This window comes from Coffea eugenioides, chromosome 6 (assembly GCF_003713205.1).
Source record: "Coffea eugenioides isolate CCC68of chromosome 6, Ceug_1.0, whole genome shotgun sequence".
NCBI lineage: Eukaryota > Viridiplantae > Streptophyta > Magnoliopsida > Gentianales > Rubiaceae > Coffea > Coffea eugenioides.
In genome coordinates, this window is record NC_040040.1 from 9510885 (window position 1) to 9582427 (window position 71543).

Sequence of the window (71543 nt, forward strand, 5' to 3'; positions counted from 1 at the left end):
AAGTTTCCTTGGTTCAAATTGATTGGCACATTGAGTCCAGGCCACTAAAATTTGTGTCAATGTCAATTCTTCCCTCATCATCACTACATTCGAATATCTACGGGACGTGCCTTCATTTAAGCTGCCTATGGTTCCGCTATAGTAGTACTACTACTATTTATTGAGATACCACCTAATTTCGTGCTAGTACTTTGTGCCTAATTGCCATCAACCCGTCAGGGCATCTTCTTTCTCCTTTCTGATCAGATTGCATTGCGTATGAACGGGGGGACGATTTGCTTTGGTGCTCTGGTTGGTTAAAATGCGCTTTGCCCATAGAGGCATGCTATGCTACTCTTCCAAATTTCTCTCTTCTCTCTAAATAAACAGCCATACTAACTAATCCATGTGGCTTCTTTTCCCACCTTTTCTCTTGTGTGGAACTCATTAGGAACATGTTTAGCAACCAATCTCACTTGATTATCGTGATGAGAAGCAATCAAGAACAGGAACACTAAAGAATGTGTTTGGATAGGAAATTATTTGAATTAATTATTGCATCACGACAGTACTCTTTGCAATGTGTTGTATGTAAGATAAAAAGATAGTTGAAATGAATAAAAAAAAAATTGATTGAAAAATTTACCTGTGATGCAAGCAAAATGTTTTGTTTTTAATTTTCTTGAAGCACGCTTCCCAATAAGCAAAACTGCCTCCTTGGTCTCTAAATTGATTGGGAATTAGTAACACTCTAAAAATTTTTGAAGCATGTTGTAACTTGTCAACGCCCATGTATTTAAATGACTAGAAGCACTAACCAAGAGGGAAAAAGAAAAAAAAAAACTCATCTCTTTCTCTTTGATAGATGGTTGACAGCCCGAAGCAACCATTACATTTTATTTTTTCCTTTTTGGCAAACCATTAGGTAGGTCATTTAAAAAAAAAAAATGAAAATGGAGTACTATCAATGCTACGAAGCTCTCATGGGAGCCCAGCTCATTTTGGTAAGTTATCTTTGGTTCCTGCCCTCCCTCTTTAATGTGCTTATGGGCCTCATTAATATCTCATCGCGTGAAGACTGTCAGTAATTTTTTTTTATTACTGTTAATTCCGTAGTGACTCTCCTCCGTAAGATTGAAAACGAATTCAATATGGTTAGAATCTCAATAGAGCGACCGTCGCCATGCACCGTCAGAGAAACAGGTAAAAGCATATGGAAGTCATATTTAGTTCACCATATTGGTTCAATACATATAATATATTATCTTATTGTTGGACCATTGATGAAGGTCAAAATTTAAGTGTTCTTATTGGGACCAAGTGGGTTCAGGCTTCATAGTATCTAGTCTATTTTTGAAAACAGTAATCCAATTCATGGTGCCACGGTCTTTGAGATTCGGCTTTCTTTGTTTGATTTTCTATTTTTCCTTGCACCATTAAGCATTGGAACAACACGAAATTTTAAAAAGAAAAAATAAAATCCTAATCAAATGTAAAATGTGAAACAGCAATGGATTTAAAGTTGTCTAGAGATCACAAGTTTTTCTAGAAATGTTTGACAAGTTTTGAAACTAAATTTCTTCTAGCATAAAAATTAGTGAATGACTCTGATTTGTTGAGGCAAAAATGAGGTAAATGGCTATAATTGCTTTTGAATCGAAAGTTAATTGGAGAAAATTTCTTTTTTACTGTTTATTATTGTACTTCTTATACTGTACTATATATATATATATATGTGTGTGTGTAGTGATTAAACTACGCGTTTAAGAAATAGTAAAAGGGTGATTGCCCTTTAGTTTGCAACCTTACCTCTTGTCCTAGACAAATCCAACCGTCAATTTTACCAGACACTGATTGTGGACTAGAAAAAGTGATGTTAACCTTCTTTTAACTTTTATTGAAAATTGGCTTGTTACTCCATATTTATGGACAAAAAATAAAGTAAAATTAGGGGGAAAAATCCAGAAGAAAAGAAAATAGTTATGAAAATTTTATTTTATCTTTGGTATATGTTCATGTATTTTTGGAATAAAAGAAAAGAAAATAACTTGCATTTAAATTCCAAAAAAAAAACTATTATATGCTACACTAGTCTACTCATAATTTATTATAGCTATTCAATCCAAACATTAACCAATAAGTGTTAGGTGGGCCATTAGGTAAATTACAAGATGCAATCAGGGTTGCATCTAGAGATGAATTTCTATCTCCCTAACCCCTTGGCTCATTTGAGCCTGCCCTTAGTATGGATTTGAGTAAGAGTAGCGCAAGAGGTGGTCGAAAAAAAAAATCAATCCAAACACACTTTTTTTTTTAGGATTAGTTTCATTTTGCATCTTTCAGCTGTTTTTAGATTTCCACATTTAAAACTGAGACACTTTAGTTTCTAAAATATAAAATCTGCCCAATTTAAGTGAAATTATTGGCGAGAGTTGGACAGATTTTATACCATAGAAACTAACGTGTCTTGCTTTGAAATTCAAAGACAAAAATGAGAATTTGGGTACAGTTGAAGGATGTAAAGTAAAATTAACCCTTCAACTTACGAACCGTAGACTGTAGACCGTAGACTGCAGAAGAGTCATATTTGTATCACTCCTACTAGTAGGCCAAGTACTATAAAAGGACGCTGGGGACGAAACCAAGAAGTAAGTGGCTGAATTTGGTCAATACAGCTGTGGGAAGTAGAACTCGTGCAATGGTATTTGACTATTGCAAAGTTATTTTCAACCATTCAAGTCTCTCTAATCAGCAGTGAGTCCAGTGCGTAAACTCATCGCTTGCTTGCATTTTAAGCCTCCCCTTCTTCCCCACTTTTCTCAACTCAGACTTCCCTTCTCAGTTCTCTCTCTCTCTCTCATCTATTTCTTTTTTTTGGTTTTAATCCTCCAACTTCTTAGCACTTTCCCCGCCCAATTTGATGCAGCTTATATTAAACATTTTTACGCCAAATACATTACTCTGCTCTCCTCTGTCTGTGTGCTCCGTCATTAAGAAAATGATGGAGTAAAATGCTGGGTCGGTCACTTGAGGGCCATGCCCTGAACAGTGAAGGCCCCCCCCCCCCCCCCACACTCTCTTCTCTCTTCCTCTCCCTTCCAAAAAGAAAAACGAAAAACATAAAATATAAACACTGCTCCTCCCTACGGACCCTACCCTCCTTTATTAATATAGTTTAGACAGACACATATAAATATCACATTCCCTTTGATCAATTCCCCCCGCCCATCAAACTAAAAGATATACTAATTCCTATTCATCTTCATTTTGATGATCTTCTCTTCTCACCTAAACACCCTGCATCACCAGTCACAATTCTGACCATCCCCTCCCCTTCCCCCCCCCCCCCTCCCCCTCCTCTCCCCAAAACACAAGAAAAAGAAAGGAAAAAAAAAAAAAGAGAAGAGCCCATCTCTCTTTTTATAGCCTAGTTTCATTAAATAGGCTTCACTGTTTGCTGCTGCAGCACTGGTAGAGCAGATCCCTCTTCAGATCCTCCCTCTCAAATAATGGCTGACCCTCCCCACTCTGAAACTGAATCAAGCAGCCATTCAGGCACACTTGATTCCGCTCACATGCATCACCACCGCAAACGCGGCAGAGATGACAATAATACCACCACCACCACCACTTCCGCTGCCAGCAGAAGCAATAATGATAATGATACCCATCGTTCCAGTAAGAACAGCAATAGCAGAAGTCAGACTAGGAACAACAGCAACAACAATAATAATAATAATAGCAGCAGCAAGCATCCCGTGTATAGAGGTGTCAGGATGCGGGCTTGGGGAAAATGGGTTTCGGAAATCCGCGAGCCCAAGAAGAAGTCTCGGATCTGGCTGGGCACTTTCGCCTGCCCCGAAATGGCTGCCCGGGCCCACGACGTCGCGGCTCTCTCCATCAAGGGCAATTCTGCCATCCTCAACTTCCCGGAGCTCGCGGGTTCCTTGCCTCGACCCGCCACGTGCTCCCCGCCTGACGTCCAGGCTGCTGCCTTAAAAGCCGCTCAGATGGATTTCGAAATGGACGGACGCGCTAAACCCGGGGATGAGTCTTCCCATTCCCAGTCGTCCGAGTCCTCGTCCTCTCGGGTGATGACGCCATGCCTGTCCTCGATGACGTCATCATCCTCCTCGTCCTCATTGCTCTCCAGCGTCACGTCATCATCACCGTCCTCGTGCACAGAGGAGGTGTCTACGGCTGCGCAGGCGTCGGAGGCGGAGGAGCTGTGCGAGATAGTCGAGCTGCCGAGCCTCGGGGCGAGCTACGACTCGGTGGAGTCGGCCCGGGAGGAGTTGGTTTTCATGGACTCCGTAGATAACATGGGATGGGACTACGGTCACCCGTGGTTGCATGGCAGTGTGGAAACCTATGGATATTTTGGGGAAAGCCACGCGGGATTAATGGGAATGGCAGAAGTTGATAATCCTGTCGTTTCAGGAAGCTTTGAAGGCTTGTTATGGCAGCTGCACTAGTGAAGACAAGGGATGCTGCTGCTGTTCTTGAGTAATTAATTCAAGCAAATTGATGGTGTGTTCAGTTTATGGTTCTTATTTTTTGGGACCATTTTTTGTTTTGTTTTTTTTTTTTTTGGGGTTGAGTTTTGCTCTGTTAATTTATGATGAAAACTCCTCTTTATTTTCATGGAGTAAATCTTTTTCCATGGCTTGGGAAAAAAAATTATCATAGTAGGTCTAGTAGCAATGTATTAATTATTATACCTTTCTTGCAACTCAAGTTCTTGCTGGTTACTTCAAAGTCGAAAGCACGAAGCAGTAGTGGTAGTTTAGCAGCAGTAGCAGGATTTTGTCTTCTTTGACACTCAGCCTATGATTGTATGGGTGAGATACGTTGATGATCAGAGAGAAAAATAAAAGGAGAGAAAAGAAGGCATCGTGAACGTTTTGTTTCTTGCTCCAGCTCCTTCCTCGCATAAAAGGGTTGAATTCATTTGGTTTAGTTCTCTGTCTCTCTCTCTCTCTTCAATGATTATGACCGGAGCAGCATATGTATAGACTGCTTTACAAACCAGAAGAAAAGAAAGGGGCATCATTGGACTACTACTTTATTATTGGTCCATCGCTATTTAAAAAGAGATTGCTCCGTATCTTTGCATTAGTCTGCTCAATGAGGTAAGTTTTACGTACTTTTCGTTGCATAATTTACGAATTGACGATCCAACCGAGTATATAATTTTTTTTTCTTTTTACCTTTGCTCTTTTTTCTTTTTTTTTTCAATTTTCAACGAGGGTTTTTTTTGCCCCTTCGTACTGGTCTTTTGACGGTTCAATCAAATTCCGTGTCCCTCTTTCTAGCTTTTCTTGAGTCGTTTTATTCTTTAGCTTTTCTTGTCCATGAAACTAATGAAGAAAAGCCATGGACTTCCAAAAATTGGACAAAGAAGGATGCCGAAGACTGCCCCTAAAATATGAGCTCACATGCTTAATGATCATTATTATTTCTAAAATTAAAGTCGCTTCGCAGGGGCTGTCGCCGTGCACAAACAAAATTGCACTCGTCTTTTTTCGTTGATTTATTTGCTAATTAAAGAATGACCCAATTTCTTATAGTAGTATTCCGTCATCATGATTGTCATTCTTGTCTTTATTGGTACTATAAACTATTAGTACAATACAACATTTATCGGTGCCATTTCGCAAATGGGGTGCCACCGAAGCAGTAACTGCCGAGCGTAGATAGTAGTGGTAGCTTAATTTAGCTTTGTCTAGACTAGACTCTGTAGAGTGAGCAGCTGCTGCAAATAGATAATTAGACGGTGATGAAGAAAATTTTGGAGGAGGCTAAGTTGATGAAATAGGTTAAACTGGGGGCTGAATTTGGAGTTTTGGGGGCCTGAGAGGGACGGGCAGGGTAACCCCGCAAAGAGACGGATGCTTGAACTGATTTATGCTGGTTTTGGTAAAGGGATCCTGGCCAGCTTGACTCTGCAACTATGCTTAATACTACTACTTAACTTTTCAAGTAGAAACAGTTTGGCTTACACTCTGCCTAGAATGAAAGACGCGAGTTTGGCTAGGATTGAATTAAAAAAAAAAACTCAAAAAATCAACTAGCTACCATTTAGCAAAAAGCTCAAAAATTGGTGGGTCTTTTAGGGACTTGTTGGATCGATTTTTAAGTGGTGATGACTGATGAGTGAAAAGCAGAAGAGGATGACTAGGTGGGTTGATATTCTTTGTGTTCGTGAGGAGTTGGGCAAAATTGACGTTGATTTTGACACTTCAGCCAGCATAGGAAAAACAGCTTTCATCCAGCTATCCTTGCTTTTATATCCTATTTTTATTATTGTTGTTTCACAAACACGATTCATTTCATTCATTCATGCCGAGCCGTGCCATGCCCTGCCTGCATGGGTCTACATTACACATACCCCCCTTTTTTTTTTTAATAAAAAAGTTTGAATAGATTTAATTCGGATCATCATTGCTGGATTATGTGTCAGGACATGTTTTCAAAATCACGTATCACTTACAATAATTTTTACCAAAAAGCTAACAATCCTCACGGAATTTAAATACTCAAAATTTATTTTTTTTTTAAAAAAAAGCGATTCATTTTTTGTTCTTATCAATTAAATCAACTAGTGTCTTTTTTCTCGATTACTCTTACCCTCTCCCTCTCTCTCTCTCCCACTCTTTAAGCAATTTCCTCATTTCCTTGGATGAGTGAAAAGAAACTTGCAAGCAGCGTTCCACCATGTGTACAAATAGAAACTAGTAATATTTTCACGCCAAAAAGCAAAACGTAGAATAATCGTTGGGCTTTTTCACGTGTTTTGAATAAATTAACAAATAAATTTGAAATCAAATAAATTGATAACGTTGCAGCGTCGATCTTATGCGACTAGTAGGATTAGCAGTTAGGAGCTTATTCGAACTACTGAATTAATTTCTCAAAAGAGAAAGAAAACAAGAACTTATCAAACAACCAAATTAACGTCCTCTGAAAATGTCACTTTATCTTTTGAGGGACAACAACGGGGAAACAGATTAATACAATGAACTCTAGAATGTGTTTTTGCATTTCTCAATACTAAAAGCTGGAATCAGATTTACGCGAAACTCGGTCAAAGCCAAAGAAAATGATTAGAAAGAACTGCAAAAAAAAAAAAAAAAAAAGAACACGATTCATTCTAGCGATGCTGGTTAATACCAGACTAATTTATTATTATTATTAGAAGAGATTTGAACAGAATTTGATGGATTTCGGATGTTGTGGTTAGGATTTGTTCGGTATAATTTATATTTGTACTAATTTGATTATCTAAATTTTGATTATTATTATTTATTTATTTGAAAATTTTTTCCCCCAAGTTTCTGATTTTCCATTTCCTAGATTTGGTTTTGCAAGACGACCATACGCATACAGGTTGGTCTTCTCCAACTGTTGTTAGACAGCCTCATTCCTTCAACTACCCTCGACAAATCCTCAAGATCATTGCCCTATTATTATACTTTTACTATTGAAGAAAATATGAAAAAAAATATGCACGCATGCCATGGATTTCTCAATGGTTGCGGTCACACAATATTTTAATCAGTACAAGCCTATTGAAGAAAATGCTTAAGGAGATAATAATGTGGCTAAAATACTCGCGTTTAGATTGCATTTTTCTGGATTTTTTTGGTAGAAAAATTAATATATGTGAGGTAAAAAGGTGATTGAAAAATATATTCATGAAAAATATAATAATTTTTCTTTGAAAAAACATAGCAATCTAGCAATTGTTTGAAAAATTGCTTTCCATTTTTTTTTCTGACATTTTCTTACAGAAGTAAGAATTTACGCAAATAAACCTAATCCCCACAGTAACTTCAAAAGCCGGCAACTTTTGGAGTCCTTGAGGGACTTATCTACCCAAATCCCAACCCCTCCAATACCTATGTGGGATAGAAAACCCCACAGGGTGCCCAGCTGCTAAGAGATAAAGACCCCCAAGCCCCTGAGAATGAGTTTTCTTTCTGAGATTTTCTTACAGAAGTAAGAATTTACGCAAATAAATCTAATCCCCACAGTAACTCCAAAAGCCGGAGTCCTGTGAGTGACTTATCTACCCAAACCCCAATCCCCCAATACCGATGTGGGATAGAAAACCCCACAAGGAAAAAATTGCTTTCCAAACGAGGCTAATAAAATGAGGCTGTAGACTAAAAAGAAGAGCATGACAAAACAGTAAATTTATAATTATGATCAATAGTAGAAGTGTGTCTAGGAAGGTTGTTGGAGACTTTTGGAGCTTTTGGTTGTAAAGATAATAGTCTTTGTCCAAATCTAAACCAAACATATGTTCAAGTATTAACTAATCTCGGCTTAATTTATGGTTCTAATTAAAGACCTTCTAAATTTGACACGTAATAATCCAGTGTTGGATTTTTACGTACCCGGAAATCGTGATGGAGGAGGAGGAGATTAAAAAGAATGGACAACTTGTCGATGAATCGTGCTTGGTGGTTGAATTGATACGAAAGCGTACTGAACCAACCAAAGTAAAAGAAAAACCAAAAAAGGAAGATATTTTGAGAAGGTAAGGCATGCTTTTGCTTACCTACCACCATCTATTTAAAGCAAATTAAAGAATTTTCTTTTCTTCCCACACAAAAGGCAATCATTTTTTTTTTTGGTTATAGCCACCTTGGTTGACGTTTCATGATACTAAATTGATTTTGATGTACTTGAAGTAGCAGTAAATAATTTTAATTTAACTAAACTTCAGGCTGCATTTAGTTCTATATGAATTTGTTTGCACACTTCCTTTGCTTTTAGTAGACCTTTATTGCAAAATACTAAAGGGACTAACCAATTTTTAGTAACAAAGAGAAGCAGTAGGGTAATTCCTTCAAATTCAGCTAGTCTGCCCCACTAAGGGGCTTCAACAGCGACAAAACCGAGTGAATGGTCAGCTGGTTTGTTTAAGAAGAACCCCGGGCGGTGCAAATACAATTCATCCTGGACACGCAAAATTGGCACATGGATTCCACTTTGAACATGTTAAATATTAAGTACGAGTTGAAAAAGAAAAAAACTGATAGTACTACAGAAAAGCCAGTATAAATTTCAAATCAAGCCGTATAAATAAATTAACCTGTAGTTTGTACCACATTTCTCTCCGTATTTTTTATTTATTTATTGGGGCTTGTGGAGGCAGAGAGGGTTTCGGACTTCGGAAGAGTGTCTAGACTGTTTTATGGGCAAGAGCAATAAAACTCGATTCTTGGCCCGGCACATCAGGTCAAGGTAATAAACCTGTAATCAGAGGCACTCATGTATCAAAATGTGACAAGGAGATGCCTAGCTCTGTACACATCAATTTGAGTTTGTTTGGATAAGAGTTTATTTTGGATGATTTATTTGAGATAATTACTATAACACTTTTTATGATGTGATGTATGTGAGATAAAAAGGTGATCGAAATTTTTGAGACAAAACTTTTTTTTTCCAAATTATCTCTATCCAAACACACTCTTTGATTTTTTTGCTGACCTTTGAATACTCGCCCGACCAACAACAAGAATGCCACGCACATAAAAAAAGTCTATATAAAACAGCTTAAGCTTTGCTTTCACTTGGGTATTTCATGTTTCTCTGGCCTCCAAAGACGAAAATTCGTTGCGAAGATAAGAGCGACAACCATGATGAAGGATTATTTTACTACCATTACTTGCTTACAAGGAATAAAGAACAATCCATGAGGACCCAAATTCCGTCTTCTGGCTTTGCTCGGTTGCGCCACCAAGGCATGTAGGCATGATTTTTGATGATCACCTCCAATTTTCAGAGGCTGTGAAGTCAAACTTATACGACATTATCCCATCACCGCTACAGCTGTAAGCCTGTAAGCTGAGATGAGGTCGGAACAAGTCCAAAGGAAGACAACCAAATTATGGCTGCTACTTTCAATAGGCTTTCTCCGACAGATTCATTCGTTAGACTCTTCGTCCTCTTAAATTAGATTAAAATAAATTATATAAATATTATTGTTGCAATAAAAAAAAAGAAAAAAAGAGTACTGCACTTGACTATGGTGTGATATAAATATCAAAAATAGATAGATAAGGTTTGCAAGTACAACAAAGGTAAATTTAAATGATTTTTGTCGTCCTTAAATTTCTTTGATCTCCTAATGAAACCCTGCGATTTTTATTTTTTTTTGGTTCTTGGGTGAGAATTTTTAAAAAAAAAAAAGAAGAGGTACATATATGGTGAGTTAAAGTTTCTTCACTTCTTTGCTAGTGGCGTGTAGTACTTCTTTAAGGGGACATTACGTGAAATTCGTACTTTATACCCAAGATCATCGTACATAACAACGACAGGATAGCTTAACATGGTCTGGATTATTAAAGTTTTGTTTGGAAACAGTGAAATGTAGATCTAGCTACGGTTATTTTTTTGCCGCCGGGAACCGCCATAGTTTTTTTTTTTTGGTATATCGAAGAAAGAAAAAAAAAAGAAAGAAAAAATCAAAGCAAATAAATTGGTAAATAAACCAACTTTCGTCCCACTACCCTTTACTTCCCACAGAATAAAATACAGGTAATTAACAGATTTTTTTTCGACTTTTATTTTTATTTAACCATGATTACCTTGAAATTACCATTTCAATACTATTTAAGGACATGTCGTGAAGTATTAGCTAATGCTTTCCTAATTACGGCATATTCTTAAGGTCCAAGATAGTACTATAATTATTAAAACTCATAGTGGTATTACTTCAGCAATAACGAGGTATATGACTTATTATTGCCGCATGATTGAGTTATTCACTTCATATACAGATAATAGGGATAATTTCAGATACCTCCCCTGAGGTTTCTGACAGTCTCACTTTCCTCCCTTGTAGTTTCAAAAATATCACAAACCTCCCCTGTCAGAATTTAGGTCCCATTTCTTACATCATTATGGCAAAAAAGACTTAAATACCTTCACAAGTCAGCTAATATTTCGTGATTATCAGGACAAATACATTCCAACTCACGTAATTAATTTTTTCTACGCTATATCTAATCTCCCTTTTACATGCATACATAGTCAAATAACTGACACCTAACATGATGTACATTTTTTTTACACCTAACCATTCCAAATTTATGCGTACCATTACACTACCTTTTATAGGTATAAACAGTCAAGTAACTAACATCTAACATAATGTATATATTTGTAAACTGATTGTACCTCATAGATCATTCCCGTGTAAGATATTTATAGGCAAATTAGTATTAGTCATGTAGATAAAATTACATACCCACTGCAGCTTGTAAGAAGATGCACAAGTGGATCAAAGCATCAATAATCATTCCAAATGTATACATACCATTGCACTTTGCATATTGCTGTGATGACTAATTGCAATATGCATGTGAATAAATAACTTCATGTTCAACAATTTCTATGCATGTCGATAACATGGTGTATATTATTTCAACCAGATTGTACATTCACTAAGTATTTATATACATGCTACTTATTGAATTAAACTACCTCTCTACTAAATATTTAATGCACTCACATAGCACTAATGGTTGATTTAATATGCAATTGGAACAAATAACCATCTAGTAAAAGCTTTTAATATAATATTATTGATGAATAACATATTGTATCTGAAATTATCCCTTTTTTCTATTTTATTTTTTATTTTTATTAATTTTCATTATTTCACTAATATAACTTGTACACTTATCTCAGGGGCATTTATGGAAACAAAATTCCCTCTCTTTTCTGAAAACACTTTTTTATGTTCACTTTTGACATCATGAGTTGATTTTGTTACAAAATCCTAAACCTCAAGGGAGGTTTGTGATATTTTTGAAACCACAGGGGAGGAGAGTGAGACTGTCATAAACCTCAGGGGAGGTTTCTGAAATTATCCCTAGATAATACTATAGTATATTATTAGCTAAAAGTAGCAGTAATAATTTGTACTTACTACAGATTATAACACAGCGACGGCTCGGGCCCAATCAAAACACGTAGTAATATTAATCCCTAACCATACAATTAAGTCCATTATTGCTCTGGCCTTTTGATGCTTCGCCTTTAAGTGCCGGTATTAAGCATCTAATTTTTAATCTGTAAATGTAACTGCGAGTATTCATATCATATGTTGTGCCGTTGCACGTGCACCAGAGTTCAAGGCTTCAAGCTAGAGTTGACCTTGTTATTAATCAGACGGCTATTCATCAAGATTCAACATTGATCATCTCTCCGATCAAGTATTTCTTTCCTATACATCTGAGAAGATGAAAAGGCAATAATAATAATAATAATAATTCCTGAAAATTCATTGGCTTTTTTTTAATAATGTTTTATTCTTCGCACTCATGCGAAATGAAGACCATTTGACCTTTCTTTATCTACTCCTGTTTGATATTACACATAACTGCGGTAATTAGGAAGTTAGTGCAGATTACTCTTAATGAGGAAAGCACTTAAGCTTAATCACGTGAGTGCTAAATATTATTATTGTTGTGATTTGGATTCTGACTAAAGCGCAAACAGTTGAAACATGTCATTTTCAGTAACATGTTAGTATAAATGACAACGGTTTAGAGTCAAAATCAAGCCACGACAAATCATATAGCATTAGTTACTATCACTCTAATGTATTCTAGATTCTCTTACATCGATTTTAGAACTAATTCCGACCTTAACTATTAGTATATTATCTTCAAACTTTCACTTCCTACATACACGGGACGAACAGCATTTCGAAGCGCTGAAATGGAGCCTTTTATTATTTCCATTTATTAAAGGAGCAAAAGAGAACTGAGAATAAAGTACACTAAACAAAAAATAAATAAATAAAATCGGGTAGTAAATGAAAAAATTTGACGAGATTTATCACGGGTAAAATTTCTCAAGTATCCTTTAGCAAGGACCAATTTTGTACTTTACTGCTGGAATCTTAGCATGTAACATTGGTTGCTCGCTTGTATGGCGGATATTCGTGGTCTGTTAACAGCATTTCCGAGGTTAAGTTTTCGTATCAAGAACATCTAATGCCTGAACGGTTACTTCTCTTTAAACAAATTGAACATGGTTGTCGTCGAAAACATCAAATCCATACGCCAACTTCAGGTGTGGTTCCTTACAAGTCACTTTCACAAATAAACATTTCCTTGAACACAACAAATAATAGCCATTACTAAGGTTATTCAATTATGGTTATTGGTTTTCTAAAACATAATCTTACAAAGTTTTAAAATAGCCACATAACCCCTCTTTGTGATTTTATGTAAAGTGAAAAATAGACGGAATACACAATCAGTTGCGGCGTTTATGCTAAACGCCCTTTAAAAGAACGTGCAATAAAATTTTAATATTCATATAAACTCTTTATGATTTGTATAAATATCCACTTTACCTGCTTGTGACTTTTGCATTTATCCACATAATCTTCTTATACTTTTATACATGATGATTAAACCGTTGATTAGTTTAGCATTTAAATAAGGACACTATTAATATTTCAACTAATGACGTTCATAGTTATTTTTCATCAAGATCCTACTTTATATAAAATTATAAAGGAGTGCAGTGGACATTTTGAAACGTTAGAGGAATTATGTGGCAACATATAAAACTACAAGGGGATTACATGTAATTTGCCCATTAAATTTTCTTAAATTGTGTGATTAAAAAAAATAAAAAATTAAGTCTATCAAAGTGGGACACGAAGAAAGTACTGTTTTATAAAAGCCCTAATTCAGGCTGCCACCTACAATGAGTAAAGTCTCCTTCAGTGGCCTTCTTTAAATATCCACCCGTTTCACAACGGTCTTGTAGGTAACCAGTCATTAGCAAGCTCGTTCCCACTTAGAGTGGTACCGTCGTTGGAAATGACACCCCTTCGATATTTCTGTTTCAATGTGGGCAAATCGAAAATCGGGCGTAATTCCACTTGCTTTAGGAGCTTGAAGGTTCCTTAATTATTTATTAGTTGAGAAATGTATGTGGTTGAAGCTCTCTTGTCCTAACCTCATTAATACCGCAATAATTAATTTCATACGACTGGAACTTCAAACCCAAACTAAGATTGCGATGAATAAAAATATGAATTAAGTTTTTATGCACTATTATTGTAAAATATTTTGTACACTAGCAGATATCAATTCATACCACATATACAAAAAATGAAATTTAAATTTGAAATTAAATTATGTGACATGCATCTACATTGCCCAATAATTATTGCCCTCCAAAAGTCATTCAAGTTAACTAATAGCCCAGCTAGCCAATATTACTGATTTAAATTCCAATACGCATCTTGATGAAATCCAATCTGTAAGGGTTTACAAGAACTTAGGCAAAATACAGTAATTAGCATACTTTACGTACTGTTCATTGGCTAACTTGTACTTCCTCCAATTTCTTACCAAATTACAGAAAAAGTGAAGCATGTCTCTATCTATCTTGTACTAACTTTTATAACCCATGCTCTTCATTTTACCATATTGCGTGAAATTAGTCCAGACATGACAGATGGAATATGGCTGTTGCTGGACAGAGAGAACTTGGACAACATAACAAAATCAAGTTCGTCCAACTCAAAGATGAATATGATACAGCTTTGGGACGCGTTGCCAACTTCATGGTCAGACAAAATTGAGATTGAAGCAATACAGCACGTGTTCCTTCATAATACATTTACACAAGAGTAAATGAGTATCTCTCAACAAAAAGACTTTCCGAAATCCAATGGCTAATTGGGTACAAAACCTAAAGAAGTTCTGTACACGATAAAACATCAAAAAGCTAGTAGTATGTTTGATGCTGCTTTTCGTTTCTGTAGATGTTGAAGCAAAATTAACAATGAAAGGGTTAAACAGTAAAGGGCATCTTCTCGTTCAGTGAAGAACAAATAATATAACTGTGTTTGGATTGCACCTTATTTACACTTCATTTACACATGTTGACTTACTTGCATCGTCGACATAATTTTCAATTATCTTTTATCTCACATATATCATATCAAAAAAGTAGTACACTAATTTTTTTTTTTAAAAAAATTATCTCAAATAATCTCCAATCCAAACACACTGGATCAAGTTGAAGATGTGGGTCGAAAATAGTTTATTACCATTGATTGGGAAAACAACTTCCCAACTTGGCTAGTAGAAGCAGCCAACAATGACTGGAGGGCTGAGACTTTCTTTTGTAATTAAGCCCTCGTAGTATCAAGTGAATATATATAAAATGATATCTAACGTTTGTTGAAAAAATAAAAGAGTTGAAGATGTGAGTCGAAAATGGTTTATTACCTAGCCATATATTATTGTTAATAATATCAATACTCGCTTGCTAATAACTAATAAGCGTGCATGGTTGGGCATGGCTCTCGGCCTTCAGTATTCTTGATTAGACCAGTCACTGCACCCCTTGGTCTGCATGTGTGTATCAGTATACTGTTGACCTACCGTTAAACTCACCTTTTTACAGTTTTTACTTTGACCCTCCACTCATCAGTGTTCTATTTTCGACTAATAATAAATTAATGTCCATTCTGCTCAATTACTGTTAATCAAATGGATATATGACATCGAGTGGGGCTGGCTCATTATAGACGAGCCCAATCATTACCAAAGTCATTAAAATTTTTCTTCCAAGACGCAGCCCACGAAAACTGCAGTCGGAAATTGACATGTTAAGTTTGTTCTCTATATAGTTGTGGGAGAAGTTGATAAAAAAGAAATAGGAATAAAGGATGACGTGAAAAGATACTAGTGTAATCCCTGTGTCGGACCTGTAAGAATTGACCCGAACATCCCTGTGTCGATTACAAAAAAAAAAGAGATACTAGTGTAATCATGGATTACCACGAAGGGGAAGCTAAATTAAAGTGGGAAAAAGGCATCGTGAACCATATGTACGAAAGAACACGAGGTTATTTTCACATTATTCCTCTGGAGTCATAATCTCTACGTATGGGAATTGGCCCTACCCACTTGCAATTATTCGAATTGAAATTCAACGGGAGATCAAAATGCCAAAATATCTCACAAGGACTACTCTCGAATTTAGTGGTCTCCGTCACTCATTAATTGAGGTTTTCAATTGACATATCGGTTCGACACCCAAAGCTGGTTGAATTGTTATTTTTAGGAATTTTTATAGAAAGATGCACTATATAATAATTTGATACATATGAGAGAAAAAAGTAATGAAGAAATGGGTTTAAAAAAAACATAAAAATATTTGGATAGACATTATTATTTGTCAAAAAATTATTTACTTGCACAAATATTTTTGTTAACGTACCTTTTTATTTTACATATATTATATCACAAAAAAGTGCTACACTAATTATTTTAAATAATATTTAAAATAATTTCTTACATCTATTATCTAAAGAGAGATTAGCCGTCGCAAGAACAGTGAAATTCCACCAAGTTAGAATTTCGTTATCACTAGGATGCCCGACAAATCGGAGGCGATTTGCGCAATCTGGTTTCTACGACGCTTGATTGAATACTGCTACGAAGCTAGTGACAACTGAGAAATAGCTGTCATTCTCATGATCCAGAAGGCCCAATTGGCCAATTCTAGCAAGTTCATGGGATCATGGCCAAGAGGTTCCAAATGAAAGTGATTAAATTATTTATCACGCTCGGTAATTAAAAATATCAGCGGCGTCCATTTGTTGCAACGTTAATATTTAGGATTAATCTTTCTTACACTGATAATGTATACACTATCAGCATTGGATGAATACTAAATATGTAAAATTTGAAATTAAAATTCAACTTTTGCACATATGTCATGGATCCAACGATAATAGTATATATAAAATTTACTCTAATATTTGTATAACGAACAACTATTGTTTGGACAATTCAGAGTCATAATATAATCGTCTCATCACCCTGAAGTTAATTGAAAACGCTCATATCAGTCCATCTATATGCTAGTCTTGAAAATGCATACCAATTCTAGACAAATACCATATATGTAATTCTCCTCAACACCTGATTTCCACAATTATTTAGGCCTTCAAATGCAAAAACGAAAGGGTTCCGCGATTAAGGTTTGTTAGTTTCCCTTGAATTTCTTCTTCTTCTTCTTTTGGTAGGAAACTCGCCTTTGAGTTCAAGACTGCATTGCACAAGCACAAAAGCCCCTGGAATCAAATAAAGTGAAGTCATTAGCTACGTTCCGAATGTTTAGGGTGTCAACCCAGAAATATTAAGACAACCTTTTCATTTTTAATACACTGCAAACTTAGGAATCATAATGGATGACAAGACATCATTCTGATTGGTGAGGATATAAAAGAAAGGGCTGATGATGCTATGGTTTAGACTGAAAATTATGAATACATCAGCTGTAGAATAACAGGGAATTGTCCAATATTCGCGAACAAATGCAGTAAATTTTATGTCGACCATATCAATATTGAGTCAATGTTGTCGACATTCATGGTCAATCTTTCTGATCGCGTACGCCTAACATCCTTTTCCGGATAAAAATGTTCCACGTCCATTAATTAATGCAACAACTAACAGACATAGACCTTGATCATCTGCAATTGTGACCGTACCATGTAAGGAGATATTGAAACGGATAAACTTGTAGCCTTCATGTAGCCCAATATTACTGCAGTCGACCAGCTGCATTCAACTTTTTCTTCATTAATTTCAACCAGGGATTTTGACAGCAAAATATTTTCTTGTAAGAAACAACACATGCACCCCACTGAAACACTGGACGCGTACTGACCTCTACAGTGTTATGATTTTGTCTGTGAAACTTATCTTGGAAAGTTGCAGTTTAATTCGTCAGGGCAAAAACTGTAAAAGAACATGTTGAACTGCCACTATTACCGAGTGAAGTTTCTTGGTTTTTGTTGTGGCAGTGGAAATAGGCCGTGCCACCGGCGTAAGAACCGTACTAATGTCACCATCACCAATTCACAATACATTGGCCCCTTTCAAAATCCAGCAATGTTGGTGCTGGCCTTGGGCCAACAAGAAACTGGAGGCCAAGAAAAAGGTAGACTGCAATTTTTTTTTTTTTGGTGGGGGTGGGGTTGGGGGGGGGGGGGGGCGGTGGAGGGAAGTAAAGCTAGACTGTAATTATTTAAAAACGACAATGAAATTTTGGGTTCTCATGCAATGTATTGTCACCAATTGACAAGAAAAATATGCAACAAAATCTTGAGTTCTTAAAAAGTGCAGCAATAACCTATATGAATGTGGTTCACAAAATTAATTTCTCGTTTCAATGCAAGGACAAGAGTTGTTGTTAAGCTTTAGGCGCATATGCATGTAAATCAAGTTCAAGATTTAATTGGAAATTTTGGTCGAGTGCAAGAATTTCTCTGGAGAAATTAGAAGAAGAAGGAGAAAAAAAGAGATCTGTCGGCACGTTCGGGTGAGATAGTATGCACGTGCTAGACCTTTAACACTAGAAAGCCAGTCAACGCATCTGTCGTAGTGGTAGATAGCTGATCGTTCATGAAATGAGGTATAATACCATAAAAATTCATGAATCAAGTCATTTCCGGACAATTTTGGTCCCCCGGGGTGGCAGGCAGGAAGAGGGAGAAGTGGGAGGGTAAAAAGGAAATAAGGGACCATCTATACCTTTTGGGAGAATTTTGAATATTTCTACTCTTTCAAGATTTGCGGCTCTTGAGAATGAAATCCATTTGTTCCCATGAGTATGGCGGTGTTGAACTTAGAACATGAAAATTTTGGAATTTCTCCGCCAAACAAAGAAAACCAGAGGTGCAAGTGCAACCGACTGCGGCTGTCCATTTCTGCATGGAGCTTATTATCTATTTGCCCCATGATTAGACGTGTAAATGGACAAAAAAGATGCTTGCCTTTTGGTGCTTTACTGTCATCTCAATCTGTTGTTATATCCGCTCTTTTTACTCCTCTATTCTCTTTTTGAACTATTTCGATTATCCACTTTCATTCATTGCAAAGCAAAAGGATTTTGCAAAACCGACAGAACCTGAGTGTCAAATGCATGTTGAAGTTCTCAAGCTCTTAGTCGCAACGCCATCTGGACGTGGTCAGAACATTCGCTTCTCCTTCTTCAATGGTGAAAATTGGAAACGAGCTAGTGGCTTTTTTTTTTTGGTTGCCCTTTAATGGTAAATAAATGGATAAGGTTAAACGAAACATTGAAAGAAAGGTGGAGTCACCTAACATGACGAACGAGGAGCAAAGGGGTCGCTTTCCTGGTGTTCGTAATTTAGTGCATCATACAGACAAAGATAGCAGACAGGATTAATATTCAAACTATAGGCCAAAAAATAAACTTTGAAACAGTGACGTTGCATTATTGCGGTGTAAACCAACAAATATATAGTACGCAATAATACATTTGTACACGAAGCAATTGATATATTTCAAACAATAATGAGTAGCAAGTGTTCTTCGCAACCACGAATGTGGTTTGGTTCTGATCTTGATCAGGACCCATTTTGATTCTCGTACGATTTTCTAATTTGTGTAACAAGAGTATCAGTGTCTGTGATTAATGTAGTCATAATTCCATGCATATTTGACGTTTCAACCACTGTTGCAAAATTTCTTCAGCAATATTAATCGTGTACATGTTGGAAATGAGACTCGATCGCCCTAAAACGCATCCACTACAATACGCTGTAATCAGCATCTATATATCTGACTCAAGAAGAAATGTGTGTGTGTGTGTGTGTTTTTTTTTTTGGTCTGGCAAGTGAATAAATTGAAGTGTGGTGGCAAGAATATGAAGCAACTTAATTTCATTGACTGTATCAAGTGCTTTTGTCAATCTGATCACCATCATAATCAACTTTTTAGTTATGCTGATCAATGTCATCACAAAGCAACAAAAGAATTACTGCAAGTTAATCATAATGATTAGGGAGGGATTAAGTAAGAAGAGCTACTGAGTGGATTAAGGTGATCGATAGAGACAGCGCTCCGACCCCTATAGCCTTGCCGGCCCTGTCCCTATAGTATACTATATGAGTCTGTTCGACTGACCAGAATCCCCGAAGCAAAATAAAAAAGGTCAAAAATAGATCAAACTTTAAGCTGTTTGGCGAAAAAATGATTTAATGATAAAAGCGAGGTCCCAATGGGGGGGGGAGGAGGAGGACACTTAAAATTAAGAACCTTCCTCCCAAGTACACCTGCGCACTTAAAACACCGATCGAAGGGCTATTCAAAATTTGTTACGTGTCGAAATTTGAGGGATTAAAGCTGGAGAAGTTCATAAACTTAGTCTTGATAAGTAGGTACGTAACTTTAACGTGATCCAACCAGATTCAGTGTTTGGGATCCTAAATATTATCGAATGTTTTGTACTGCTAACATTCTCTTATCTGACCAGAGAAACATGTCCTAGTTTTCCAACCTTTTTTTCGCATGTTATTAATGCGTTTTTTCCTACTCTGAATTACTTCTCCTTTCTTCTTTTTGCCCCCTCCAAAAAACACTGAAGAAGCACCACCGCTCTTTCTTGACCTTTCGTGTCAGACGGCCGGCCCCTCCATTCTATTGTCGTTGAAACTTTGACACCAAACATCCAAATTGGCACTGCTACCTCTACAACTTCAAAGCCTATCGAAAAGCCATGCATATATATATATATATATATATATAAGACTTGGGATTTTGCCGACGTAAATAGATTTTCATATAGTGTATGTTCTTTGTTGGCATGCATGCCGACGCATACGCTACTGTATACATACACGTTACCTATACTAAAGGAAAAAGGTCATTATCGTATAAAGTGGAATGTTTATGTGAGTGAGATTTGTTGATGTTCGATATATATGGGATGGCGATGGGGTTTGATGTGAGGTCGCGAAATCAAGCCGGATGAGACCCCACCACCACAGCCAAAATCAAGGTTGGAAGCCTAAAAAGGCGATGCCATACAATTGTGATGCCATGTAATTTTGTGCGTAAGGTTATATTGTAGGCTAATTTGTATGTAAGAGAAAGGGGGGGAGGGGTGGACAGTGGGCAGGGAGCAAAGTCTAAGATTGGGAGGGGCCTCCAATATTCGGGGCGTCTACTTAGTCACAGACAAATTTTATCCTATGGCTCTCTTGATTTCAACATCCACCACCTGTCCCCCTTAAGAGTCAAAAAGCCCACTCTAGTCATATTTTTCCATAGATCCTCCAGTCTACTTCCCATATGGCTGAAAAATGGGAGTCCAATAATAAGCTCGCTAAACATGCACACTCCTCAACTGAGTACTCTCTTGCTTGCTCTCGATCTTTAATCCATTCCCTCTAATGGGATATATGGCGACATGCCGACATTGGTCAATTCCATTGACTGTTAAGAAATGACGAGGAAAAATTACCAAAAAAATTTTTTTTTTCCATCAAAGCACGTTCCTAGTGGACAATCTACGGTGCAATTATTATTATTATTATATAAAAAACACTGCAAATCTTATAAAAATTTTTTTTTAAAGGAAGACTTGACTGTCAAACGAGAGAGACTTTACGATCACTGATGTGGATACAATTAAACTGGATCTTGAGAACCCCTACTTCCCATAGTAAGATTTTCAGGATTAGGCTCTTGTCTTTGTATAAGTTTCTCAAACAGCCATGCATATTAATCGGCCCGTGGACTAGAGAAAATGGACCATTGTTTGTCTCCAATTTTAATGGCCAGGCTCTCTAGTAGCTTCTGAATCCTAGCCCAACTAGTCTCGAGTCCCAGGATGAATCTATATTCATTCTTTCTGCGACAGACCTGGGCTTTTGTATAGCTTCGAAGTCTAAGTCTGGAAATATGTGTATCGCCCACAACAAGCCCATAACATAGCGTCCGGGCCATTATTGTCTTAGCCGAATCAAAAACCTTTCTCAAGAAACAAAACATTAGAAATACTTGAGTAGTGGTCAGTGGTGCAAACTTAAAGATTATTTTTTTCAAATAAAAAGTCCAATAAGAAACCAAGACACTTTTCCTTTTGGCGAAAAGAGTTTCTCACACGAGGTACAACAGTATAAAGGCTAAACAAGAAGAGGCCTTAGTGTAAACTGAGGGGCCTGACCGGGTAACATGTCATCGGCCTGTCCATTCTCTAGCTTTGGCAAGCCCATTTGTACTTTCTCTGGGGGCATAGGGTTCTAGCTTAGCAGGCCAATTCAACGAGTTCAACTCAAGCTTGTTTTGTTGTTCGAAGGAAGGTTTAACTGAAGTTCATGCCTTAGTGTTTTAAGGAATTTATTCTCTCGCCAAGCCATAATATTTGTAATGGGGTTTGTTTAGTAGGTGAACAATAGACTCTCTTTAGTAGAAAATTCACAATGGTATGGACTAATCAATCATGTATTGTTCCAACCTGAAAATTTCTCGAAGGACAGTCCATTTTTGTCATCACGAACCAAGCCTTGTGCACACTTCTCTATTCACATTATTAATTTCCTAATCCACAAATCGGCTGCTGGATTTAATTCACTTGTGAAGCGCGTTCAATGTACATTGAAAAGGTTAACGACAAGATGCAAATGGGGGAAACTGGCATGGCATGGTAGAACTCTCGAGGTCGTTTGTAATTGAATTGGCCACGGGAAGGAGGCCATGACTCGTGACTCTTGCTCATAATTTCGAATCTAACAAATTAATGTTGTCAGTTCCTTAAACATATGAGAGCAAAAAATTTCAACATTTTAACTTTAATCAGTGACAGACATAAATCCTCAATTGGTCCCACAAAAAAACCCAATTTTTATAAACTCTCTCCAATTGCCAGTTAATCGCGAATAATGATATATTATCTTTCTCTTTTTTTTTTTTGATAAAAAAAAAAAAAATAGATGGATTTGACTCCGGTCACTATCACAAGTTAGGACAATTCCTCCGAGATCATAAGTCGTCTACTACGAACATTTGTACAAATTACGCATCAACACAGTTCTCACATTAACAATTATTATATTTGATTCCGGTCACCACTACGGATTAAAGCAATTTTCTCAGAGACGATTATAAATCGTTTACAGGAGTTCTTACAGATCATCCATCAATACAGTCCTTACATTAGTAGCAAAATTCAAATACACGATCTTTTGCGAGAAAGTTATTCATTCTTACCGATTGATCTAACTTGTGTTGACAATAATAATAATCTGTTATCATTTTCAAAGAAAGCCCTTGTCTGGCCTTCTCTGGTGGTCTCCCATGTCCCATAAGCAATTCAGCCCACACATATCAATTGGGACGATAAGAAAGACAGAGAGATATTTACATTCATCTCCTTATTTATTTTTCATCATTTAAATTCCTAATTAATGCTAACGACCACCTAATTCATGATTGAGGGGGGGAACAAAGCTGATGACAGAACCTTTGACGTTAAAGTTTCGGTGCTGGAGTGACAAAGACAGCCCAGAAACTATTCATAGCCCTCCAATCAAAAATTGCAACGCTAGCGCGCACAGCGGTTGGAACCACCGCAGCCTCAAATTCCAACCATGCATGAAAGTGAAACCAAATGATAAATCATGAATTAATTCCACCACAAGGAAAGCAGCAACGGGAGGCAAATTTCTACTACAATTATGTTTCCCTACCATTTTCCTGGACGCCATCTCATGAATTTTCAAAGAGGCTTCAACTTTTATGGTGCCGTAAGCGAAATTTTCCATGCTAGAAAATAGTAGTAGTATTCAATGATTATCAAATTTTACCCCAGGACTGCATGCATTTACCCAGGATCAGAAACTATTCAAGGGACGCACGAAATACAGTTGGCCATTTCGGGGTTTACACTACTGTCACCCGGAAAGGTTTATTGTAATATTTCAAAGATACACTAACAACATATATACTAAGAGTCTAACGGTGTCTAAAAGCATATTATATGTGAGAATTTTAGAGTTTAGATTCAATATTGAGATCAAATGACATACATTCAAATCAGTTAATATATATATATTCTTAGTATATAAGAGATTAATCTATATATATATGTATTGACGGATCTAAATGTATATCATATATATATATATAATTTGAAATTTGGATTCAAACGTGGCATGCATTCGAACAGCTGATATCATATGTACGTTGCTGAAAAAGGATAAATCCATCAGTATTGCTTCTTACACCAACCGTCTGTGCACTAACGGGTATTTACCAAATCCAAAATTAGTTTACCACTGCTACTATTTTGCTCGAAATCCAACGAGTCAATCCCTCTAAGCCTCAAACCATACTAATACCACTGTTAGTTTAATTGGATTAAAGTTTTCTGGGCGATTTGTTGCAATTGTTAAAGCAAAAATTCCCAAGTCCTAATTTCCACATCCAGCATTCCAGCTGCTAGCCAGCCAAAGCAGCAGTGTAGACATCAAAATAATAAAATGCCAATTTGCAAAATAGTGGGGATTCAAACTTCCCATTCAACGTGTTCTTGCGCGATTCCAACTCTCCATTTTTACTCTTTCAACACGACACAACCCTCTCTTTCATGCTATAGGGACCAAGGCACTACCATAATCCTGCCCGTAACTCCAAAATAATCAAAAGTCGAAAAAGCATCCAGATTTCCTCTCGTCCCAATCTCTGCTGAGTTCCATTCTCCTCCGCTTTCCTTCCTCCTCCCTCACCAACTAGCCTTTTCTCTAACCAAGCCATACCTTTTCTTGAACAAATTAATAAAGGAAAAAAGATAAGAACCCATATTCCTTTTCTGGCGGATCAACTAGCCTTTTCCACTTCAATTCCCAACTCAAAACATCATTCATTCCTTTAAAGCCAAGCAAGAATCTTTCCACACTCTCCACCTTCCCCATAAGCCCCACTTCCTTTTCTTCCAGACTCCCACGCTGAAAAAGAAAAAGAAAAAAAAAAAAACAAAGCAGCAGAAAGTTTTACCTCTTCTGTATGACAAACATCATCACAAATCCCAAAATTCCTTGCTTTTTAGTATTAATTTATGCGTTACTTAGCACTAGAACTATTGGTCTTCCTCGCACACTAGCACACCCATGAAAACGCAGAGAGTTGCATAGAAGGACATGATGTCTTATGCTTACAGGGACACAACAACGTTAGCAAAATCAAAAACCCACTTCGAAACCAACAAGGACGACACCAAAATGGTGCTTCAATACAGCAATCCCACCTCAAAAATCCCACCTTTGGAAGAGCTTCCCAACCCATTTGGCCAACTAAGTCTTCACCTGACCCAGTCGGAGCTTCGGGAGACTGCTTACGAGATTCTCATCGGAGCTTCCCGGAGCTCCGGTGCATCCAGGCCCTTGACCTATGTATCGAATTCGGAGAGGACCATGGAGAGGTCGCGGTCCACGTCAACATCGTTGCAGAGGTCAGTGACGTCTGCGGCGGCTAGTAAGGTCAAGAAAGCTCTGGGTTTGAAGTCGAGGAGGAAGAATTTAGGTTCGGACGAGGCGGACGCGGACGTAGACGCGGGTCAGGGGAAGCACTCGGCGAGTCAGTGTACTACCCAGAAGAAAAGGTCGTCGACGGTGGGTGAGTTGATGAGGGTCCAGATGAGAGTTTCGGAGCCAACCGATTCCAGGGTCCGAAGAGCTTTGTTAAGAGTAGCTGCTGGACAGGTTTATTCAATGATTCTCTATTACAGTAGATTAAAATCCCAACTTTGAGCTTTAGGCTCTGTTTGGTTCTTCAATTTCAGTTCTGGGATTGCTTTATACTTTTCTTGAATAACTGAGTTAAGTGAAGATTAGAAGTAGATGAGCTAGAAAGGTTAAATTTGGCTAGCTTTCCAGTAAATAGTTCTTGCTTGGTAGTTATCTCTTAGTAATTATACTAGCAATTCAAGTTTGGTTTCAATGCATGATAATGAGTTTCAGTCCACTATGTGGCTGCTATGAAATTCGTTAAATTTTTTTTTTCTCTTTACATTTCTGGGATTGCTGCTTAATTTTAGAACTTGGAAACAAAACCGGAAATTTTAAAACTTTTAACGAAACTGAAACTGGACTATGTTTGTTTCTTCTTTTCATTGTCATGGAAAGCTTTGATGTCTGTTTATGATATAGTTCAAGAAAGAGTCTCATTATTTTCAACTGTTAGCTTGTCTCAGTTCTAATTCCATTATGGAATGCGAATCCATAGTTTTTATTTTACTCTTTTATCTGTCTGAGCGTGTGTGCCAATCTGTTGCATGATCTTGCGTCAGTTATAATTCCAAATTCCAAGACTGAGAATTAGAACACTGGAATACTGATCCAAGCCGGATTGTTCCTCAAAGGCTAACCTCTGCTGGCCTATTTTGCTTTTTTTTTTTTTTTTTTTAATTAGCCTTAAAAGGAGGTAATGGTTTGGCTATTGACATTTTGTTTGTTCCTTTGAACAGCTTGGAAGACGGATGGAGTCAATGGTTCTGCCTTTAGAGCTATTGCAACAGTTCAAATCTTCAGATTTTCCTAATCAGCTGGAATACGAGGCATGGCAGAAGAGGAACCTGAAGATACTCGAGGCTGGTCTGCTCTTGCATCCCCATCTTCCGCTGGATAAGAGAGACAGCTCTGCTCAACAACTTCGCCAGATCATTCGTGGGGCTTCTGAAAAACCTATGGAGACCGGGAAGCACAGTCAGTCAATCCAAGCCCTTCGCAATGTGGTAATGTCGCTTGCCTGCAGATCATTTGATGGGTCTGGCTCTGGGATGTGCCACTGGGCTGACGGTGTTCCACTGAATTTTCATCTCTACCAAATACTTCTTGAATCTTGCTTCGATGTGGGTGATGAAACTGCTGTCATTGATGAAGTTGATGAGGTTTTAGAACTCATCAAAAAGACTTGGATCATCCTTGGTATAAACGAGAATTTGCACAATCTTTGCTTAGCATGGGTTTTGTTCAGTCGATATATTGCCTCTGGGCAAGTTGGAAATGATCTGCTTTTTGCCACTGATAGTCTGTTGCTGGAAGTTGAAAAGGATGCAAAGGATCTTAAGGACCCAGCTTACCGGAAAATACTGAGTTCTACAATGAGCTTGATTTTGAGTTGGGCAGAGAAACAACTTCTTGCTTACCATGAGAACTTTTACGGGGGTAACATTGATATAATGGAGAATGTTTTGTCACTGGCCATATCTGCTGCCAGAGTACTTGCGGCAGATGGTTCTCAGGCGAACCATAGAAAATGGAAAGAACTTGATGTAGCATGTGGTAGAGTTGACTCTTACATCCGATCATCTCTGCAGCGTGCATTTTCTCAGGCGAGTTTAGATTTTTCCTGCTTTTGTTAGGTACTAAAATGCATGAAATAGAGTTTGTCAATTTTTCCACTCCAAAGTTAAAAAGAAGTTGATCCATTGAATTTCCTCCTGGATGAAGTTTTGCAAAGAAATATCTTTTTCCACTAGATTAATTTCGATCATTGTTTGTCAATTTTACTAGTTGCTTCAGTGTTCTGGCTGCAGTAAATCCTATATGGGCCCCCCATCATAAAATATTCACTCCTTTTCATGGCCTAAGATGAGTATAATAAATCATTGTCCTCACACGTGTTGTCATCTTTGCACATTCCATTTGATTTTGCCTAAAAGTTACTCAATTTTGTTCTATTTGCTATACCTGAAGACAGGAAAAAGAGAAGATAATCGCAAGTAGGAAGACTGCGAAGAACCAGCAGCATTCTCTTCCCATGCTGTCTGTACTTGCCCAGAATATAACAGATCTGGCTTTTAACGAGAAGGAAATATTCAGTCCAATACTCAAGCAATGGCACCCTCTTGCAACTGGTGTTGCAGCAGCAAAGCTTCATGCTTGTTACGGAAATGAGCTGAAGCAATTTGTTTCTGGTATAACAGAGCTGACTCCTGATGCTGTACTAGTGCTGATAGCTTCTGACAAATTGGAAAAAAATCTTGTACAGATGGCCGTTGCAGATTCCGTGGACAGTGATGATGGTGGGAAAGCAATAATTCAAGAGATGACTCCTTATGAAGCTGAATCTGTCATTGCTAACCTGGTAAAATCATGGATAAAGACAAGGGTGGATAGACTCCAGGAATGGGTTGAGAGAAATCTGCAACAAGAGGTCTTTAATCTCTCGTTCATTTTATGACTCCATGTCTCTGTTTGATTGGCATCATTAGTTATCGTTAGCTTGTTGATCACATCCTGGCACTAGAATTAAATTCTCCACAAAAAATTCTAATTGTTGAGGGACTATGTGATGGTTAGTCAGATGCCTTAGTCTATATGTGATTCATTTGGGCTACTTTTCTTGTGCAAGGATGTCTTGTCTTTGTCTGGTTTCTTCTTTACTTGTTTGATGTTAGCTGCGTTTTGATGCACAAATTTTATACGTTATACTCCTAAGCACATGGGAGTGAGTAATTGCATTACAGACAGATAAAAAGGAACAGCTGCATGGATGAAATTTCCCTTGTGCCTCCACTCCTAGCATTCATTATAAGAAGATGTAAGTTAGGATGTTGATTTAGGACAAGGTATACGTGGTACCGTCAAATTGAGTTTTTGTATCCTCACCAAATTTGGTTCAGAGTACGCAACTTCCCTTATCCTGATCCCCAGGGCAGAAAAAAGGAAAAAAGTAATGGCTCATTGTAGGTTCGTTTCTCAATAGTTAAAGAGATTCTGTCGTTGAAAAATGAAACATCTGGTTAGCCAGAACTGCAGGACTTAAGATTATTTGCCTCTTGTAACAGGTCTGGAACCCTCGTGCAAACAAAGAGCGATTTGCTCCCTCTGCAGTGGAGGTTCTTCGCATTATTGATGAAACTTTGGATGCATTTTTCCTGTTGCCAATAGCAACACATCAAATTTTGATTCCTGATTTGATGAATGGTTTGGATGCCTGCCTCCAGAATTACATAATAAAGTCAAAATCTGGCTGTGGTAAGTATCATATAGGCTGGAAAAAGGTATCTGAATTAACCAATCAAATTATTTCTTTCTGAATTTAATTTATACATGTATCTGCAGGATCTAAAGATACTTTTCTTCCTCCTCTACCTGCTTTGACAAGATGTACTGCTGGCTCAAAGTTTGGTGTATTTAAGAAGAAAGATAGATCATATATGGTTCAAGTAAGGAAATCTCAAGTTGGCTCTAGTGATGTGGATGACTACTTTGGTATACCAAAGCTATGTGTTCGCATAAATACCATGCATCTCATCCGGAAAGAGGTGGAAGTCTTGGAGAAGAGGATAACCTCTAATTTGACAAATAGTGGTTATGTTCAAGATAGTATTGTGACAGTTGGGTCAGATAAAATGTTTGAGCTTTCAGTAGCAGCTTGTGTGGAGGGGATCCAGCAACTTTCTGAAGCAACTGCCTATAGGATCATCTTTCACAATCTGAACCATGTTTCTTGGGATTACCTGTATGTGGGGCAGGTCTCATCAGCCAGGATTGAACCATTTCTTCAACAGCTAGAGCAGAATTTAGAAATTGTATCAGCAACGGTGCACGACAGGGTCCGGACTCGCGTAATTACACAAATAATGAAAGCCTCTTTTGATGGGTTCTTGTTGGTTTTGCTTGCTGGGGGCCCTTCTCGTGCTTTCACTGTGCAGGATGCTGCAGTATTAGACGAGGACTTTAGGTTTCTTATGGAGCTATTCTGGTCCGATGGGGATGGATTACCGACTGATTTAATAGACAAGTATTCAGCCGCTTCAAAGGACGTCCTTTCACTTTTTCATACTGAAACTGTAAAACTTGTTGAGCAATACAAAATTGTGACTCTTAATAGGTATGGAGCTTCAGACAATTCCAGGCTTCCACTACCACCAACTTCAGGTCAGTGGAGCGCTGCTGACCCTAACACAATTCTTCGAGTTTTATGTCATCGAAATGATGAGGTAGCTACAAAGTTTTTAAAGAAGACCTATCATTTCCCAAAGAAGCTGTGAGAGAGATTTCAAGGAGGTGATGCAAATGTAGAATTTTACCAGGCATCAGCAGTTCCTCTTATTTACTTGTAATGGACCGTTATTGACATCGATCGACCTCACTACTATAAGAAGCAGATTTTTCTTGCATAGAGTATCCATGGGAGATTCTTTCTCATCAAAGCAATTACCACATAGATCCTAACAGAATCTTCCATCGATAGAATCATGGGGCTTGCTCTTTGGTATATTGTATATAAGAGTTCGGACTTCCAGTTTCAGACAATATTTGAAGTCCTCGACTGCTGCTGAGACGACGGAAGATAACTGCACAAGCTGGTAACACAGTTTTATCTCCTAAATCGCAAGTCTATCACCTTACTGAGCTTTGCCTAGAAAGGAAGTTCAAATTTGCTGTACAGAGAGAGATGTTACAACGCAGGTTGGATTTTGACTTGTTTTAATAGTCTACATGTGGAACTGCTTGAAGAAGAAATTTTTATGCCACATGCATTTACTAAAAGATATTCTAGAGTTACTGAGGCTTGCTGAATAAATGGACCGACCAATGCTTGCTATCATTCTTTGATTTTGTGGTTCAAGTCGTTCTCAGTTCAAAGGGTATGCATACTGAGTAGTTGATGATGAAATGGAAGACTGCCGCCGTTGTTGGTGTTGCTGTTGCTGTTGTCATACTCTGTCCCTTCGGCTTATTTCCTTGTTCTTCCCGTCCTACAAACTTCTTCGTTGATACTTCCTTTGTATTGTTAGGGAAAGGTATTGTTTTGAGTGAAGCTTACAATTTCTCGCCTTATGATAGATTGATAACATGGTGGTACAATGTGATACTTAAACAGCAATGGGGCACATACCAATCTGAAATATTTATTGCACTAGGGCAATTACGTGACAGGGTAAGAGAGTCTTGATTTATTCATTTCAGAGGAATTGAGGGGGGAAACGACGAAATGAGATGAACAGCTTCCATATGGAGAATGCAGCCGTTTTCATTAAAAATTTCACCTACACTTTTGAGGATGGGGTTTTCACTAGACCTTTTTGTACTTGGCATCTTCAATCCTTAAGCTTACGCGCTGCGTGAAGAAAACCATTGGTGAGTAACAGAAGGTCAAATAGGTAACATGCCATGCCACACATATTGCGGCATATCAGCAAACGAAAGCAAAAATCCATCCGTCTAATACCGAAGAAAGGCAGGCTGGAACTGGAAGGGGGCTCTTTCCAGTGCTTCTTGGCCACGCCTAGCTGCCCACTGCCTAAGTGCAGAAATGCTTTCTCAAAAGTTATGATCTTGATTCATTTTCAATAATTTAAACTCTTACAACTACCTAAGAGTAAATATTTCTTTTTATACATCTAATGATAAATTAATACATAATAGTATGATGCCCAAAAGGTACTGTAGAATTTTCCATTAATGGGGGTTGCAAAGCTCTTCTGATTATTGGCTGATACCAGTGGAAGAAACAACAGGTTGGGATAGATTCAAAAAAGAAATTCAAGAATCCCAGGGCAACAACTTGGATATCCCAAAAATACGGCGTCCGACCTGATGATTTGTGGGTACAGGTTCTAAACCAAGACTCTACATTCTTGGGTAATTCACTGCTGATCACCAAAAATCTGAGTGCCGAAAAATAACAAGCGCAAATCTTTTAGCGAATGTGTAATACATTGATTAGCCATAACGTTGTATATCTGAGATTTCTTGTGCAATTGCAAACAACTAGATGCAAGAGCAGATCCGAAACTCTCTTCTTTTTCTGTCCAGATCGCCTCTGACAATTTAAAGAAACACCTTGGGACTGCAAAATCTTTGATTTTCTAATTACTGTCGCAACTAGGCCAACTCATGCCAGAAAATCTCTCTCGATAGAATACGTAAAAATGCTGTACTTGTGTTACAACGGAATTCCTGAGATCACCGCCTACAAGAAAATGTTTCCTAATTCCAAGGATTCTTCTTTCTCGTTCTGCTACTCTTTGAGCTGATTGTCGAGCTAGATTTCTGACAAAAGAAGGTTTTGTAAGTCAAGTATACATTATACACGTAATACAAAGGAAAGAGCATGCTGCAAAGATTACCGATTTGGATTTCTTTGTCTTCCCTCGAATCCTGTTTCTTGGAGACTTTAGTTTGTATATTCGCACCATCCAATGGTGAGTAGTGAATACCTAAGATACATTGCACAAAGAGCACTTCAAAATGAACAATGATATTTCAATGTTTCTTCACATCGCAAGTCCAACAAGATGATGGAGCAGCAACAAAAGCATAAATTCCACAGAAATGGCACCCAAGCTCTTGGTGCCAGGTGGGTGCCAGGTGCAACAGGTGTTGAGTAAGCAATCTAGATCATTTAATTGTAATATGACACATGGAAAGTAGTACGGAATAGTTTTAGCTTAAACCATTTCTTTTAGAACAAAAACGGGATGCAATGTTAAAAAAGGCTCTTGGCTCCCATTGAATTAAAACTTTCTTCTAGCAGGGGCTTTAGGCACCCAAACTCGTTTAATTCAAATCTGGCAACGAAGTATGCCTTCTGTAGGGCTGCAAACGAATCGAGCCGCTCGCGAACTTCGCCCTTCTGCAACATGTGTACTGCCTTTTTATTTTATTTATGCCAAGCTCTAGCCATGCAAGGAGAAGTTCAATAATAATTATGAAGTTGCTAATTAGAAAATCTTAAACAGAGAAGCGGCAGATTCTTCTTTACAACTTTTGCCACAGTTGATGGTTTTAGTGCAACGAGCAATTTAAGATTTAAGTGCCACTGTCTAAAAGTCAAGTAATGAACAGCCAACCTTTCTACTATTCCATTTAGCCATTATTTTCCCAATGACCAATAGGAAACAGAGGTGAATAGAAGACATTACTCAAATGGCCACGATAACATTCAAGTATAGGAACATAAAAAAATCAGTCTTACCTCTTCGAAATGGGTAAGTTTGAAATATTTCTTTCCAATTTCAGTTCGCCTTACTCTATCAAAGCCTTTCCCATCTGTCTCCACAAATCTATAACAAAAAAGACAAGAATATTAAGGATTTGCAGAAATGTAAAGAAGCCCATTTAACGTAGAGTCAAAGTGGTAACAGCACCTGTAATAAGATAGCTTGTACATGAGGCAATTTAGCATGGTTGGAGTGGCTTGTGAATCAATCCGATACTGACCATCTCTCTTTAAGGCACAAGGAAAATAAAAAAATTCAGGTTAAAATGCGCAAGAAAAAATTCAAAAGACCAACAATTGACAGGTAGAGAGAAATGCTTCCATAGCCCACTCCCATTAGCTCAATATCACACATACATATGTTTTAAGTGCGTAAAATTTAAAATCTTATTACTCCCTTTTTACAATAAGTAACCATAGAATGTTCTTTCAAATCTAGCATTACCAGAATTAAGTACTCACCAGATAATCAGGTTCCTTGATGTGAGGAAAGACGCCACCTCCTATCCGAACCATCCATAGGAACTTATTAATGTCATCACTGGGGTAGCCAACAAGACCTGAAGCATAGATGTACAGGTTAGATCGGTCTCTGCTGCTAATGTAAACACTGGGCCTGATTACTGAGAGTAATGCTGCAGAACTAACCTCCAAAGACAACTAGGACATATTTTACATCCAAAGAGTTAAAAATCTCCCAAGCTGCCTTTTCAGGTGAAGACATGGCAGTACCAACAGTAGCAATGTGAGTGTTATTCCAAGTGTTATTGTCAACAATAACAGTGCGATTTGCCATGGCAGTTGTTTGGTAACCATAGTCCCACCAAGATGCAACCTGAAAGAGTTTGCAGAAATATATTATCAATTATATGTCTTCATCTGCAAAAGTTACCTATTGGCTAAACAGCAAACTAACTGGTACAGTATTTATCAGACTTAAAAAATATAAACAAACAAAGGACACACACAAAAAATATTCTTATTTTTTCCTTTTATCGTTTCTTGCTTGAGAATTTTATTTTCTTCTTCTTTTCACTTGTTTCTCTATGACAAGACTCATCCTTGAGCAGAAAACTTGAGATAATATACTTGAACTCTTTAAATCTAGTAGGCTAGTTGATGTTGGAGTTTGGAATCTGGTGGATAACTATGGTCACAATAGCAAGCATAGTTTTATGTGCTCCTCTCTCTCCTGTTTGGTTAGAGCTTTGGTTCTGATGTCTGAATATTACATACAAAATCCAGCATTACTAATCATTACTAGAATATAACATACTAAACACAATGGGTGCAATAAAAATTACTAAAATTTGGGAAGATATATGTTGTGGAAAGAATGACAACTCACTTTATCATCTACATCTGTGTTATGGCTCAACCATGCATAGGCCTCTCTGAAGTCATCAAAAACATGAAGGCCATCAGGAGATTGAGATGTTAGCACTATGGAGGGTGCTGAATATGCTTCTGCTGCTGCCCAGACACAATGAACCTACATGAAAAATCATCCATAAACAGTGAAGAGCTCAACCAGGAAGCTAAAGAACAACATGGAAATCCAGTATAAGGACCAAAAAGTGCAACCAAACTTAAGTGTTGCTTTCATCTGAATCTTTTTGTGAACTTCTCACAAACCACTCACAGATTATATTACAGTATTTGGAGTTAAATTTGCAAAAAATATGTCATTCAGAATGGCATGACTAAGAAAGGTCTAAGTATTACATTGAGAAGACCTTTTTAACTATAGGGGTTAAAAATGTTACCACATGCATAACAGACATACAATTGGGTTTTTCCAGTCACGAGCAGCAAATTAGTAACAAACAAAAAGATTAAAGTATTCCTCTTTTACTAGAGCAAATTGAGCATACATACCACATAGAACGCAACCAACAAAACCAGTAAGAAAATAGCAATGACAGATGCTTCAACAGGTAAAACCAAAGGCCTTCTCTCAGCATGTGACCTACTAGATGATGTCCCAGCATTTTCCTTCTCCTTCTCCTTCTCCTTTTCTTTCTCCTTTTCCTTTTCCTTTTCCTTTTTCTTATTTTTCTTTGAAGGTCGTTCCTTTACAGAGTTTTCACTTTTATCTTCTTTTGCTCCATCTTTATTTAAGATAACACTTTCGGAACCGGTATCCACCGCCTTAAAGAGTCAAAATATAAAGAATTTAGTATACAAGGAAATTATATCTCCAATAATCTGAAGGAGTCTTCAGTAACGATTGAAATAGAAGGCTTACATCAGATGCAAAAATTTCTGATGTACCAGGCAACTGAAATTTGAGCGAACGAGTAAGAACATCAAAAGCTCCTGAAAGAGCAATTCCAGACATAATGCATGCCGCTGGAGCGAGTACAAGCATTAGTCGCACCTGTAACAGCAAAAAGAATGTTGCTCAACATAGTGGATGCCAAGAGAGAATAGTATTAAGCTTGCATATTTCAAATTAATCTCACCATGACACCTGAAAAATATACTGATGTAACTATGTAAAGGATGACAAAGGAGCTTGCATCAGAAAGTGGCAAAAAGCATGCCTGCAATTGCAAACAAGATAGATTGGATATGAGTTGCCAATCTGCCAGGGGTAACTTGAAAATCATATTGATAACATCTCCAGAATCCTAATAAAGTTTCCATCAGAAAATTGACAACTTACAACAATGCCAGCTGGGACCAAGAAGGCCAAAATATTAAGATCCATAAAATACGATGGCCAAGTAGGTGGTTGATGCTCACTAACACTGGCAATTATTGGTATATATTTGCTAGCATATGTTCTGGCACAATTAAGAGATGAGGAAAACAGAGAGTAGTGTCAGATCACTCAGAAATTGACAATGAGAACATAATCAAAGGCAAACAATGGGATGAACGAGTTTTCATTAGTCACAACAGAATTTCTACTTCTGGAAAAATAATGGACTAAAATAAAATAGGAGCTAGCCAATGCTGATACATGAGTGGCTTTGCAACTGGAGATCCAAAACAAGAGTTCAAGTGTAAATTGGATATTCATATACATAATTGGATACGTTAGCCAAGTTATTACATGCACATTCCGGATATCTATCAAGTGGTTTCCTGCATGACATCTATAACCAACCCTCTGGAATGTCAGTGACTTGCAACCAGTTCAAATAACCGATGGCAACAACTTGCCAGATAAAGACTAAATCCTATAAAATACAGTCATCATGCTCAAAAGAAAGAACCAAAATGCTGTAAGAAAAAATGCAGCAGTTTTTAAAAGACCACGCACAATTTTACATTCATCTTCCAACTATTATAGGTATAGTACCTGATTCACCATACATGGCTCATGAATGATAGTCAAGTATAATCGTTATATGGCTAACATGACAAAATGGACATCAGACCATGTTCCCTCTGGCAGAGGCAGGTCCAGAAAGGAAACTTCGGTAGAGAGAACTATATGTATAAAGTAACATAACCCGTTTAGTTAAAGCATCAAATTTCAAGTTTGGTTATTTCATTTGCCTTGAAACTAATTAGATAGGTTCCATGCAAATCATGAACTCACAACTGGGATTTGACGGACAGAAGAGACTCACGGATCAAGCAGACTCAAACTACGCCCACTCCAACCCTTTGTTGGGCTGGAAGCTACTAATGCTATAAGTACGGCCACCACAGTGCAGCAAATTACCCTGAAATTTGAATGACAAGTAATTAAGTCAACCAAAAAAATTCTATGAAACTCTTAGCTACTACTAACAGAATATAACAGCAAGCAAATTTCTGTACAAACTACAAGTAAGGGCACTTACAGGCCAACTGACAACACAAGCATAACAGCCACTTTGAACATTCTTGGTGACAGAATCCCCTTAATATAGTAAACAAGAGCTACAACATGAATAATAATAAACACCTGTACATGAACAAGAATGGAAGAGTAAAATTAGAGATTAAGAGCAACATAAGGCATAAATTTAACAAGATTAAGGAGCATAAAATAAGTAATGAATTACCGTAACAAGCATGAGACCTATAAGGAGTTCAATCTTTATGTACCTATGGATTTGAGTTGCGTTCATTTTCTCTCTTGTTTTAACTTTATCATAAATTATTCTTTAAAACAAGGTTACTTTCCCTTTAAATGATAAAAAGGAGAGGGAAGTAGGAAGGGCACAGGCCTTCATTCAAATTAGAGCAAGGAAACAAAGAAGGAAGAAATTTTGAAAAATATAGTTGACAAATGGGGAAAACACTAGTCTGATGCAATTTTGTGAGGACTTCATTCCATTGACAAACAGGAAATTACTAGTTGTTGTGTAACTTTGAAATGACTTCATCCAGAGTACCAAGACTGATCGTATCACAAGAAAGATTTAGTACCAAGATGGTTTCAATGCACAATACCTTGTACACAATTATTCTGTCAAAGGCAGTATTTTTTTAGAATATGCCCATCAATTAACAGCAGACATGAGGGAGAGATAAATCCATGGCTACAGTAATAGCAAATAAGAAAGCAGGAATTGCAGGAAAACCAGCTCGTTGGAACTAACCAAAAATGAAGCAAAATGCTCAGACGTCATGACCGCATTAAAGCCCACAACAGGGACCAAAGCAGCCAACAATGTTCCCAAGACAACCTATATTTGAAATTAAAAAGACATTAGCACAAGGATGACTAGAATAACAGCGTTAAAGAGGTATATTTATCTTAAAGACGTTACTAATTCAATATCAATCAAAACAGATTTCCAATATACTACAACCAGACATAAAAACCCATAATACAACACAAACCAAAACCATAGAAACAACTACAAATTTCTCAAAGCTCACCCAAACATAAGCTTCCATCCCAGAAGAATACAGTACATTAAATAATACTCACATACACTGTCCCCTAGATCTTTTAAAAGAAAAATGATAGTTCTACATAATGAGACTCTCCCATATATCTCACCCCCGATGAATGCAGAGTTATTAGTTAAACCTGACCACGGTAGTGAGCTAACTACTGCCTACCTACTTTCTTTGCATTAGTACAGTTCATTTCACCTTCAAATCCTATATTCCTCTGAAGTCTACAGATTATGTAACTTAAGTACCAATAACTCTTCAATCTCCATACTTGAGCACAATTAGTAACAAGTGGAGCTTATATAATGCAACTGTTTACCAACGTACTTACAAGTGGAGCATACGCAATGTACAATCGAGAAGAGTAGCGACCAGTTACTATGCATAGCAGCACATGCATTGGAATGAGGTTGATAATGAAGGTGTACCCTCCCCAAGAGCAAACCTATAAACAAATCAGAAAAAGTAAAGAAATATGGTGAAAAACAGACATACAATTGCCAGGAAAATAACCAATAGTTTCCCTTCCTCATACCATATAAAAGTATGCTATGGAATTTAGAGTTGCATAGAAGAGGGATCCAGTGTTTAATGTCTGCAATAAATACCAAACATCAGTCCATTTTATGTGTATCATGCCACAGTGACAAATTGCAAAATACCAACAAAAACTGTAAGAAACAAGTAAAAAATGGTTAAAGGTATCATTCGCTTGAAAGGTTATAGAGTATCACATGCAGTAAAATAGAGCATCAGACAACCTTTATATAGAGGTAGAAAGTGAAGATTAGAGCAAATATGGCAACAGCTTCATTGTCATAGCTTCCAGCGACTGATCGAGATATATAGGACGGAACCTGCCAGCAGTAACCACCAATCACATATAAAAAGTACCACACATATGGATATGCGCCCTTTAGCATTTGCTAACGGGCAATGAACAACTTTACCTGAATCCTGATTTAGAATTTGTTGTTGAAAGAAATATAAACATGGAAGCCTCTTGTTCAAATTGGTCAGAAATACTATAATGGTTTTGAAAATAGGTTGTTAATACCAACAGAAGACTAGTATTAAGTAATGGATCCAGGTCATTGAAACAACATGCCAAAAGCTCTTTCAAGGTGTCGTTACATTGACAATAATCCTAAGCTATGGATGACAGCACACAGATTACCATGGCCAAAAGAGCTGCAGCAGTCAATCCAGCACCAGCACCCTTAACTTCCTGCATTTGAAAAATTTTAATATACTGAAAATTGAAGAGATTGATTAAAGATGCCAAGTTATGTGAAATTAATAGAAGTGCTTTTTTAAACAGAAACTGTTAGAAGGAAAAACAGACCTTTGTCAAAAGGTATGTAGCCCAAGAAGCAAAAGCAGAGAATATCGGTGCAGTAAATACACAAACAGTTTCCACAGACAGAGGAATATTTAAAGAATTCAACAACCTGCCATCACAAAGTATTAGGTAAAATCAATAAATATGTAGAGGACTCAGAAACAGTAGCAGCTTGCTAAGAAACAATCAGAGGGGAAAAGAAGGAAGAAGAGTAGGAAAATGCGCAGAAAGTCTAACTTTGGACACTTTGTGATGATGGTAAACTTTTAGGCTGTACAGAACCTAGACATTCATCCATCTTAGTCAACACAAACCAGTATTTTCAAGAAACACAGATAATCCATGACACATACCACCACAAGGTGCCTGCTGTCAATGTCAGTCCAGGATAAACAGTTCCACCAATCACTCGCCCAAGAGGATACCTTTGTTCAAGTAAAAGGCAATTCACATTATCAGATAACCTACATAAGCTGAAAGAAACAATTTAAGAAGGAAAATATCCCAGATTGATATAGAAATTACCAGGTTCGATCATCAAACCAATTCCAGAAGTCATATATTCCATTCTTTGTCAGAAACTGAAATCACAAGAGCATCTGTTAGCATGCTTTCAATTCAAAATGTTACGAACAATTATATACTCTACATCAGAGGAAAGATATAATACATCAGAAAATAATCATCACCAAGATTAGAGCTACAACTCTCACATGAAAAAAACCAAAGTTATGATAACCATTTGCCTCAGCTAGAGGTCCAAGTTCTCTAGTGTTATTTCATATGATATGGAAAACTAAAAAGATCTGAAACGTATATTGACAAGATGACCTAATAAAAGTTTCATAATAACTCACTTGGTTCTGCTTATGTAATTGACTCCTGTGCTTCAACACATCACACAATACATAAAACTGAAAAAAGTGTCCTTAAATGCACCCAAACAACCATTAAGATGTTTAAGGAGACCAATAAAATTTTCAGCAAGATATACAAACAAGAAGTTGCATGTGAAAACAAGAGAATACTACAGAGGACAGTTTTATGATAAAATCCTTGCTTAACAGGTACTATATGATACAAGCGCTCGCCCTGCATTTGGAGGGCTGGAGTTGCAAAAGATGCTATCAACCTCAAGAATTTGAAAACGTGCACAGGACTAATCCTCAGTCCCACGTCAATAGTGATGAAGGAAAACAACGAAATGATCAATCATAGACAATTATCATCCATCATAATCATTTCTGCAATAAATAACTTAAAGCAGATAACATTTGTTTACGAATATAGGAGTAATAGCATGAGAAGTAACATCTCAAAATCACGCTTTCCTATGACACCAAAACAGACAACTATAACAGGCATTCGCACATTACAAGTTTAGCTACACTTTATTAAATTATTTCATCTGTTTCAACCTATGCATGGCGAGCATTGCCCAATTACAAAGATTCATGCTTCATCGCAGTCAAATGCAAACAAAGTTCATAAAACTTCAATTTAAAAAAAGACGGATTAGTTAGACATATAAGAACACAATCCTGGGATTATCTCTTCAGCTAAAGCTATCGTCATCTTAGTATAAAAAGAACTTTGCTACAAAAATAAAGGGAATAAGAACCGCAAACCTGAGTGACCCTGTAGTTAAAATAAGGATCGAATTCATGGATCACACTCTCGTACTTAATCACCTGCACGTAATTAAATCCTAATCAGAACCACACAAAAAGATTGGTGAATCACCACATTCCAACGATCCAATCCAATTTTAGTCTAGGTTTAGAAAATTCTAAACACACACTACATAGATGTGAGTTTGATAGTAGGTGCAGAGTATACTCACGGAGAAGAGACGGATCGAGAAGGCTAGAACTCCGATTAAAATAAGAATGAAAATCGAGAAGACGTGGCCAAAGGCGTTGCGCAGACTGGAAGGGGTTGGGCTGGTCTCCGGGGCCGCCATTGACGGCCAAAACAAGCGCAGCTACAGCTACAAGAGAGTGAGTTGGGTTGGGGGTTTTGGTTTAGACGAAGAAGGAATAGGCAGCGAGAGAAGACTTTTCGTATCCAGTCTAACCCGCCACAGTCATTTTTGGCTGAATTAATTACTTTGCGAAGGTTTATACAATTTTACTTTAACAAAAGAGTGGTCTATGTAACGCAATTAACAGGTCGCTAGTGACAGCGAAGCACGCTTTCTGGATACGGAGAGGGGCAGGATGGGGCAATATCGGCTTTGGATCAAAAATCTACTTCTGTCGTCTATTATATTAGAATGTTACGTGGACTCTTTCTATTGGCTCCTCATACATGGCACCCTGTAGATAATTGGCCACCTCCTAGGGATCAAGTGGGTAAAAGTCGTTAAAAGACTAGAGTTTAATTACCCAACAAAGGCCATGCTTGGCAGATGTTTTCTTACATTTTATTTCTTTTTTTTTTCCTAACATGGACTGGTGAGATTTAAAGAGGTAATATTTGAAGGCTTTTTTTTTTAGAATAAATGAGGTGATATCTTTGATTTCATGAGTTTAAAAAGCAAAATATTGCTGCGAAAACACCTACAAGATGAATTTCTTTTTTTTTCAATTCAACCAAAATGAGAAACAATAATAATTTTGGTACAACAATGATCAAAACCTAAACCTAAACCAAGATGTAGGTCTATTACCAACATATAAAAAATAAAAAAGCAAAATAAACTGCTTCCAGAAAAAAAAAAAACTTTGTCCTTAATCCTACACTAATAGGCTAAAAAAGGTATCAATGATTTGCAAATTATGTCACTAGTGTTATCACATGTCAACTCTTTATCAACCTAAGGTAGACTAAGTGCTTAGGAAAGTCTCCAAGGGTGCGTGGTTTTGGTGACGTGTCAGTTCATGATTTGCTGAAATGTTGTCGTCCTCCAGCTGCTCACGTGACTTGATGGTTGGAAATTGGGATGTGAATTCCGTTTGTGAGCCACGAGTCTTTTTGCTTGCATCCAACCCACTAAAGAGAGTAATAATAGTAGTAATAGTCCTTTTTCTTTTTCAAACACTGTGGTTGGGCGGTTGGGCCTATGTCTCTTTCCCACCTTACCTAATGTCAGCTTTTTTGGTCACACCTACTGGATCAGAACCATCATTTATCCCTCCCTCTTTGTTCATCGTCTCTCTCTCTCTCTCTTTCTCTTCGTTTCTTCATCTCCGACGAGAAAGCCCCCTTCTTCTCTTTCTCTTTTCTTTGTCTTCGTCTTCTGATGGAGAATAATGATAAGCCAAAAAAGATGGTTTATGTATATACTTTTAAAGGTTCTTGTTTCTTCCTTTGCAGAACTTCTCTAGCCCTCATTTTTTTCTTTTTTTTTAAATGGGTTGTAGTTGTCTAATTTACATATTTCTCATATTGCAGGTGACAAATTGGAAATTACTTCTGGCAACCTGATGACATCTTGCAAGTCTTTTGTTTCCTTTTCTAAAGTGCATTCTGTATGCTTAAAAGTTTTGATTCTTCTAATTCCTCCACTTTCTTATGCCCGAGTTCTTTTGTACTTTTTTTTTTGTTTTCTGAGAAACCGTGTTGTGGGTTTTTCTGTTTTTTCCCAATAGAGCAAGGGATCAATGATAAAGGAGGCATCTTTTTCAGGTTTGAGGTTATGTTTAATAGTTTTTATCAATGATTTTTTAAATCAATAGCCTATTGTTGTTTTTTTGCTTGAACTATTTTTATTTATCGGTAGCCTTCTTGATTTTCACGTTTAGAAGAGATTTTTGCAGTTTTTTGGGACAAAAACAGCTTGGATGAGTTTTTAGGGAAATTGCCTTGGTGAGTTTCTTGCTACGGATTTATGTGTTTTGGACTATTGTTATCTAAGCGCTTTTGTAACGTTGTCTTTTTTATGAACTGACTTCAAGTTTTTTCCTCCTTTTTTTATAACTGCTGTTGGTATATGCTTTTGCCGTTGTGGCGAGTTCATTTTAAACTTCCTGCCTTTTTCTTTCTGTTTTCAGTTTTTCTTTCTATTCTTGTGATTGCCTGTTTTACATCCGTATGGTATGCCTTTCTTTGTAGAATTCGCTGGCCTTTTGATTCTTGCAAAGGGCCTTCTTTGAAGCTAATCCTTTGTCATTTGTTGGGACAGGAATTCTGTTGCAGGTCAGATGCTTATTTATTTGTCTTGTTTGCCTTTTCCTTTTGTCGTACATTCTTTATTTAGTTGCCACTTTTGTTTTTCCGTTTTTAGTTCATGCATGAGTATCACCTCTGCGTAATAGTTGTTAACTCGCATGTAAGAGTTGCCATGCATGGTTTAAAAAATTTATGCTCTGTTCTTTTTGCTTCTTACTTTTTGGCAATAGAGCTGGTATGCATGCATGTTTTTTATTTCATTGTATCATATATCTTATGTTCTTTACAGCAGTTCGTAAATGTTGTTTTTGTTCTTCTTTACAATCATTCGACTATAGTTTTTGGTGGCTATTTAAATTGCCATTGGCTGATTTTTTTTTTTTTTGGACTGATGGTTCTTAGTCATTTAAGTCAGGTGGATAGAAATACTATTCGTCAAAAATGGTATGTTGAAATGTCACAGAGTGAGAAGGCTGCACTTTCATGTCGGAGGCATGAAGCCAGGCTTTTGGAAAAAAAGGGAGAAATCCTCACGCTCTTATGTTCATAGGGTACCGTTTGGTTGCATAGAAGCCGGTGTTTGTTTTCCTGGTTCTACTCTTCTGGGCGATAGCAAGCTACTCTTGAAGGTTGTGGTTTTACTCCTCGAGGTATATGTGCCGTTGTAGTATTTTACTCGTCTATTCTGTATCTGTTAGTTTATTTAGCCTTGTGTCAGATCATTATCTTTGAATGGCTTCACGTTTCTGTGCCATTTACGATTGAAGCCATCTATTTTTGCACATTACAGCAGCTCCATTGAATGACATAGTTCAGGTTACAAAAGGTCAACCAGAATCTAGTGCTGGAAAAAAAACTGTGTCTTCTCATCTTTGGCCGAACGTTTGGCCTTCTATTAATGATCAGCCTTCTTAGCACAGTCATAAAGAAGTCTTACCTAAAGGATTGCCTGACCTCTTAGATAACATTACAGTCTTCAATGAGAACGAACAAACTTGTGATTCTCAAAATGTCAACCAAATAACATACTTCAATCTTTAAAGGACTCAAACTCTGGAATCCTTAACTCTTTGAACACTCCGTCTTTAAATCGTTTGTCCAGAGACTGTGTTTCCTCTTCTATTGCATTGAATCCCTGATCTTTCAGCATTCGGTGAGGTAGAGATATTACTGCATCCAACAAATCATTCGTCTTGCTTTTCTTATTCAGCCTTTAGTATCGTTGTCTTTCATAAACTATTCTTAATAAAATAAGGCCGTCTATTTATGCACGTTGCAGCAACTCCATTCAATGACAGAGCTCAGCGTTAGAAATGTCAGATGGAAACTAATGCTGGAAAAAGGAAGAAAAAGGAAAAAAAAAGGACATCTGTCTTTTGATTCCTTACCTAATGACCAGCCTTGTAAGCGGAGGCATGGAAATGCATTGTCTAAGGCATGGTCTCCTGTTTCAGAAGTTAACATTGCGATCTCTCAAGACAATGAACAAACCTGTGGTGCTTGATGTTAAAATACAGCTAACATCTTTGAACCTACGCGAAACTTGAATTCTAAAATTCTTGGTTCTTTGCAGAGTCCATTTTTGAATTGCTCATTAAATGACTGTATTTATTCTTCTACTACATTGAATCTCCAGTCTTCTAGTACTTCTCAAGATACAAATATTATTATATGTACCAATTATTTTGCTTGCTTTTCTTGTTCAATCTCCGGTACTTAAAAAAAAATTCTTCTCCACTTCTAAGATAATGTTGTGTCTTTTGGGCACCTTATTAGGATTTGCCATTGCAGATATCCCATCGATCCAGAAAAATATGGTGGTTCATTCTCAAATAATAAATGATGTGTCGACTAACAAAGATGGGACCAGCAAATCATCTGATATTCCTGTTGGTTTTGCAACTCGAACGAAGGATCATACAAATGTTATGTCGACAAGAACGACGCAGTCAGGTTAGTTGATATGTAGGTTATGCTGAAAGGGGGCAAAAACGTTTCATCCTTGTTGGAGTATCGTATATGTGATGAATATGTATTTCTGTCCTTGAAATATTAAAAAAAAAAGAGCAGCTGCTTATAAAATCCTTGAGCATTAACTGCCTTAAGCTTGATTATGCTACTATTTGATCATTTGTTTCAGGAGGGCTCCCACAATATATGTTGACATTTTCTCTTGGGAAGCTGCAACACAATTTCCAATAGCAACACAGACAGCAAGAGGAGGGGCAAGTTTCTCTTGCTACTGTTACTGACTGTCCATTTGAGTATCAATGTTAATTATTATATATTCTAAGCTGAATATTCTGCGGATCTTGGCAGATGCAATGGGGCTTGGGAAAACTGTGATGACTATTGCTCTGATTCTTGCAAGGCAAGGCAGAGGTACCCTGAGGATTAAGAATCAATTGCCAAAAGTGAGGGTGATACAGAGTACATCAAGAAAAAGAAAAAGGAATCTGATCTCAAACCTTTTAGAAAAGTGAAAGGCAACACCCTCATTATTTGTCCTATGGCGTTGCTTGGCCAGCGGAAGGTGAGTCCCTATAATATATTGATTCAGCCAGAATAACAAAGTTTTCTGAGTTTGTATGCATTCTGAATAGGTTTAGCTACATTGTTCTGAAACTGCATTACTGATTTTCTGATCATATGTTAGTTAATGGATAGGCACAAGGATATACTGTCGTCTTCTGTGAATAAGAATTTACTGAATGAACAGGATGAACTTGAAACACACTCAAAGCCAGATAGCATCTCCATTTCTGTCTTTTTTGGTGGGGATCGGAGCAGTGACCCTAGAGTGATTGCTGAACCTAATGTGATCTTGACCACATACAGTGTCTTAACGGCTGCTTGTAAGAATATAAGCTAGCTATTTCCATTTTTTGTTACTTTCCACCACCAAAATGCATTTACTTGTAGCTTATAAGAATGAAAAGCTGGCCATTTCCATTTTTTTAAGTTTCCACCACTTAAATTCAATTGCTAATGCTGCTTGTTCTTTTCCCCTGTTGAAACATTTTTAATGATTACTATTTTATATGTTCAACACAGGATGGGGAGAAGAGCATTTTCCACAGAGTTGACTGGTACAGAGTGGTTTTGGATGAAGCTCATACCATCAAGTCCTATAAAACTCTAGGTGCCCAGGCTGCCTTCAAATTGTCATCCTATTGCATGTGGTGTCTTACTGGTACCCCTCTTCAGGTATGGCAGCAGCAAAGAATTCTGGCATTAGTTGAACAAGTGCCGGAGTAATGTTTTTCCTGATTGTTATTAAACCACTGGCTATTGTCTAGCATGTATCAATTAAGGTCATTATCAATTGCTGCAGAACAAGTTGGAAGACCTTTATAACCTACTTTACTTCTTGCATGTTGAACCATGGTGTAACTAGGCTTGGTGAGCTTATTATTTTTTTTTTTTGACAATTTTATGGCTGATGCTCGAGATGATTTAAAAACAAGCAGTTACTATTCAGTTTTTGTGTTACATTTCCTAGAAAAATTGTTCAAAGAGTTAAAGATGGCCAAATCTTTTTTTTTTTGTTTATTGTTATTTTTTTAATCAACATTATAACGTAAATGAGCTTGTTCCCTCGCTCTTCCCATTTGCTGAAATTTGTTTACTGCTTGTTATAGGTGGCAAAAACTGATTCATAAGCCATATGAGAGTGGTGATTATAGAGGGATAAAGCTGATCAAGGCTATTTGGAGGCCACTAAAGCTCTACTATTTACAGACAGAAGTGATTATCATTTCTTTTTATGTAATAACTGTTTCCTTCTATTTCTTCAACAGCTTATAGTACTTTCTTTTTTTATCTCCACCAAAATGTAGATTTAACTCAACATCTCCTGACTACTCTACAGGGAAATATGGTTATGTGTTACATCAAGTCTTCTCCTTCTAGATTTAGACTGACCAGATATGTAGCTCATGAAATAATCACTGCCTATGGATGAAGCTCTCAATATTGACAACCTCAACATCAACAATCTCAAGATTAATGACTGACAATCTACTTGTTGTGTTATTTTTAATTGTACCTTTGCTACACCGACGATCTACAGTCTACTTATTATCTTTTTTTTTTGGGTCAAAAGACAGTCTACTTATTATCTGTTTTTTGTCATAACTTTACTACATCTATAGTCTATTATGTCCTTTATTATACTTTTCGATTTCATTTTTTTTTTTTAGATTCTTATTAGCTTATTGGGCAAAACTAGGCATGCCAGTCTTCGAATTCTACACCGCGCGTACGCGCGGTGTACACCTCCTAGTTATCTACATAAGTAATTAAAGTGTCAAGGATTTGGTCGTTTTCCACGTGACTTTCGTCGTCCTCACGTGACGCTTTTTCCCGTTCATTCAGCGCATTACGCGAGTTTAGGATGTTAGGTCTTCTTCTAGCTCTAACCCTAAATCAGACCCAAGCTTTGAGGCGCCGCCTCTCATCTTCTACTCTTCATTTTCTTCTCTATTTTCTCACCTCTTCCCCTCAGACTCTCTCCGTTCCCATCCTTTTCCTCTCTTTCTCTCTCTTGCTTTCGCTCGTATTTATTCTTCACTCCACGACCTCTGAAAGCTTCAATAAAGCTTCAATAAAACCTCCAGACGATTGAAGATCAGCACAAATGTAGATTAGTAGTTCATTTTGAAATCTCATTACTTGAGTCAATGTTATCGCTGATTTTGTTTCTCTTAACTTTTTCCGATGATTTCCCTTTTTCCCTTTGATTTTGCTTTTCTTGCTAGCTTGTGAAGGCCACCAATTTCTCATTTTCTCTTAAATGTGGCCTCAAACAACCCTTTCCATTCCAAACATGGGCGGCTCAACAAAACCCTAATCCACAGTAAGCTCTCAACCTTCGCCCACCGCCGCTTTCTTCTTCTTTACAGACGCTTGTACATCAATAGTTAATTGTAATTTGTGTGTGAAAGGTGCAAGTTAAGGAGGGAAAAGGTAAGAAGAATCAGCAGTAATGGTGGTGCCTTTGCTTTCGAAGAAGACAGTAAAGAAGAGGGTCAAGAAGTTCAAGTGACCCTAGAGCGACCGAAAAATCTTCCGTCAAGGTATATCACCATCACAGTCCATAAGTATCGCTTCCCTCTATGTTCATATTTCTCTAATAATAATAACAACCCTAATTTCTACCTCCACCACCATCACCACCTAATCACACTTCTCATAACCCAGTCTTCCCGCTCCCTAGTCCCAATTGTCCGTTTGCAATTACCATCTAAGTAAAGACAACACCTTTTGCCAAATTTCCTTATCAGCTGCGCTGACCTCCGTCTCATCTTCCATCTCGAGGAGCTCGAAATTATGATTTCTTTTTTTAAAGGAAATGGAGGAGTAAGCTTAGTTAGGCATGCTTCTAGAATGGTTTTCTCTTTTGGGGTGGGGCACAGAAAAGATAGAGAGTTTATTTATGTCCTTGACGATGTTTATAGTGATGACTTTTCGGTATTGAATTTTCTTGAGATAATTGTTTCTGCATTTTATGCCTAAAGTTGTCTGAGAAATTTTGAAAATACTTTTGTCATACACATATCATACACAGGCGTCTTGTTATACTCTTCTTCTCCTGTTTTATTTGTTTAATTATTCGTTTAAGTTTGGAACTCATCCTATTCATGTTTCTAGACTCCCCTTGTGATTCAATAAGGTCAAATCATCTTTTTTGTTTGAATTAGAGTAAATTGGTTTTTTGATTTGATTAATCCTGTCCAGGCCTGAAACGGATAGGGTTCGGCAAGAAAAGATATAAAGATTCGAAGAGTTTGTTGATTGCGACTTGAAGCCTAATCTTGTTCACGCTTTTGCTGAAAGGCATTTGTACTTTATTGCTTCACTTGTTTGTTCTTTTGTTGAATTATGTACTTCTTATTGATATTAAGTGTTCAATGGCGGTAGGCATATTAAGGTTGCTTTCCATGAATTTTTGATAGTTTGTGGAAATGGTATTTTAGTGCACGGTCAATGTTATTAGCAACTGGTAAAGGATACAATGTTCTTATTTTCTACTCTTTGCAAAAGCAACAGGAAACTAATTTCTGAAGCCTATCCTTACTAATCAGTTAGTTGCCTCATATTGAACTCACCCGCTTACAGTTGTTATTTGGAAAACCATCCCCTGTTACCACTTTATTGAGCTTATTACCATCAGCAGTGGGATTATATGAGTTGGAGAACTTACCTACTTTCTATTTAATATTTCAATATTAAGTTGCGAATTTAGAGACAGAATTTCTGTTATATGCCAAATTTCTAATATTCTGGGTTTATCTTTTGCAGGGACAAGGTATTTGAACAACAGAAAGTTTTGTATCCTTTTAAATTTGCTTGCATTTAGGTATTGATATTATTCACCTTCATTGCTCTGACTCTTACTTCTTTGCACAAGTTCACTTTGACCTGCAATGCTTCTTTACTTTTTTTTCTCTTAACTTCTTGTAGCTCTGATCGGAAAAGAAACATAGAGACGTTGGAGAAAAATAATGTAACCAGTCCGAGGACGTTGGTCAATCTTGGTTCTGAAGTGTACATGCATGCTGATGTGTATGTCTCTTCATACCATATCAATGTCATTTTACTTGGTTGTTCATAGGATTAGTATACATTTGAAGTGTTTATCAAGATATGAAAGAATTCATTTCTCTTTTGTTTGAGGTGTGCTTGATTTATTATAACTCTGTATGACTGTGTCTGCCTATGCACTGAAAAAAAGAAAATATATGGTACCTTAGTTGTTCTAAATATGTCTTCAACTATGGTGCATAAAGTGTTGTAGGTTCTTTGGGCTACGAGCTTGGGTTTTGGTAGTCTTAGTACCCGATGGAATCATGCCAGATTGATGTAGGATGCAAGAGAAGTGTTTTTTACTTGATGTGATGGTGCTTCCTATAAACAAATATGAGAGATAATTACAGAAACAAGGCAAAAACAATCAATTATGGGGACAAGATATTGGAATGATTTTGAGTAGTTGTCTTTGTGCTAGAATACCCACTGCCTTTTTTTTCCTTGTAACTATTTGACTTTTTGTAATATTAGTTCACTAGAAATGAAACTTTTACTGTAAAAGGTAGTTTTGGATGAAGGATGTTGTAGACCTGAATGCAAGATGGAAGAAATTGGGCATTTTGAGCCAACAGAGGTGCAGCAACAAGACTTCATGCTCGGGTCAATATGTTTCTTTTTTAAATGAAAAAGTGCCAAATAGCCAAAATTTAGTCGTATTGTTACTTTGTTCATAAAGAGCCAAATGCTCAGGTTAAGATTGTTACCTTTGTTCATATTTGATCATATTGAATGCAGTTTCTTCAATGTATTGAGTACCTTTTTTTTCCTGTTCTAGCCTCTCTATTTGCTATTACTTTACTTTGCTATGCTTTTTCTTTATTTTCATGAGTTATCTATGCATGCATAGTCCACATGGTTTCACCTTTTTGCCCCATTTTCCTTTCTTGATCCGTTTTCTCTTTCTTTTTGTTGTTAGATGGATATAAAGGCGTTGAGTATATTTGAGGTCCACAGTTCTTTGCTTCGACAGACTATCATCCAAGTCATTGAGGCCTCACATCTCAAAACTACTGATGCAGAATGTGCCACGAATTATTGAGGCCTGGCATCCCTTTTGTGTTGTCGTATTTTACTCTATAGTCCTTTTGCTTACTTAAAGTATATAGTAATGATTTCAGTAATATATTCAGTGTTAATGCCTCGGGGGTTCGAAATTAAAAAATTGTACTATTTTTTAGCCAATTGTACAGGTTGTATAGTGAATTTGAGTATCTGGTTTACCTTTTTTCCATTTGTGTGCGCTGTGAATTCTTTTTTTTTTTTTCCATTGTTTTGGGGGAAAGACTGACAATGTTACCTTTGTTCATGTTTGGTTGTATTGGATGCAGTTTCTTCAATATATTGAGTATTTTTTTTTTTGTTCTAGCCTCTCTATTTGCTATTACTTTACTTTTTCTGTGCTTTTTCCCTTTTTTTTCTGGCATTCTACATGCATATATAATCCACATGGTTTCATTGTACTTATGGTCCTTGTACTTATTAAGTTTTGATGTTTAGCAATAAAGTTAATGCTAACTTTGGTTACTTTGGTTACAAAAAAACACGTGACTGATATAACTTTTTAAGCTATCTTGAATTTTCATTATATCCTATCTAGAACTGTTCCATTGCACATTTAGCTCAAGTTTTGGCTATACTTTGCTTGCTATTTGGCTACTGAGGATATCGGCCTGAATAGCATTTTGGATGGTGCATTTTTTTTTATCCAGTGTGATGGTTGGAATCATAAGCATTTCAATGAACCATCAAGGTAGAAAAATTGGCTCTTCAAGCCTTTCTTTCTTGCTTTTCTGCCTCTGTTGCCTTCTGATAATCATATATATATATATAATAAAGTAGTATTCTCATTCTTATCCCTTCATGTTTTCTCTTTCCTACGTGACTTAACGAGACGGCAAGTAGTTTCCTACGTGGCTTACTCTTTTTTTGTTTGGATATATATCAATTCTTATTTCCTATAAGAATTCTTAATATTATATGATTTTTATTTTCTACCCAAAGTTATGTACTTTAAGCAACTTAAATCAAGATAAACCTACTTTTAATGTTCTTATCAATACCTCTTTATATCCTTATCAATTCTTATTTCTTATGCCTACACTACATATAGCCTCTAATATATTGATTTCAAATATCAAATTCATGGTTAGGTATTTCCAGTGCAAGCGGTTGGCACATTAAAGCATCGATTTTGGGTTTTCACTCATCTTGATTATCAGATACATTTTCTTTCAATACATATATATTTTTTTTTAAAAGGCATGTTGATCTTCAATTGTAAGAGTTTAGTAACATATCTTGATTTTTTTTTGTTTTATTTTCTATTTGTTTTGTATGAAAACATAGGATTTAAACAAGTACTTTGATCGTTATTTTTGTAGGATTTAAACATATCTTGAGGTATGTTATAGGTGTTAACCTTTTTATCATTTTAATTACTACAACATCTACATAAACATAACTTTTAGAGTATGTGTATTTATATAAGTATATGTTAAAAGTCTTGGCGAGTGATGCAACCGGTAGTGTTTGGTTTGTTATATTTGATCAAAAGGCTGAAAGAATAATAGAACACAAACTTTCTTTTGTTCTTGAAGAATTTAAGAAGGTAAACTTATATCTAATTTTTTAAAATATTTTTAATAATAGTAGACAATTCGACACTTATCTCAGCTGTTGAATATTCTAACAAAAAAAAATCTATTATGCATTTCATTTTCAGGAAGGATTTAGCAATGAAATCGTATCATCAATTATAAATAAGATCACGTGGAAACCTTTTGTGTTCCAATTCAAGTTGAACAATTATAATCTGTAACATGGTAGTAATAGATTTATAGTGACTAGATGGTTCTACTGTGATTTCAGGAGAGAAACACATTTCATGCTTTCATAGGTAATGCGCAATAAATTTCTCTTATATTTCACATATTATATTTCACATAATATTTTTGCCTTTAATTTTGATAAATCATTATCAGATTGGTAGAACCGACAATCAATACCAACCTGAAGCATCTTCTTTCCAGATCCTAATTAGTATAACAGATGATTATAATTAACAACATTCCAATACATTTCATATGAATCATTCATCAAAGGGTTCAACAAAAACCACAAAGGAAGATAATCTTCATAAAAAGATTTGCATGAGAAGGTAGATTTAATATACTATTTTACTTTCTTAAATTATAATCTTTACGTATTATTATACACAATCTTGAATGCGATAAATCATTTATTTTTTCATACTTAGTTATCCTGCTTTGCTATCATGCAGTGATAATGAAAAATCAATAAATGCTGATTTGCACGGACAAATCGAGAAGAATGTTCAAACAGAAGAAAAACAAAAACAAGTTTCTGAAGAGTAGAATATTATTTGATACTATTTACTGCACTTTTATTTATTTTTAAGTTTTTGAATGTTATGGTATTGTTGAATGTTATTTTTTTCTATTTTTGAATTATTATTCACTGAATTAGATATTCAAATTTATATTATAAGAATACGTTATATTACAATGCGCACATAGTAATATACTTAACACAAGTTATAATAGATTATACATTAAATTTGTATTTTATATCGACATTTTTATAAAATTGACTAAATAGTTTATTATTTTCCTACGATTCCCGTTCAACGAACGGGTACAAAACTAGTTATAATCATATAGACAAGATCAACTTGTGGGGTGCTCTTTCTTTCCTTGCTCTGTATTATATACTACATTGGCTCCATTTTTGCACCAGAAATGATTTTCCGAAATATGAAAGTTGGCAGTTGCCATTGACTAGAGGCTTTGTAAGAAACAGCCAAAAAGTATTAACAAAACTTCAGACTTGTGGAATACCTATACTAAAAAATATACTTTTCTACATAAATTGTTATTTTTATTACTTCAAAAGTGGGCAGGCCATTTTACATTTCTATCACGCAAAGCGCGTTCATGCCTCCTAGTATGTGAAATGTATGAACAATGAACTAATGTCATATGTTAGTTATCCACATAGAAACTATATGACAAAAAAATTAATGTCAGGTGTCAGTTAACAACATAAGAGTAATGTTATATTGATTTTTTCTGTAATTAATTAACAACTCAATTATTGCCTTTAAAAAAACTCTATTATTACCTATCAATAGCCCTAGGGCTTATACATAAAGTTGATCTACTCATTGGTATATTATAAATTTTAGTTTTTTGACTAGTAAAAATATCTAAAATTTAGGTGTAAAAATGCATAAAATTATTAAAAATTAAAATCTTTATTCATATGAAATAATTAATAGATAACAAGTGCATAGCGCCTATTTATATATATATATATATAGAGAGAGAGAGAGAGAGAGAGAGAGGGAGACAGACGGACAAACAAGCAAACACACACGGGGGAGAGAGCGAGGGGGCCCTTTATTCATTAATTGATGCCTATTCTATAGATGGATAATAATGTATAAGAGTTGATTAGTGCTTGAGTTTTTTTTTTTTTTTTTTTTTTTCAATCGTCACTTTTTATCTATATCTTATTCTATCCTAATCTAATTAAGAGGGAGATTCAATTGGACCTATGAGGGCCGATGGGGACAGAACCACCATCGAACCAGATGAGTGCACTATGCACCCATCTAGATTTTTTTTTTTGAAGAACCACATAGTGTGGCAAATTTACTTCAATCTGGTGTAGTGCTTGAGTTTGGTTAATCTTCTATCTGGTAGCCATTTTACTTCATTTCTAGCAAGGAGTTGGGGTTATCTACAATCATAGGTGTGATTGCATAGAACAATTCATGGTGAGGGATGACAAATTTGAATTTGGATAATTGAAATTAGATATGAGGTACAATTTTCAAAAAGTGATAAATTTGTTGTGTTTTTTATTTTATTTTGTTGCTTTACTATTTACATTCGTTGGGTTAGTATCTATATTTGGGCTTGTTTGGCAAGCAAGTTTTTGGTCAAGTTTATCAGTTACAAGTCTTTTAACAACTTTAACTATAGTAACATCAAAAAAGTTTCTCAAAATTTTTAAACTATACACTTCAAAATATCTAAAAATTTACACACTTCAAAATTTTTTCCCATAACTTCTACAGTAAGTTTTAGACAAACATAAAAAAAACTCATTTGACAGATGGAGCCTTTATTCTATCAATGTATCCATTGTACTGTACAGTCAAAAGTGTCAATTGTAGAAGCCATAAATCTCCAGCGAATAACCCACAATATAGCATGTACATTAATCAAGTAGTACCAATTATTGTATTGGTTTATTTGATAAAATTGTCTCCAATTTTCTTATGTACAAATATCAATTTTCGAATAAAGATATTGTCACCAAAAAAGAGTTTATCATGTTTTAATCACTTTATTAGCGTAATTGTTATAATTTTTTGGTACCCCATTTTTCATCCCCGTTAAAAAAAAAAAAAGAATTCAGATTCATTTTTTCTCCCCCCTAAAAAAATATAGATAAGGTTTAACGGGCCAACAATTTTTGACGGCTTTTATATAGCCTTAGGCCGAAGCCCATTTACTGAAAAGGATTATCCAGCCCAACCTGCAAATAATCCACAAAATATCTTCTCCTCCTGAGATTCGGTTCCAGAGCGCCGACTCTAGGCGTCAAACGCCATTCTATATTTACTCCTGCAATCCAATACGGCCTTCCTTATATTCATTCCGACGGGACTTTATACGACCCTCTTGCCTTCATCATCTCGATCATAGCTCCGGGGTTCCAAATATTTCATCGAACCAGGTGAATCTCAAATTCCCTTCCGTACGTCCCTAGTCATGCTCCGACCTATTTTAATCTGAGTAGTTAGGTTTAAGTTTCACCTATATTGCACCAAAGCCCTCATCTGATTTATGTTAAATCAGTATCTCAGGAGTTGAGCTCAATTAAAGCTTAGATCTTTCTCCGGAATTTGTTGGTAGACTCCGGTGTATACCTGTAGTTATTGTTATTATTTTATTAATTTATTATTATTATTATTATTATTATTATTTTGCAAATAAGCTCTTTAAGATGTTTGCTTTTTTCTGAGTTATCTAAGAAGAACGGAAAAACGAAAAGTTTTCTAGTTTTTTTTTAGCACTTTACTGTTATTTGGATCCTCAGTTCTTAAGTACGAGTTTTTGTGGTGTTTAATTTAGTACTTTCTGTTATTGTTCTTTTACAGGCTTTAGGGGAGGGTGGAATTGAGGTTAGGGTTATAGATGGCGGCGTTAAAGGACCTTCTTCCGCCTGTAAAGTCGAGTGGGTCAACTCACTATGATCACTCGAATGATCCGTGGTTCAAGCAGAGGTATAGTGCAGCAGAGTCTGAGAAATCTGCAATAATTAAGGCAAATCCAGTTCCTCCTTATTTAAAAAGAACAGGCTTTAAACCATCCAAACTTGAGGATTTTGGTGATGGGGGGGCGTTCCCGGAAATTCATATCGCTCAATACCCTCTGGATATGGGGAGGAAAAGGGACTGGAAGCCAGGGTCGAAAACCTTGCCCATTACAGTTGATGAGCATGGGAATGTGAGGTATGATGCAATTGTGAGGCAGAATGAGAATGCTAAAAAGATTGTGTATTCACAACATACCGACCTTGTCCCCATGGTTGTCAAAGATGGTCAGGACGAGGAGGAGATGGACTTGGATGAGAAGCAGAAGGAGATTGATGAGACCACTCAGAGCACTAAGACTGCTCTTGAGAAGATTGTGAATGTGAGGTTGAGTGCGGCTCAGCCTAAAAATGTTCCTACACAATCTTCAGATTCTAAGTTTATCAAGTACAAGCCTTCACAGCAGTCAGCTGCCTTTAATTCTGGTGCAAAGGAGAGGATTATTAGGATGGTGGAGATGCCTGTGGACCCTTTGGAGCCACCCAAGTTTAAACATAAGCGGGTTCCAAAAGCATCTGGTTCTCCACCCGTTCCAGTAATGCACTCTCCACCTCGGCCTGTGACTGTGAAGGACCAGCAAGATTGGAAGATCCCACCTTGTATTTCAAACTGGAAGAACCCAAAAGGGTATACAATTCCTCTTGATAAGCGTCTGGCAGCTGATGGTAGGGGCCTTCAGGATGTTCAAATTAATGACAACTTTGCGAAGTTATCAGAGGCACTGTATGTTGCAGAACAGAAGGCCAGAGAGGCTGTAGCCATGAGGTCAAAGGTCCAAAAGGAAATGATGATGAAAGAGAAAGAAAAGAAAGAGATGGAATTGCGTGAGTTGGCTCGAAAGGCTAGATCTGAGAGAACTGGTACTGCAGCTCCTGCTGCTGCCAATATGCCTTCAGAGAGAGGTACTGATGATATGGTTACAGATTATGACCGTGTCAGGGATGCCCCAAGGGAGAAGGAGACAAAAGAGGAAAGAGAGGAGCGGTTGCAGAGGGAGAAAATTCGTGAAGAGCGTCGTAGAGAGAGGGAGAGGGAGCGTAGGTTGGAGTCGAAAGATGCTGCAATGGGGAAGAAGAGCAAGATTACAAGGGACAGAGACCGCGATATCAGTGAGAAAGTTGCTCTTGGAATGGCTACAACTGGGAGAGGGGGTGAAGTCATGTACGACCAGAGGTTGTTTAACCAGGAGAAAGGAATGGACTCTGGGTTTGCCACTGATGATTCATATAACATCTATGACAAGGGGCTTTTTACTGCCCAGCCTACTCTGTCTACTCTCTACAGGCCCAAAAAGGATGTTGACTCTGATACTTATGGAGGTGCGGATGAGCAGCTGGAGAAGATCATGAAGACTGAGCGCTTTAAACCTGACAAGACATTTGCAGGTACCTCAGAGAGGACTGGTCCTAGAGACAGGCCTGTTGAGTTTGAGAAAGAGGCTGAAGAAGCTGATCCGTTTGGTTTGGATCAATTCTTGACTGAAGTCAAGAAAGGTAAAAAAGCAATGGATAAAGTTGGCAGCAGTGGTACAATGAAAGCTAGTGCAGGATCAATGCGAGATGGCTTTGAAGGATCTGGTAGAACTCGTATTGCCTTTGATAAAGGGCGTTGAGTTGTTTCTACTGGAGATTCCTGGAGTTGTTGAATTGATCGGTGTTTCTTTATGTAAATTGACTTGTTCTTCGAGGGGGAGTTTTGAGGAGTTGTTGCTGTTCAGCAAGGTGTTTGGCAACTCATTGATGGCAAAGTCCATCGTACCATTTGAGAATTTTTTAATTTAGTTTTTTGTTTGCCTTTGATGCTGTATGATATTACTCCTCTAGCATGGCTAATGTTTTTATTTACCGTGGCGTCTTCTTGTTTCAATTTCAATCTCACGGAAATTAATGGGAAAGGGTGCAAGTGCTGCCCGTGCTTGACGTTTACTCGATGTTTGATTTGTGCCGAAAAGAACATACCTGATGTTTACTTGATTTTTGATCTTTGCTAAAAAAGAACATATTTTCTGGTTGTTTAAAGGAGGGAGGTGTGGCTGGGTTACACATCTGACTTTCATGAAGAATGATCTGCCAAATTCGTATACCTGATGCGTGCATTCTAAACATTTCCAACTATTGCTTGCTTCGGTAATACAATACTCTCCAGTAGCGTGCATTACAGTGAACTTTTCTCATGCTACGTGAGATGCTTGTAATTTTTGTAAGCTCCTCGTGTGTAATGGGGCAGCTACTTGGAGCACACTGCATGTAAGGGCAGCTCCAATGGGGGTGTAATGGGGAGCCATTACACCGCTCCATGACACGGCTCCCCATTGGAGCCGTGTCATGGAGATTACACGCATCACATGTATGATGCGTGTAATCCATTGAATGTGGGTCCTATGGCAACGGTAAAATTCCAACACAAAGCACATTTAACATTTCCAACGGTTATATCCAACGGCACTATTTTTAGAATTCTATATAAACACACAACACTTTTTGCTAAAACATATCCCAATATTCTACTCTATTATTTCTTTTATTCTCTCACACACTTCTACTCTCTCACTCATTTAATTTATTTTTTGTGATTATGGATGAAAATTGGAGTAGTTTTACAAATATGTTAAATGCTCCAAATATAGAAAATTCATCATCCTCACAAAATCAAAACCCCCAAAATTTTCCAAATTACCCATTTTCTGGTATTCCTACAAATGTGCAAAATTATGCATTTCCCCCATATTTATCCACTTCCAATCATCCATCAAATTTTCAAAATCTGCCAAATTTTTCATATCCAATTCCCATGTATCCTCCACCTCCTTATTTTAATCCAAATATGGGAAATCATATATTATTCAAACTTAAAAATTAATAATATCATTTTTAGAAAATAAAAAAATTCAAAATGTACAAAATTTAACGAAAGTTAGTACTTTATTTTTTAAAAATAACAAAATTAGTTTTAAAAATTACTTTATTTATTTATGGAATATGAGTTATGCATTATTAAAATAAATATTTGATTAATTGTGGACCCATGCTATTACACCTTGTGGAGTGTAATCCATTGTGAGTGAAAGTGTAATAAAAGAGGAGAAAGTGGAATGCTGACGTGGCACGTGGATTACACTCCACAAAGTGTAATAGCATCGTGGATGCTCTAATCATCAACGTTCCGGCTCCAGCAGCTTACAGCCTATGAAAGTGAATTATTGAATGTTTGCAGAGCTTGCTTACTCTACATCGCTCTCTTCCTGTCACAGTAGCCTGTGGCAGGAAAAAGATGAAACAAATTTTGCTCGTGATGCTAAAGAATTAAGCCCTGCAAATGTGCTGAGAATTTCTCAAGAAACACGGACGTACTGGGCGTCCAGCAGTTGGACTTTGTGCGGTGCTTTCCCAAAACAGAGGCCGCGTGCTCTTTTTTTTTTGGCAGGAGTTATTATGCCTGCTGTCTGGCTTGTAATTCATAATTTGAGCTAAGAACCCGTTTCTAAGTTTTTTCCGGTCAAAGCAAGAAAGAAAAATGCGAGGGTCAAAGCCACGTATTGTATGTTCGCACTCCGAACTCACTTCGTTAACTCCAATGTTTACATGCCTGCACAACCCGTTCTCTTACAAAAACGAGAAAAGGTACAAGGAAACCCTTCCTTGCTCTTATTGTTGAACTGAGGAAAAAAAAAAAAAAAACTTTGTCAGAAGACCAGCTGTTTAACAATGCAAGGTTGCTCCCAAAGTAGACCCGAATTTTCTCGTATAAAAGCAGCCTTCTATGTACTGTTACTGCTGGAGCGCGGAGAATGAATAGGCTCTGAGGCAAAGTTCACGGCTGAATCATGTAGTATATGATTTTGGCCATCAGCACTGTCAAACAATAAACCCTCGCCTACCTAAAGCTCTACCCAAACAACTCAGAATCAATTTGCTGAATATTGCGGAAGATCTCCTTCAAGGTAACAATGTAATTGGGAGAGTTCACCTGCCAGTGTCACAGAATTACAAACTTATGTTCATAAAATAGCAGAAAAAAAAAAAAATCAAAACTCACAGAAAATTCTCAAAGATACACGAGACAAGATAGCAGTAATAAAAAAAAAAAAAACTAAATCATCTCTCTCAGCATATTTGTCTGGCATTAGTAAAGTGCAGTTTAGAAATTATCCTAAAGTCATTTCAACAGTGAGAATACTTCCATTGCAAATCACTAGAATCAAGACATCATCAAAAAGAGAAAAAAGAACGTGTATTAAATTTCTTTTAATCAGGATAAATGACATAAAAGACTTTCTTTACATATGGAAAACAACTAGATATACATAAATTACAAAGAAAAATCTGTATTGGCACCACTAGAAATGGTGTGTGGATGACAAATAAGTGACTAGATCATATAAAAAGGAGCTAAAACTCTAAAGGGAAAACACCCCCACCCGCCCCCCCCCCCCCCCCCCCAAAAAAAAATAAAGTAAAAAAAAAAAAACTTCAACAATGAAAGCTAGATGGTTGAAAATTCATGTCACAAGTTACTTGTAACCACAAATTTCTCAAGTTAAGCTGCATATACTGCAGAGATACCAAGATAATTTGAGGATCATGAACTGATTATTGATCAGCAAAATTCACAGATGACTAACAATGAACATAATGATATTCTTAAGAAGGCAGATGCAATGAACAGAAATTACTCCAATATATAATGAAGATCACACAAATTAACACCAGAATAAACATGGGTGGACAAAAACAAATTCCCTGTTACTTTTCACTAGATAGTGCCTGCCTCAACATCAAATTTTTTTAGCTGACTACAACAGATACTCAAAAGAATTGTGAAGAAACCTACAAAAATCCTAGGCAGCTACCACATTCTCAAGAACCTTAACATTAAAAAAAAATATAAAAAAATTCCTACTGATTCATGGTCAAATGGAAAGGGTAGGCATATCTGGCTTAATATGTGGAAAGAAAATGTCAGATTAATCACTCAAAAAATGGCTACTTAAACAGAATTATGCATCTGACAGTGTAGATGTCACTAACTAATTTACAGACAGGGCATATACTTACACATGGATTGCGCTCAAGGTAGATGGTGGTCAGCGTGTCTCTGGAACCTGCAACTGCCTCCGCTATACCATCTAATGAAGTTATGTTGTTGTCATTAAGCCATAAATCTTCTAATCTGCAATTAAAGAACCAAATTGAAGATTATAACAGCCGAAATGAGATATGAGATGAGTTGCTAACATGGTTGCAGACATTCATACCGTGTCAGTTTCTCGATGTCACTAATTTCTGTAAGCTTATTTGATGAGACATCCAAGACCCGAAGATTTGCTAATGTTGATAGGCCTTCCATTTTTGAAATACCATTGTGGCTCAAGTACAATTCCTCCAAAGCAACACATTCCTTCAAATCAAGGAAAAGAAAACAGTTAGCAATTGGTTTTATTGCTCGTGAATCAGTTTATTTCCATATAAACTAAAAAAAATTGACCTTCAAACTTCAGAATGAACAAATACAAGTACCTCAAATCCTGTCATTGAAGTTAAACGGTTGCTTTGCAGGCTAATCTTCTTAATGCATTTTAACCCGCATAAGTTAACAGTTTTAATGCGATTACGACCAAGCCATAACTCTTGCAAGTTGATTAGGTTTTGCAGATTCTCCATCACCTGAAAACCAAAGAAGGCACTTTATATACATAGACAAACCAAAACAAACCACTTGGTGTAAGATAACATTTCTGTGTAGCCAAAGAATTCAAATAGTTAAACATGTTCGTGATTGATTTTTTAGATTATTTGAGTTTTTAACCGAAAATTATCTCAAACAATTAGTTGCATAATTTTCTGTCCTCTCTTTACAAAAGCTGTTATGTTGCTTTTAGTGTTCCATCAAGAAAGGAATATCTAACCCTCAAGTTGTTGGATCCAAGTTCAAGAATTTGCAGCACGTGAAAATGGTCAATCTCTTCCATCTTCGTAACTTCATTTTTGGACACATAGAGTTCTCTAAGTGTGGTGGAAACCTTGGATAACCCCTGAAGTGTTGGAATCTCGTTGAAAGAAACATCAAATACTAAAAGCTTCTTGAAAATGCTGACATCAGGAACTTTCTTCAATTGGTTGTCTCTTAGAACAAGCTCCTATAAAACAAATTAAATGCCTTAGTTAGACATATCTTTAACAAACCAAACCAACCCCCAGAGAGAGAGAGAGAGAGACAGACACGAAATCTAGAGCAGGATAGGCATGTAGTACATGGTCTCTGAGAAACACACTTAAAGATATAGTAGATAGCATTTCAAGCTTTAAAATCAGTCACGTTCATTTTGGCCATAAAATGGAAGGGAGAGAGCTATCCAATCCCATATATTACCTTAAGATTGTGAAGGAATTATTCAAATCAAACATATTAAACTTGGATTCTGATAAAGAATAATAAGCAAGCAGATGCATATATGTGACTTTATGTACAGCAATGGACAGATCTTGAATTGTTTCAAATTAGTTATGAGAGTGCTTACTGCATCACCAAAGCAATTTTAGTAGAAGTGAGATAAAAATGACTTAATAATGATACATCCTCCTTTGCGTGCTATGATCATCGTAAAAATGATAAAAGCAAATAGAATTTCCATGATGGAGAATACATAAGACAAAACCCAAGACTAAAGCATCCAAGTGCTGAAATTATATGCTAAACCCTTCCCTGGATTTATTCAGCTGCCCAAAAGTTCTAGCAAGATGACACCATAAACACGAAAGCTTTAATATGAACAACAACAGAAACAACCACCAAGGAAGATAAAAGTAAACCCTCGTATTGGAGTTAAGAATGAAAAGGAAATTCAAACCACAGCCCACAAAATAGTTAATATCGTGTAATGGAATACATAACGAATGAGAACGAAACTAAATGCCAAGTAATATACATTCAATCTAAATATTTTAATTAAAGACGTTCTAACTTAATCAGCCATAGCAAAGCTATATTTGCTAAGCATAAATTCTTGTATATTCTTGATGGCAAAACCAGTTTCACAACATTTTTCTACCTAAACTTTAACCATCAAAATAAGTTTTTGGAGCGTCCCACTGGGATCCTAAAACTCATTCAAAGTATCCCTTTGCATTTCAACTTCACCTTTTCTTATGAACGGGAAATTAAAATAAACAGGTGAAGATTAATAGAGAACCAAAAACCCGCGAATCGTTAGGCTAATTCAGCCCAACCATCCATTTAATTCAGACAAAAAAGATTAATAGCTCGGCTAAATTAATCAGGGTGATGAAAAAGAACAATACTTCGAGGTCAGCAATGAGGTGCGAGGTGGCAAGGGGCTCGACGCCGGGGTCGTCAAAAAGGTTCTGGCGAAGAGAGAGCTTCTTGAGATTGGAGAGTTGGGCAATACGGGGGTCCAGCTTGGACAAACGGTTGGCGGTTAAGTCTAACTCGGTGAGACTCGGAGGGAGGTCGACTGAGTCGAGATCACGGAGCTGGTAGCTGGTGAGATCGAGTACTGTCGGGTTCTCACCCCCGTCGGCCATCGGAGAGTCCATTGGATTAAGATTCAAAGATTAAATACGACGCCGGAGAAAGCAAGGGGGATGGCGCCGAGAATAATAGAACATCAATGAAAAAATGTATAGAAGTTTCTGCCTTTCAGGAGGGATGGCTTTAGCAGGATTTAGGAGCTGGCCAGGTCGCCAACAGGAAAAATAATCTGTTCTTTACGGATAAAAGAGCTCATGCTGGTTAGCGGAAGAAATCGCGCTGATTTTCGAGCACGACTTCTGGTTTCTGCATAACTTTGAATTCAATTTATACTTTTATTTTGGTGGAGAGCGGAGAAAGAGATAATTTACAACTTGATGCCCAATTTGCCTTGATTTTTGTAAAAGTTTTCCACCCAGTTCAGAATTTTATTGGACTTGTTTTCCTACTGGCACCATCAAATTATTTCTTTCTTTTTTTTCTACTTTGGTATTTGTGAGGATACATTTTTTTTTTTCGATAAATTTTCAAGAAATTCTGGATTAAAATTTAAGACAACGGATTTGATCCTTTATCCTACACTCAATAAATGCTTTAAGAGTCTCTGATGGGTTCTGAGGATACATGCATTGCCCCGTTTTATTCAATTGTGGCTGCCAAACTAGCATCGAATGTGTTAATCATGCTACTAAGTTGTGAAGTGAACTACATTTTTATGAAACATCACCATGCCAAAGAACCAAAAACTTGTTTGAAAACCGAAGAGTACACTTAATAATATATAGAGCGAATTGCGCGAAATGTCACTAAACTATTTCAAAGTGCCGGTTCTGGTCACTAAACTTTTTTATTAGCGCGAAATGTCACTGAACTAGTAAATCTATACCGTTTTGGTCACTCCGTGTATTTGTGCCGTTAGGAGAGACGGAAATCAACTTTTTGAGGGGCAAATTTGTCTGCACAGCCTTTTCCTTGAAGCTTTTACATAATCATGAGAGACGGAAAAACGGAAGACAGCAATGCATCAAAATTTCTCAAACGTGAGGAAGCGAATTGACCAACTTAACCGATTTTTTCCACGAGGAAAGAAAAAAAATTGCAAATAAAGCATCTTTCAATAAGAACTTTTAGCTAGGCATTTCGTCGAACACCAAATGAGCATAAGAAATTTCACCGATTCTTTTGTTCAATTTGAAGTTAATCAGCCCAAGAATTGGTAAGAAACATAAAGACATTCAATCCCAAACAACACAGAAAGCATGTATACACAAAATTGCGTACAATCAACATACAAATCACAATAAGCTAATCTCGGTTTTGAGATTCTTATAGGTCTAAGCTTGAGGAGAAAACAGAATTTGTTCGGTTGAAGGGGAAAGAGGACTTACCACATCTGTTCGATTGAAGATTTGCAGACGACGGTGATGGAGGATTCTGGGGAGGTGATGGCGGCTTCCTTCGAGCGGCGGCGGCTTCAGTGGCGGTGAGCGCAAAAACGAACAGCAGCGGCAAAAGAGATGCGCCGATGCTCTTTCCCCTCTTTCTCTCGTCCTTCGTCCAGACCTCTTTTCTTCCTCCTCTGTTTTCCAATTCCTCCGCAGCTCCTCCTCTGCTTTTCTTGTTTTTACTTCGTTCGTTTTTCCCATTTCTTCTTAGCTGAAAAAACTCTGGCCCTCTTTCAAGTTTTCTATCCGAAGCTTTTTCCTTCCTTACTCTGTATCCGGCCACAATTTAGATTTGCAACTCTTGCGTTGCCTCACCTGAGCTGACGCTAATTTGGCACTAATTTGGGGAGTGGGAGCGTGGGAGGAAATTTTATTTGAAAATGGTGGCATGCATCAATTTGACCTCGCCGAAGTCCACTTTATTGCCAAATCATTCATCTTCAGGAGAATCAAACACTACTGCTTTCCTTGGTGGGTCACCTTTAAATGGCTTATCTTTTCAATGAAAACCCAAAGTAATCAAGAATGTCAATTTGGTAGTTGCTTCCGGAAAAGCCATCAGCAGCACGAGTGGTAGCAGTGGCGGAAGGTTCTACTTCAATATCACTGGGTTTCCTTTCCCTCTTGGTCCTTTCCTGAATAGGCGGACAATCAGAACTGAGGTTAGTAATTTGCGCCCTCGTTTTTTCAGTCCTGGCTCTTGACCTTTCTGCATCAGAGCAATAACCCTGTCTAGTTGAATTTCTGCTTTGCTGCCGTTTTTGGGTTAGTTTCGTGAGTCCTGTGCATATACTGTCCATCGATCATCCAATGAAAGGTTAGTTTCGTGCTCTTGACCGATAAAGGGTAAGTAATGATAAATAATGTAAGGAAAGGTAAGTAATGATAAAGGGTGTTCTTTGTTACAAATGGTGAAAGAGGGAGGAGGAGGAAGAAGAAAGAAAAAGGGAAAGGAAGGAGAGTGGAGGTGGAGGTGATGGCGGTGGGTGGCAATGTAGGTGATGGATGGTTGTGGGTGAAGAAGAATGAGGGCATAAATTTTTTAACTATTGTGTAGACGAAATTACCCCTTAAAAAGTGATTTTCCGTCTCTCCTAACGGCACAAATACACGGAGTGACCAAAACGGTATAGATTTACTAGTTCAGTGACATTTCGCGCTAATAAAAAAGTTTAGTGACCAGAACCGGCACTTTGAAATAGTTTAGTGACATTTCGCGCAATTCGCTCTAATATATATATATATATATATTTTTGTCAATCATCACTTTTTTTATAGTATCCTAAACTATTCTAATTTAAGGAGGAGATCCAACCGGATCTAGAGGGTCGATAGAGATTAAACCACCATCAAACCAGACGGGTGTACTACACACCCATCTAAATTTTTTAAGAGGCCACTTAATTTGACAATTAGTGGAAGACAAGGTCACCCAGTCTTAAATGGCTTAGTGGTGGCCACCAATCCAAAGGTCGGTGATTTAATAACATGTTGGTTGGTGTTATAATTAGTCATTGGCAGATACAAAAATAGTACACCACAGTACCACAGGATGTTATGTTGGTAGTAGTTGGTACATTCGTATAGTAGCAATCAAGCATTTGAAACTAATGGAGATCAGAGTTACATGCTTGTACAATTGCTTTGAAAACCTCACTTATGTACAAATAAGTGAACTCCACACCGAAATATAACTGTGAAATGAATGGGTGGTTGGTGAGCTTAGCACAGCTCGGATAGTATAAATTCGAATTTAGCTTGTTCATTTAATTAAATGAATTGAGTTTAAACATTAAATTAGACTTCTAAACGAGTCGAGTTAGAATAGTTCATTTAAGTTCGTCTAAGTTTGTTTTGTACATTTATTTGAGCTCATGTAACTAATTTTTCTTAATAATTATGCAAATTTACCTTGTCTTGATTGTTTAGAATTTTGTTTTATTTAAATATTTTTGAGAATCTTCTTATATTCTTTGAAATATTTCTCATTTAATAGGCAAATTAAATTGGTTGTATTTTTTGAATTGTAAAATTGTATAAGATATTTAAACACATTTAATTTTTTTTTAGTTCAAGGTTGGCTCATTTATGTCATATAAGTCGAGTTCGAGTTTGGAATTGAATTGAGGATAATTTTAATGAGCTGATTAGCTAAAGTTGAACACAAATTTTGACTCATTATATAAATGAGTTGAACCCAACACAATAACTTAATGAGTCGAGTTTGAATGCCATAATATCGACTTAACTCGTCTCGTTTAGAGCTCTACTTCCAAATCATCAAATTCTAACCAATAAATAAAGTCCAATAAACAAAATTCTGATTATTCCTTTTCATTTTCTCCCATCGAAATATGAAAATTTAAAAATGCCAAAATAGGCCACTATTTGCTAGTACAGGTGAAAAAATAAAAAAACCAAAATTCCTCGGTAAGCTGTAAAAACCGAAACAACAGTGCCTTTTCTTGATCAATCTGCGGCATGAACCACCACCACCACCGCTACCACTACCACTACCACGGCGGGACTGCGGCCACATGACATTCATCCCTTACGTCCCCCGCACGTTGGTCGGCACTCTAATCCCCAAGTACCTGGTAATAATTAGCCGTACAATTTCTGCTCAAGCCGCAGTTAGCAATGCTAACTTCAACCCCATCCCACGACCGCCAAACCAGCCCACTGAAGATTATGCAAAAACCATAGCAACCCAAATCTCAAAGTGCACTAATTTGAAACAGCTTAACCAAATCCACGCTCACATCACGCGCACCCACTTTTTAGCATTGTACCCAGTTTCATTTCATTATAACAATCTAATGAGATCGTATGCCAATCTAAATTCACCCGTAAAGGCTCACCATTTGTTTGTTGAAATGTCCCGAGCTGGTATTACAGTAGACACATTTACACTACCAATTGTACTAAAATCCGTGTCCCAATATTTTGATTCATCGATGTTAAGACAGGTTCACGGGATGGCAATTAAGTTGGGGCTAGAGAAAAATATGTATTGTGAGAGTGGGTTGATAAGTTTGTATTGTAAGGCGGGTGAGTTTCGAAACGCCCATAAATTGTTTGATGAAAATACCGACAGGAAGTTGGGTTCCTGGAATGCTTTGATTGCTGGCTTGTCACAAAGTGGGCGTGGGAAGGAAGCGATAAGGATGTTTATGCAATTGAAAGAATGTGGGTTTCAGCCTGATGATGTTACGATGGTTAGTGTAACTTCTGCTTGTGGAGGTTTAGGGGATGTGAATTTAGCACTTCAGTTGCATAAATGTGTGTTTCAAGCAAAAAGTTTGGAAAAGTTGGATTTGTTGATGATGAATTCACTTATTGATATGTATGGAAAGTGTGGTAGAATGGATTTGGCTAACAAGGTGTTTATGAAGATGGAAGAAAGAAATGTGTCATCCTGGACATCTATGATTGTCGGCTATGCAATGCATGGGCACGTCAGGGATGCACTAGAGTGCTTCCATGATATGAGAAATGCTGGAGTGAAGCCTAACCATGTAACATTTGTTGGAGTGTTGAGTGCATGTGTTCACGGTGGGAGGGTGCAGGAGGGAAAACATTATTTCAAGATGATGAAGAATGAGTATGGGATTGCTCCCATGTTGCAACATTATGGATGCATGGTGGATTTGCTAGGCCGGGGAGGTTTACTTGATGAAGCTAGGGTCATGGTGGAAGAGATGCAAATGAAACCTAATGTGGTCATTTGGGGTTGTTTGATGGGTGCCTCTGAGAAATATGGAGCTGTTGAGATGGGAGAGTGGGTAGCTAAGCACTTGCTTGAGTTGGAACCTTGGAATGATGGGGTATACGTGGTTTTATCCAATATCTATGCTAGTAATGATCTGTGGGAAGAGGTAGAAAGAATAAGAGGGATTATGAAGGAGAGAAAACTGGCTAAGATTCCAGCTTATAGCTTATCCACTAGCACTGGTTGAAATCCACTAGATTAGCATGCATTGGTTTTCTTTTAATTTATCCTTTTATCAGATGCAGTTTTAATTGGACTATTTGTGATTAACTGACTTTCACAAATCTGAACTCTTCTCGCCATGCTTCTGTTTACTTGCTATTTGTCCCGTGAGTTTTTTCTAGGAGATGTTAGATTTTGGATAAGGACAAAGGAGAGCAAGACAAAATAAAGTTGAAGCTCCTTGTATACGGGACATAAATATGAATTGCCAGCATTCATCCTCATACAGCTGGTTTCTTGATGCCATGAAGTTTCTGGGAGATCTTAGATGGACAGCATGCAGAAAGGTTATTTCTGGTCTTGCAGCTGGAAAACAATGCTAACATGTTCAGTTCTAGGTCTGACTTACTAGCATTTTGTTCCTCCTAGACCATGCGTGGGTAAACAGTGTTGGATCACATGATTTATTTTCTGCCTTTGCTTCTCTTCTATTCCAGTTGTTTCAAATGAGCATCATTAATACGCATGATTGATAACATTGGATGCAGATTGAAGCAGTTCAAGTTGTCAAGATGTTAACACTGTGAATGTACATTGATTGACTTAAAAATATTTCGTATTTATAATATCTTTGAACAGGGAATTTTCTCCACCTGGTAGAGAATGATATACCATGTTGTATAGGCATTGGAAATAAGTATAGCCCAGGTCAGGGATAAGTAAATTCCAAAAATGATTTCAAAGTAGATCATGGATGAAATTTGGAGTGATATGATATAGAGATCGTCTCTTATCATTTCAGGTTTTATTTCTGATTGTTTGGTTGTGAGCGAGTGCTTAATTTACCGAGTATTTATTATTTTGGTTTTGTCACAGTTACGCACTGACCACCCTGCAACATTCACAAGTCTGCTGACGTTTTTCTGTTTCTTGGTCTTGCTGTGGTTGCCCCTTTTTACATTAATCCTTGTCAAGGGAACTGTTAGAGCTTGTTTCAACTCTGATGTTGAAAGCATATCAACTCCAAGGATATGAGCCTGGAGATGTATAGCTCATTATTGATTGGTTATACTGGCAATTAGATGGGCTATTATTTACTTGGCACCCATGTTTTGGCATATCTAAGCATTTTATACTTGAGAACAAAGAATAGAGAAACTCATGTAAGAATGAAGACGAGTGATTTCTTAGGTGTACAAAAGTATGTTTGTGAAACACATGTTAACTATGGCTATGTCAAGTTAGTGTTCTTAATTAGTACCATCCATAAATGACTGGACAATGTAACTCATGTAAATATTACAAGATGTCAACTTGATATATGAACACAGTTGAAAGTCTGAATTCTGTTTATCATGAGATGTTTGTAAATTACAATTCAAGTTGTTGGAGGTCCATTAATTATGTCAGATTTAGTATCTTTACTTCTTTGCTCATGTTTTTCCTATCTGCCTCTATTCAGCATTTATTCCCATCACTTGGTTTGCGAGGTTTCTTCCCTTTAGGGCCAATGATGTTCAAATTTATTTGGGGCACATCTGGGGAGATTTCCACTTTTCTATTTTTCCAGCTTGTTTAACATTTTTCTGGGAAATGAGTCTATGCACCGTTATTTCCTTGGCGTCTTGCATTACTTCCTATTATGGTTAAGAAGCTAAAAGGCTTCTTTGTCTTGACCGAATTGTTAAAGCTTATTAACTAGAAAACTGCCCTTCTATGTCAATGAATATGACTGTAAGGTCCTAGTCTATTGCATTTTTTTTTTTCATGGCATGTATTTCTGCAGATGTAAAGTGAAATAGTGAAGACATGATCCAGCTGACCTTGGCTGGTTTTTTGTGAAGTTAAAATTCAACTTTGGCTTGTCTATATGCTGCACTTGAAGTATCACAGCAGCTATATTTTCTGGACATGGAATATGAATCTTGATGATCAGCTTAAAATAATGTTGGGTTCCATTTGCTATGGCATGAATCTTTTAGTTCAGAGCAAGAGGCAAATAAGCAGTTATAATCACTGCATTTGGCAAGTAGCAGGTCAAATAGATTGTCTTCTGGAGATAGCCATTTGATAATATTAGATTTTGATAATAATTGAATAGCTCAGTTGCCATTTCACTGATATCTGGAATTCCTCATGTATCATTTTGGTTCTGATTAATTTCACCCCTTCCAATGTTCTTAAATTCCTAGTATTCCTTAACAGAAAACAACTTAGATGAAAAGAGTTGTCTGATTCCAAGTTTGTATATTGTTTTTTAATTGCTTCAAGTTTTGACTCTTGTAATATGATTTAGTTGTTGCTATTCAACTGTCCTTTAGTAATTAAAGTACTTCATTTGTTGTTATTACCCAAAACCCCTTCCCAATTCTGGAATTTTTCTGTTTAGACTTGGTTGCAAAAGTGTATTTATTGATGTGCTGTGCTTTTGGATATGATGGGTTGATGTAAATGAAAATAAATCACAAAAAACTCCTGCAAATTTCTGTGAATGATGAGACTAGATGCTAAAAAACCTTTGAATATTGGATTTGCTGCAAGCAAGAGTAACGAGATTTATAGATGC

At 36.9% G+C, this 71543-nt stretch overlaps 6 protein-coding genes across 6 annotated transcripts; 4 read left to right on the forward strand and 2 right to left on the reverse strand.

Moving 5' to 3' along the window:
- The first annotated feature begins 3220 nt into the window (after nt 1-3220).
- Nucleotides 3221-4938, forward strand: LOC113774810 (ethylene-responsive transcription factor TINY-like). The gene has a single exon (XM_027319435.1). It carries the CDS (start codon nt 3489-3491, stop codon nt 4452-4454), a length of 966 nt encoding a protein of 321 aa, XP_027175236.1. The 5' UTR covers nt 3221-3488; the 3' UTR covers nt 4455-4938.
- Nucleotides 4939-24503: 19565 nt separating this feature from the next.
- On the forward strand, nt 24504-30742 carry LOC113774136 (protein unc-13 homolog). The gene is made up of 5 exons (XM_027318705.1): nt 24504-25555; nt 26320-27186; nt 27555-28010; nt 28645-28834; nt 28922-30742. The coding sequence occupies exons 1-5, from the start codon at nt 24995-24997 to the stop codon at nt 29851-29853; spliced, it is 3006 nt and encodes a 1001-aa protein (XP_027174506.1). The 5' UTR covers nt 24504-24994; the 3' UTR covers nt 29854-30742.
- Nucleotides 30743-31333: 591 nt separating this feature from the next.
- On the reverse strand, nt 31334-41067 carry LOC113774137 (dolichyl-diphosphooligosaccharide--protein glycosyltransferase subunit STT3A). Its single transcript, XM_027318706.1, has 23 exons — nt 40844-41067; nt 40629-40691; nt 39526-39581; nt 39354-39425; nt 39004-39109; nt 38836-38886; nt 38420-38515; nt 38194-38253; nt 37990-38103; nt 37355-37441; nt 36611-36714; nt 36395-36490; nt 35479-35599; nt 35276-35356; nt 35059-35190; nt 34689-34961; nt 34159-34302; nt 33459-33645; nt 33273-33370; nt 32959-33038; nt 32787-32874; nt 31939-32028; nt 31334-31861 (listed from the first exon to the last, which is right to left on the reverse strand). Exons 1-23 carry the CDS (start codon nt 40961-40963, stop codon nt 31799-31801), a joined length of 2382 nt encoding a protein of 793 aa, XP_027174507.1. The 5' UTR covers nt 40964-41067; the 3' UTR covers nt 31334-31798.
- Nucleotides 41068-55325: 14258 nt separating this feature from the next.
- LOC113774717 (SNW/SKI-interacting protein A-like) lies at nt 55326-58040 on the forward strand. Its single transcript, XM_027319318.1, has 2 exons — nt 55326-55470; nt 55895-58040. Exon 2 carries the CDS (start codon nt 55932-55934, stop codon nt 57720-57722), a length of 1791 nt encoding a protein of 596 aa, XP_027175119.1. The 5' UTR covers nt 55326-55470; nt 55895-55931; the 3' UTR covers nt 57723-58040.
- A 1603-nt stretch (nt 58041-59643) lies between these two features.
- On the reverse strand, nt 59644-63881 carry LOC113775167 (protein phosphatase 1 regulatory inhibitor subunit PPP1R7 homolog). The gene is made up of 6 exons (XM_027319928.1): nt 63409-63881; nt 62016-62246; nt 61627-61773; nt 61365-61507; nt 61165-61279; nt 59644-60076 (listed from the first exon to the last, which is right to left on the reverse strand). The coding sequence occupies exons 1-6, from the start codon at nt 63661-63663 to the stop codon at nt 59996-59998; spliced, it is 972 nt and encodes a 323-aa protein (XP_027175729.1). The 5' UTR covers nt 63664-63881; the 3' UTR covers nt 59644-59995.
- Nucleotides 63882-67508: 3627 nt separating this feature from the next.
- On the forward strand, nt 67509-71070 carry LOC113773133 (pentatricopeptide repeat-containing protein At1g77170, mitochondrial). Its single transcript, XM_027317680.1, has one exon. It carries the CDS (start codon nt 67581-67583, stop codon nt 69000-69002), a length of 1422 nt encoding a protein of 473 aa, XP_027173481.1. The 5' UTR covers nt 67509-67580; the 3' UTR covers nt 69003-71070.
- The last annotated feature ends 473 nt before the right edge of the window (nt 71071-71543 follow it).

Coding starts and splice junctions, on each gene's coding strand:
- LOC113774810 (XM_027319435.1), top strand. CDS start 3,489: ATGGCTGACCCTCCCCACTCTGAAACTGAATCAAGCAGCCATTCAGGC.
- LOC113774136 (XM_027318705.1), top strand. CDS start 24,995: ATGATGTCTTATGCTTACAGGGACACAACAACGTTAGCAAAATCAAAA. Junction 25,556..26,319: donor TAAGAGTAGCTGCTGGACAG/GTTTATTCAATG, acceptor TCCTTTGAACAG/CTTGGAAGACGGATGGAGTC. Junction 28,835..28,921: donor AAAGTCAAAATCTGGCTGTG/GTAAGTATCATA, acceptor ATGTATCTGCAG/GATCTAAAGATACTTTTCTT.
- LOC113774137 (XM_027318706.1), bottom strand. CDS start 40,963: ATGGCGGCCCCGGAGACCAGCCCAACCCCTTCCAGTCTGCGCAACGCC. Junction 34,962..35,058: donor CAGAAATTTTTGCATCTGAT/GTAAGCCTTCTA, acceptor TGACTCTTTAAG/GCGGTGGATACCGGTTCCGA. Junction 33,646..34,158: donor ACACAGATGTAGATGATAAA/GTGAGTTGTCAT, acceptor AAACTCTTTCAG/GTTGCATCTTGGTGGGACTA.
- LOC113774717 (XM_027319318.1), top strand. CDS start 55,932: ATGGCGGCGTTAAAGGACCTTCTTCCGCCTGTAAAGTCGAGTGGGTCA.
- LOC113775167 (XM_027319928.1), bottom strand. CDS start 63,663: ATGGACTCTCCGATGGCCGACGGGGGTGAGAACCCGACAGTACTCGAT. Junction 61,280..61,364: donor GACATCGAGAAACTGACACG/GTATGAATGTCT, acceptor CTTTAATTGCAG/ATTAGAAGATTTATGGCTTA. Junction 60,077..61,164: donor ACCTTGAGCGCAATCCATGT/GTAAGTATATGC, acceptor TGACACTGGCAG/GTGAACTCTCCCAATTACAT.
- LOC113773133 (XM_027317680.1), top strand. CDS start 67,581: ATGACATTCATCCCTTACGTCCCCCGCACGTTGGTCGGCACTCTAATC.